At 31.9% G+C, this 58,343-nt stretch overlaps 3 protein-coding genes across 3 annotated transcripts; 2 read left to right on the plus strand and 1 right to left on the minus strand.

Annotated features, from left to right (window-relative positions):
• Positions 1-4,386: 4,386 nt before the first annotated feature.
• LOC111708726 (heat shock protein beta-1) lies at positions 4,387-5,222 on the minus strand. The gene has a single exon (XM_023482186.1). The coding sequence runs from the start codon at positions 5,117-5,119 to the stop codon at positions 4,469-4,471; it is 651 nt and encodes a 216-aa protein (XP_023337954.1). The 5' UTR covers positions 5,120-5,222; the 3' UTR covers positions 4,387-4,468.
• A 2,100-nt stretch (positions 5,223-7,322) lies between these two features.
• Positions 7,323-8,125, plus strand: LOC111708727 (heat shock protein beta-1). Its single transcript, XM_023482187.1, has one exon. The coding sequence runs from the start codon at positions 7,385-7,387 to the stop codon at positions 8,033-8,035; it is 651 nt and encodes a 216-aa protein (XP_023337955.1). The 5' UTR covers positions 7,323-7,384; the 3' UTR covers positions 8,036-8,125.
• A 1,995-nt stretch (positions 8,126-10,120) lies between these two features.
• On the plus strand, positions 10,121-26,011 carry LOC111708725 (transcriptional repressor scratch 2). The gene is made up of 2 exons (XM_023482185.1): positions 10,121-10,565; positions 24,008-26,011. The coding sequence occupies exons 1-2, from the start codon at positions 10,475-10,477 to the stop codon at positions 25,297-25,299; spliced, it is 1,383 nt and encodes a 460-aa protein (XP_023337953.1). The 5' UTR covers positions 10,121-10,474; the 3' UTR covers positions 25,300-26,011.
• The last annotated feature ends 32,332 nt before the right edge of the window (positions 26,012-58,343 follow it).

Consider the following 58,343-nt stretch of genomic DNA (forward strand, 5'->3'; position numbering starts at 1 on the left):
CCTGAAAGGGAGTTCAAAGTGTACAAATCATGTAAATGTTCACAAATGATATGCAGTATGAGTACATTAATACAGTATGTTTCCTAGACTAATCATTTCAATTTCAAATTTTTTAAAGCTGTTGAATAAACTTTATAATGAATTAGGTGAATAAAAAACATCATTTGATTTATAGTTATAACGGAAAATCATCCTTTGTAAAGTGAAATGATCATTGGTCAATTATGAAACCAGCTATTTCATAATTTGGTTTTCTTTTAATATTAACTTTAGATTTTCTCTAGAATGATATTCCAGGACCCAACAGGTTATATAGCATAAATATGTGAAGTACACCTGCAGTATGGAAACAGTACAGCAAAATGGCTGTTTTACACTTTTTTCTAATAAATTCCCCTCTAATATATATTCTATTCTCTTTGCATAAAACATATTATAACGATCCTTATTTTAACATTTCAGGCCATCCACCATACTATGCAAGTTATCAAAGACAATTCTATCGATTCCCATGTTTATTGGGACACTCTGTACTCTGTATATATTATCATATCATTCACATCTGGGACATGTAATACTACCTAGTCTACCATTTACTTATAAAATAAATATATGTCTAGTTATTATTAATAATGTTGTTGGTATTACAAAACTGTGCGCTGATTTAATAATTATTGTTCAACAAATTTTTATTATTTTTGAATAAAAAAGGATTTCTCAATTTTATTGTGAAGTAAACACTGTAAAACTTTTAGATAAATAAATTTTTTTAAAAGATGGTATCGATAGAAACATTTTATAAAATCCTTTTCCTCTTTCTCCTCTTTCTCCTCTTTCTCCACTTTCTCCTCTTTCTCTTCTTTCTCTTTTTTCTCCTCTTTCTCCTCTTTCTCCTCTTTCTCCTCTTTAACCTCTTTCTCCTCTTTCTCCTATTTGTTTCCTTCTCTTCTTTCTCTTCTTTCTCTTCATTTTCCTCTTTCTCCTCTTTCTCCTCTTTTTCCTCTTTCTCATCTTTCTCTTATTTCTCCACTCTCTCCTCTTTCTTTTCCTTCTATTCTTTCTCTTCTTTCTTTTCTTTCTCTTTTTTCTCTTTTTTCTGTTCTTGTTCCTCTTTCTCCTCTTTATCTTCTTTTTCCTCTTTTTCCTATTTTTCTTCTTTCTCCTTTTTCTCCTCTTTCTCTTCGTTCTACTCTTTCCCTCTCTCACCTCCTACTCCTCCTCCTCCTTCTCCTCCTCCTCCTTCTCCTCCTCCTTATCCTTGTCCTCCCTACTCTCCCATTTCCTTAGGGAATCTTTATATGTAATTGGTGTAATTTGCTAAACCTGGAATGTTATATATCCAACGAGGAACTAGAGAAGAGGGAAGTGGGGGGGGGAGGTTAAGGATGGGGGAAATAAATATGAAGAAAGATAGCATTTATATAAAATCAAGTTTCATACATCGTTTCAAATAAATGGTACAATAAAGTTTTAGCAAATTCACGCGGGCTACAAATTATATAAATGTGCACAACACTCAAAAAATAAAATAAAATATAGTTTAATTGACTTAAAATTTTAACGTCTTTTTATTTGTGAAATTCTCATTTTTTTAAAAAGAATTTAAACATTTAATTTTTCACATGAAATATTTTTAACGTGCATGGAAAAACATTATGTTTCGTCATGTCAGGATTCTAAAATGTATTTGAATCTCTATGATGTTTCCCGCATTTTTTGTCGTCTTCCTTGTGAGTGAAACTAGTAAAATTTTGGCGCTCTAACTGTGAACTGTAAAGAAAATTATTACCTTCAACATTGCTAAAAACCTGTACACCCCTCTTTAATTGTACATTTATCTTGGTTTGCAAACCATAGACAATCTATTTCTACGTAATGTTCCTTGTATAATTACATAATTGTATAATTGTATTATGTATTATGTACATCCATTTATATCAATATTGCAAATACAAGAGCTAACATTTGCGCCCTAATTACTCAATCTACTTCCAATAAATATATAAATGATAAAAAAAATTCAATTTTATATAGTTCTATAGCTTAGAAACCCAGCTTCGCCTGAAACGTTCATTCAAGCAAACTAGAACATTCCTGGTTCTAAAAAGTTCCTCAATCAAATTTAGAGGCAAAACAGTTCAGGACACCAAACCAAACCAAACCAAACCAAACCAAACCAAACCAAACCAAACCAAACCAAACAAACATTCAGACAAACAGAGATTACTACTTTATAAACATAGATAATTTGCACTTTTGTTTAATAGTTTTTAGGGCGAGAACCACTGTATACGCCCCTGACTACGATTATTTTAAAATAAATATATTTATGATATTTATATTATCTACTAAAGATGGATGAAAGATCAAATTTGCGGTTTATCCAATAAAATTCATGTTTTGACAGTGTAATACCCTTCACACTATTCAAACACCATATTTAGAATATTAAACAGAAAATAAAATGGAACTAATATTAAATTCTAAGAAGACTCCGAAAGGTTTGAAAATGTATGTTTCTTTGACAAAAAATAAAAGAACCTTGCAATGAACGTGATACTTCATAAGTTTTGAGCTTTTAGGCTTAAGCATTTTTTTACAAAAAAAACATCTCCACGTAAATCTATTTATAAAAAAAACATCTGCGCGTGAATCTATTTATTAAAAGCATCTCCACGTAAATCTATTTATTACAAACATCTCCACGTAATTCTGTTTATTAAAAACATCTCCACGTAAATCTATTTATAAAAAACATCTCCACGTCAATCTATTAATAAAAAACGAGAAACATTATTTTGGAGTTTGTTTTCAACAAGTTAAGATTTATTTACTTTTATCAGAGAATCAGATAAAAAAATTTCACTTCAATAACTGAGTTTTGCCAAAAACCTAAAATCTATGCAACCTGATGGTGTAAGTTTGATATTTTAAACTGATACTATTTGATCTAACATAAATCATAGTTTTAAATATCAAAGATCGAAGAAATCGGGTTGTAAAGACTAAAGATAAAGGGATTAAAACGAAAAAAAAACTCTTTTCCGTTGTGGTCATCCTGGGCCTCAGGAATATCTTTGAGCGGCAAAGTAAACTAGTTGCATGAACACTTCCTTTAACTAAATAAACTAGTTGCATGAACACTTCCTTTAAATAAATAAACTAACTAGCTCTCTAACCCTGTAATCCCTGCAGCAACAGTAGATGTATTTTGCCAATACTAGAGGAACTATATAGAACTTCGATATATTGGACAGTTCACACTAAACACACATACTACACTACACTACACTACACTACACTACACTACACTACACTACACTACACTACACTACACTACACTACACTACACTACACTACACTACACTACACTACACTACACTACACTACACTACACTACACTACACTACACTACACTACACTACACTACACTACACTTCACGACACTACACTACACGCAACTACACTACACTACACTACACTAAACTACAATACACTACACTACACTACACTACTGTACTGTACTGTAATATACTGTACTGTACTGTACTGTACTGTACTGTACTGTACTGTACTATTCTGAACTGTACTGTACTGTTCTGTACTGTACTGAACTGTACTGTTCTGAACTGTACTGTACTGCACTGCACTGTACTGTCCTGTCCTGTACTGTACTGTAATGTAATGTACTGTACTGTACTGTACTGTTCTGTACTGTACTGTACTGTACTGTGTAAGATTGTAAGAATTCTAAAATTCTGTGAAAAGATATTACTTCAGTCTCAAGTCGGATAGATATTGAGTTATTGATTTAAATTTAATTTCCACGTTAATGGTGCAATTTATTCAACATTTTCTCTTGCATTTCTCGAAATTACTTTTGCTTCCATCTCACAACTTCACAAGATTCCCAGCTGCCAGCTTCAATAATAAACAAAAAACTGTTAAACCTCCTTGTTGACTGTACTTTTCATTGTTATCTAAGTTATTATTTTTTTCTTTAAAAAATTGTGTAAAGTAATTAAGTCTTTGTCAGTTGCCACAAACTCTGATCTACTAATCCCTATAGTTTTACAACCAAAAATCGCATACCTGAGATGAAATAATCAAAGTTTTATATATTAAAGGTTTACATCATCAGGTTGCGAAGATATAGGGATTAGAAAATTTGAGTTTCTGGCATCAAAGACTCAATTTCTAAGAAAAATATAAATAACAAGTGAATAAGTATTGTTTATTGATAATCTTAATTCCTTTTTGATTGATTTTTATATCAATAACTGGATTTTTAACTAGAGCTCATTCTAGTGAGAATTCAAAAATTAGAAAAATATATCTTTTCCTTTTCTTATTCATCTCTTTATCTCTGTTATTATTTTAAAAAAATTAATAAAGTTTTTTTATTTATCTTGAATTTGTTACATTGTTAATTTGATCATAAGTAATACAAAAGTATTGATGTAATAACTTATTTTTGGTTGATTTTGACATCAATAGCTGGGTTGGATTTGTTAGCTGTGATAACTAGAACTCCATCTGAGGATAGGTTAGAGTTTACATCTCCAGGTTTAGCTCCAGGAGGGAGTGAATACTTGCGTACAAACTGTCTTGAAACCATCTTTGTTCCATCCTCAGCTTTCTCTTCATGTTTTCCTTCTACAGTAATACTTCCACCTGAGACACTAACCTTGAGTTCATCAGGTCTATATTGAGATGTATCCAGACTAATCTCCATCTTTGTATCATCATTCTTTACTCTTATCACCTCCATATCCTTCTCATTGAACAGATTCATATCTCCGAACTCACTCTTTAAGCTGGGTAACATCCATCTTCTTGGAAACATCCAACCCTGTTCCCATTTTGCAAGAGAGTTCTGTCTTTGCAACCCTTTCTCCGGGGTCTTGGTTTGTGTCTCCGTGTTAGTATCTGAGTCTATCATGATATTGTTGGACATACAGGCCATCTGTCTGAAATCTTGATCAAACTTCTTCCATTGCTCCCTGGATTCCATAAACATCTTTTCACGAACTTTGTCAAAATCATCCCAAGAGGATTTAAAGAATGGATCATCAAAGAAGAAATCTCTGATTGTCATCGGGACTCTGTTTTCTTCCATCTTAGCTGAGTAGTGTAGTGTAGATTGGGTTAGTATTGATACTGATCTATGTAGGTGGGAAACACCTAGTTTTGTAGTAGAGTAGAGTCGAGTAGAAAATGCCAGAAACTCCAGGTCTGTTCACTGCCTAGTGCCTATATTTAACTTATGACTCATAATTTCAAAGTTCTGGAAAATATTTCTAATTATATTTTTCCCCACTAGTTTGCAAAATGCAGTGTGGAAAGAAATTTAAAAAAATTTTTTTGCGAAGAATGTTTTATCTAAGTTACTGCATTTAGACATTAGACATATCCCACACACCTGTTAGGTAATGTAAATAAACTGAGTAGTTTACTGCACATTTCACCCAATTCGACCTTCTCCCAAACTGTTAAATATATTTGTACATGCTCATATCTTTTCCCCTTTTTTATAATGTATAAAATCTGATATTTATACTATACATGTTAAAATTCAAATCAAAATAAGAATAGGAATAAGAATAGGAATAAGAATAGGAATAAGAATAGGAATAAGAATAGGAATAAGAATAGCTAAATCGATCAAATAAAATCGGAATTTTCTGTAATTAAATTTTTTTGTAATCTAATGAGCAAATCTTATCCCACCCTTACTTGCCAATTTCACAACTAAATTTTAGTCTATTTTTTTCACAGAAATATCTTTAAAACTTTTACTTTACATTCCTTCCATCACTTCTCCCAGATTTGGTAAAAGTATCAAATCCTAAATCCTTGTGTATATTTTTATACTGTGATGTAATGCTAGATACAAAGGCTACTGCAGTGGAGCAATCATATATAATGCTTAAACAGGTCAAAATATAAACCAAGTTTTATTAGCCTTATGAGGGAGGAGGAACGGGGGCCGTAAAAAAAAATGTTGAACACAAATGTAAAAAGAAGGTGACAATTTAATAGAATACGAGAGAAAGCCACAAACTCTGATTTTCTAATCCCTATATCTTTGCAACTTGATGTGTAGACCTCTGATATTCTAAGCTATAAGTTCTGTTTGATTATATAGTTTAATGTAAAAGGTTTACACCGTCAAGTTGCAAAGAAAGAGGAATTAGAAAATTAGAGCTTGTGGAAAAACTAAATTCTTTTACCAAAATTAGGAGAAGAGGAGAAAAGATATTTAAACTGGAAAGGGAAATTAGATAAACAGGAAAAGATGAAAACGAGAAATGGAAAAGGAGGGAAAAGAAAGTAAAGAAGAGTGGAAAAGGAGGAGAAGAGAAGGGAGCTTGTTTGTATAGACATTTATGTGATTGAGTTCATGGTTTATGGCGTTATATTCAATGCATAAAAAGATTTTTAAACACGTAAACTTGCAGAATAATCAGGTGTCTCAATATTTGGGATGGTTTTTAGATATTTAAATAATTTGGAAGATTTCATTTATTCATAAGAAATTTAATGAATTGAAGAGGTCGCTGAACTACCTACCACCGGCTCAAATCCTGAAATACCGATTCAAATCCAAATGAATCTTTAACTTTGAATCAGTGATTCAAGATTTGAACCGGTGTTAGGTAGTTCACGATTTAGATCTAATCTAGTATAGTCGGTCCCAGATTAACTTAATACCTCTTCGAAATCTCATAACTGTCAGACCCTGCAGGGATAAATTAAGTTGAGGATCCAATCATTTATCCTCAAAAGTACCCACATTAGTTATCGAGATCAAGTGTTCAATATGAACATTCCATACAAAAGTTCCGCACATTTTTGTTAATTTTTGGTTCAAACTATCTAAAAAATAAATAGTCATAAATTTACTACTAAATATTTCAAACTTTTTTAAAGTCAGATTTTATGTTCGTGTAGTTGGGAAGTTGATTTAGAAAAAAAATGTCAATGGTTAAATACAAATTTGAACAACCAGCTTTATACCCTTCAGCTGTCAGTTTTACACTTAGTAAATATATCAATATATTACACAGGAAATAAGAAATTTCTATGGCTTCTGCAAAATAATTAACATGTAAAATTCATTGTATTTAATGTACACTATAAATAGTACTTATTCTGTTTTTGTAACATTTTTTATTTCCGATAAAATGTTTCGAATGCTTCAACACCTGTCGGCTCACAAATAACGTAAATCCAACCCATTACCTAATATTCTACTGAATTCTAGAATGTTAGAGAAAGCTGAGAATCAAGTATATATATAGGTTGGGTAAAAGTTAGAAGTTAGTTATACACTATACACTGAACAGAGCAGCTAGCAGCCTCCTACGCAGAAACAAGAAACATGGAAGAAAACAGAGTCCCAATGACAATCAGAGATTTCTTCTTTGATGATCCATTCTTTAAATCCTCTTGGGATGATTTCGACAAAGTTCGTGAAAAGATGTTTATGGAATCCAGGGAGCAATGGAAGAAGTTTGATCAAGATTTCAGACAGATGGCCTGTATGTCCAACAATATCATGATAGACTCAGATACTAACACGGAGACACAAACCAAGACCCCGGAGAAAGGGTTGCAAAGACAGAACTCACTGGCAAAATGGGAACAAGGTTGGATGTTTCCAAGAAGATGGATGTTACCCAGCTTAAAGAGTGAGTTCGGAGATATGAATTTGTTCAATGAGAAGGATATGGAGGTGATAAGAGTAAAGAATGATGATACAAAGATGGAGATTAGTCTTGATACATCTCAATATAGACCTGATGAACTCAAGGTTAGTGTCTCAGGTGGAAGTATTACTGTAGAAGGAAAACATGAAGAGAAAGCTGAGGATGGAACTAAGATGGTTTCAAGACAGTTTGTACGCAAGTATTCACTCCCTCCTGGAGCTAAGCCTGGAGATGTAAACTCTAACCTATCCTCAGATGGAGTTCTAGTTATCACAGCTAACAAATCCAACCCAGCTATTGATGTCAAAATCAACCAAAAATAAGTTATTACACCAATACTTTTGTATTACTTATGATCAAATTGACAATGTAACAAATTCTAAATTCAAAATAAATAAAAAACTAAAATGTTTTTTCTTCTTCAAATAATAGAAAAGAAAACGAAAATTAGAGATGGTTCAGAAAAGAAACAAAATACTTGACACACACTCTAATTTTCTAATTTTTATGCAAGCTGATGTTGTAAACCCGAAATATTCTAAACATAGACAGTCTGATCTAATAGAACACATATTTTGTAATGTCAAAGGTATACAACGTCAGGTTCATAGCAATAGGGAATTTTAAAAAAGAATTTGTGGCAAGTGTTCAGTTATTTAGATAAATGAATTCAGAGATGATCTATAACAAGCATATTTATTTGTTCATGTGTTGAACATCATTTCTAAATAATTGTTCGAACTTTTGTTACACTTTAACACAGCTGACCCAGCTATTGATGTCCATCAACCAAAAATAAGTTATTGTACAAAATCTTTTTTAATCCGTTTTTTCCGTAAAAAAGTATTTACATAGATTTTAAAGATTAAGAAGATTTTTTTTTGAAAAGAAGTATATGCATAAGTTTGAACATATCCTAATTAAACAATTTAAAGAAAAGTATTTTTAAACAATATTATTATTATTTTGTTATATTCCAGATTTAAAAAAATATATCCAAAAACTGTTTACCTGTGTTCATAAACTTGATGCATTGTTTGCGATACATCAGTGTAAATATAATAAAAAATCCGCTGGATGAAGTTTCCCCTCTCTATGCAGTATTTTCTAAAGTTGCCTGTATCCAAGTATCCCATTAACTTAAATATATTATTGTACAGAAATCCATTAAGTTTTTACATCGTTGAAACATACATCAGTTTGGTCTTTTCAGTTATAAACCTGTTCTACACTTTTTTGTTTTAACGATCTTCTATTTTTTTTCAAGCACAGAGATCCGTGGAGCTATGCAACTTAGGCATCAACGTTCTGGACCGAGTCACATTTGAAGTGTCGCAACCCCTTGGCCTATGGTTTTACACAACTTACACATTTTACATTTTTGACTTCAACGCTATTTTTTCTTGCTTTAGTTCAACAGAAGTAATTGTCAAAATTCTGATAAATTTGTACGCGGAAGAATACACTTTTTTCCAGTAAGAGCTAAGAAATCAAATTTTGCCCCCCCCCCCCCCCCCTCCGTGCTTGAAAAACGGGTATTAAAAAAAGTTACAGAAAATCAGTTTTCTGAGTAATAATTAAATAACAAATAATCTATAATATCAGTACTCAATAAGCTAATTTTGCAGGGTTCCCTACCATAATCTTGGATTGCTCGAATATTCCTTTGGTTTTTGGCTTGATGCAGAGGAAATTAGAATGTAGGATTCAGGTTTGGCTCCTGTATGTAGATTAAGGTTTGGTTCCAGTATTCACATCCATGACTATAAAAAAATGATCATCAGACTGGAAAACTTGAAGCAAGAATACAGTCTTAGACAGACTGAAATGAAAGAAAAAAGATCAACGTATATCGTCAAAAAAGAATATTCAATTTCTCTGAACTTCAAATTATTTCAAAAAAAATTATTTGTTCTTCTTTGTATTTGTCCTTTCTGCAAGAAATTTGTCCTATCTGACGCTTAAATTGTCATATTTTTCTCTACTTTGTGATTTTTGTCTTCTCTTGCAGTCTTGGAAACACCGATGACTCTATTATTAGAATACAATCTCAAGTTTTTCTTAATTGAAAAATATCAGGACTCGGGACAAAATTAAAGTAGATTTATAAAATTAAAAAAAAGTAGACAATGAATTGAATTTTAATTGAATAACAAGTTGACAAGTTAATAGATGAAAAGAAATGAACCATGTTTGAATAAATGTTCCAAAATTGTGTTGCACAACTGCAAGTGTACACCAGTGAGATTTTTGGAACATTTTTTTCTTTTTCAAAGAATTTTGGTGACGTCACGCCATATAGCAACTGGTTGATAAACCGGTTGCAGGCTTGGAACCGGTTCTACCGGTCTCCAGGTCCCGGGCCGGATACCACGAGGCCGCCAACTATAAAGGTTGGTACAGCCTCAATCTGCCGCCTAGAATCCAACCAGCCTCTGGACACGCAGGACAGAATGTGAGGATATCCATCAAGTGAGTTGGAACCAGTACATCAGCTTTGTGTGCAAGATATATTCGTGTATTTTGTTTTTAGTTTCAAAAACATTTAAATGTACAGCATCATTAGTCAAAGGGTTGTCTGACTCTGATCTACCGTTGAGCGCCTGGATTAGCTCATCTTCATGTGTGTTTTTATGTTTCTACTGTTAGATGTTGAATGCTAAACGTATTTATTTGCCCTTCCCCACCTCCTCTTTTTTTGTTTTGATGTTTGGGATTACAGGGCCGGCTGCAGTAAACTAAGGGAATACACAAACATAAGCATGCCACGATGTTTTATGGCCAAGAAACTTAAATACCCTTACCAGAGGTGGAAAGCGGCGCAGGAGGGAGAGGATGAGTTTCAGAACACAGGTGAGATAAATAAAACGGTCAACTCAGGGGCAAACGGAATTAAATAAATGAGTTTTGGATTCCCGCAACTATATTTACAAAAACAAACAAAACAGAAAAGAGCTTAATACGGAAAAAGATATTGTATCAAAATGTGAAGGAAACTAATATGACATTCAAAGAAACTTATTTTTTCCATGTTGCTAAATTCTCCTACCAAAACTGATTTATAACTTTGTATTGTTAACACCGCATGTTCATTGCATGATCCTATTAATTTTTTTTCTACCAACCAACTTTTTTTTCTTTCTGTTCTAGATTTTTCTAGAAAATTTTTATTGAAATTTAATATTTTCTTGTGCTTTAATATGTATTTAAGAAAATCTAACGCTTTAATATATGTTCAATTTTGATCCCAAAATCTTTTGTGTCTTTTCAAAAGTCAAAACATTTTAAAATTATCGCAATATCTTATCTCCAGTTAAAAATTCCTAGAATGCTATTTGAGTTTTTCCAATCCTTAACCCTTAATTTTTCTTACTATTTTCTCATGTTTTCAATCTGGACCCTTGGTTCGTTTTAAAACATTTATGGTTTATGAAATATTTATTTTTTATCGTTTGAGTATAACAGTTATTTTGAAATATTTGAAACAAACAAGGTTCTTATATATCTTCCTTATAAAGTCTAACAGCTTTGAATGCTTTAAAACAAAAGGAAAAAATGATGTCCATATCTATCTCAAGCGCGATGATCTTCTCTATAGCGCGATCCCTTAAGTTTTATGGTTATCTTGTTATTAGGTCATTTATTCAAAAGGTTTCTTGTTTCAAATAGAATATATTCTTTAATCTTGGAGACGCATTACTTCTTATCTTAGTCAAACTTTTCCATGCATCTTACATCTTACATTAGTGGTACTTTTGGTCATCTTAGAGCACTAATGGTTATTCTAAAGAAATTTTGGTCATTTTAAAGTATTATAGGCTATTCTAGAGCATATCAGATTATCCTAAAGTTATTCTATATTTCCTATAGCAATTAATTCTATTTTTACAAAGAGTCAATTTATCTATTCCTGAATCTTTTTATCTATCCAATAGAATCATACTAGTTTATCCTAGAGCCAACGTTTTCGTCCAAGAGTTATTCTATTTATCCTAGAGCCAATCTACTCGTCCTAGAGTTATTCTATCTATCCTAGAGCCGATCTACTCGTTCTAGAGTTATTCTATATATCCTAAAAACAATCTACTTGTCCTAGAGTTATTCTATCTATCCTAGAGCCAATCTACTTGTCCTAGAGTTATTTTATCTATCCTAGAAACAATCTACTTGTCCTAGAGTTATTCTATTTATCCTAGAGCCAATATACTCATATAGTTATCCTAACCTATGTACCTAGAGCCAATCTACTCACAGAGTTATTCTAATCTATGTATCTAGAGCCAATCTACTCATAGAGTTATTCTAATCTATGTATAGCCAATCTACTCATAGAGTTATTCTAATCTATGTATAGCCAATCTACTCCTCCGGGCACTAAAGTTATTCATATATATTTATCCTAAATAGAAAATAAATTATGAGTATTTAGCTACTCTAAGTTCTATATTTATGCTGAGGTATTGCATTCATCCTTGGGGGATTAAAGTTAAGTTTCTATATCCCTACGGAGTTCGGTTCGGTTCAACTTTTACAAAAATGTTAAATTGTCAAATTTTTCTGAACACTTTGCCAGGCTTACATCAAAATGCGAGGTAATGCCCAGAGTTTAGGAAATTAAATATTTAGTAGTTGAAGGGCTTCATTTCCCTTCAGTATTAAATTTTCTCTTTAACCTTATCTAACTATTTTGTCAGATTTTCTTTAAAAATACACTTTTATGTATTTCTATCAAATTATATATATATACTTTTTGGATGTCTGTTTGGATGTCCGTATGCAAGTATCCAAAAAACGTCAAAACGGCTTAACCGATTCGGCCCAAATTTTGCGTGGGACCTCAAGGACCCCATTAAAGTTGAAGAAAAAAATCCTGGAAAATAGTTGAATTTTTATTTTAGAAAATGTGCCAATTCGAAAAGAAATTAAAAAATATTAGAATGCTGATAGATAGATACACATTCACCCTCATCTACATTATTGTTTTATATATTTTCAGAGCTGGTGATAATTTGGACATTTATTGCTGTTCTACATTTTAGAATAAATATATTTGAGATATATAACATAATTTCAGAATTGTATGCATAATTATATTCATCGATCTGAAAGTTTTTATTCTTTTCATAGTAGGGCAAAAATACAAAATAAAACTTTTTTGTGATAGTATTTTAGAGTGCTTAATTATGTTTATATTTTTTGTGTTCACAATTCGTTGGCTCTTGTTCTTAAATTATCCTTTTTTATAATACTTAGTGTTTATAATACATATCGAAGTCTTGACAAAAAATCTTAATACTTTTTTACATTTTTAAGTTAAAAATTTTAGTAAATTACGTTTTTGAAATCCCATGTTTATTGTACGGAGTTGTCTTTTTTATTCTTTTATATCTAAAAAGCCGAAAAAGGGATTGAAAATAAAAGACGAAGATTTGGGGTTTAATTGGTAAAATAGTGATAAAAAAGGACCGAACTGTTCAGCCAGCGTAAACTCTTTTTTTGGACACCCTGTAGTTTACCAACAAATATTTGCTTCCTGCTTGTTAACAGTTTAAAATCTTGACTTATTTCCTGGTAATAAATTCAATCTAAAAACAAACACCAAAGGTTCAAAAGGGTTTTATATATATCTGTAAATTATATAAGAATATATAAGCTATATAAAAGTAAGGGGTTATAAAGGGAAGGTTAAAAAATATCTGTTTTTATATAAATTGAACTTTTTGTCTTGGCTCCTTTATCTATTTCGGCTCTCTTGTCTATTTTGGCACTCTTGTCTAACTTGCATCTTTTGTTTATCTTGTCACTTTTTCAATCTTGGAATTCTTGTCTGTTTTGGAACTTTTATCTTTTTTGGAATTCTTGTTTTTTTTGGAACTCTTGTCTATTTTGGTTCTCTCGTCTATCTTGGCTCTTTTGTTTAACTTGTCAGACTTGTTTTGAATTTTTGTTTGTTTGGTCAAATTTATCGGAATTAGATTGTAGTTTCTCCACAGGGAATGAAGATAGTTATTTAAACAAGGGAAGGGGGGGGGGGTACATTCTTAGATACAGGGTAATGACAATTAATGTCACTTCACAAACGAGTATTTAGATTTTTAAAGTTTGACGTACCCTAAGATATTTGTTTACGGATGGACTGAATAACCTTCAAATCATGGTAGTTTTAAAGAAATCAAGGTACTGTCGAAGATATATCAAGTGAGTTAAATAAACGCATGCCGGATTCACAACTATACCCTTTTAGTCTTCTATTCGGATGCTGGTGTAAAGGGTGCTGTTGTGAATCCGTCACGCATCTCAATCTCACCTGGGGATTACTAGAAATAACGATGCTAGTCTCTTTAAAGAGGCGTATCTTTTGTTGGCAATGTTGTAGCAATCTGTCCCAAACTAAGTTGAACAATGCCTAACTCTACCAAATAATAACATGAAGTAAAGTAAAACTGAAATAGGAAATCGATAAGTTTGTATAAATGTCAAACTTGAAGAACACAAAAACAGTTTCAATTCAACTAATATGTACATTTGATATTCTCGGGATAAACCAAAGTAAATTCTCCCCTCCAGGAAAAATGGCAAATAAAAAAAATGGAAAAAACATGGAAAATTAACTTTTTCCACGGAAAAAACTTACAGATAAAAAAACACAAAAAGTCTAAATTTAATAGATAATAAGATCGAATATTTAGATCTATAAAAACTATTAAACTCTTGAATAGTTTTTCTAATTACAAGTTTAATAAGCTTTTAGCCGAATAAAAGTAGACAGTAAATATACTGCAAACAACCCTTTCATTCATATCCCCCTCCCCTCCTCTATTCTATTCCTCCGAGCCCCTGCAAATGTTTCATCGATTTTTCTTTAAACTTTTTCTGATTCACTTTCCACCACCCTTTGTATAATCAATTAAAAGTTTACATTGTGAGGGGTGACGGAGATTACATTTGCAATTTTTAACATCGACCGTATTTTGCAAAATAAATGTTTTATTCAAATATCTAAATTATTTAAAAATGTTAGATACTTTCTACAGGACTTGAGTTTTTTACCACAAACTCAAATTGTCTAATCACTATATCTTTGCAACTTAATGGGTTGAACCTTTGATATTTTAAATTTAGATTTTTTGATCCAACAGAAATTATATCTAAGGTCTATGCTATTAGGTTGCAAAGATAAAGGGATTAAAAATTGGAGTTTGTGGCAGACTCAGTTTCTTTTAGATATCTCCAAATGTATACATAACACTATCTAACTTTTATATATTTTAAATGTAGAATAGTATCTAAACAATTTAAATAATAGACATTTCACAATGTATGATACTACCTGAATTCTGAATGATAATCTGTCCAAATTAATGTTTACAATATAATCTTTAGGAAAATAACAGAAAACGACCTACTGAAATCAAAACAACTTAGAGCAAACATCATATTCAGAAAATGGTTCATATGCTTCCTTATTCCTTTATGTCAACTGCATTTAAGAAACAGAATTATATGCCAAAATTATTCTTATTTCGAGAAAACTAAAGATATTTTAACATTTCTTTTACTTACAGAAGTATTAAAAAATCAACTTGAAAAAATTTAAGCTTATAAAAGGCAACGACCCTCCGNATTAATAAAACGAATCAGAAATCTATAATTTTGTTATTTTAAACGTCAGAATTAAATTCTTTGAAGTGAAATTAACATTTTCTCTGTTTAATCAAGGATTGGATCTAAGGAATAGAAAGGATGTTGTAAAAATTTCAAAAATCAAATATTTTAGAAGATGATCACAGTTTATTCAATATAAATATAGGTATTATCTCTACGTTGCAAAGATATATTAAAATGCTATTTATGTATTCTTTCATCGATGAGTTGTTAAAATATTAAATTTCAAACCTTTAAAAGAAAAACTTTCAGATTAACTCATTAAATGTGGATTTGTTCCTAAATAAATAATTGATAAATGCAATAATTTTGTATCATCATCATCAAAAGTTTTTATTTGTTTTTGTGTTTATTTTGCGAGCTGTGTTCACAGTATATTGATGTCTAATTTGACATAATGAGAGCTGTCCATTTTGATTGATTGATTGATTGATGATATATATCCCCCGGGCTCTCTTTTGTTTCCCCCTCCTCATTCCAGAAGTGTATTACTGTATACGGCTTTATCAGGGGATTTATCTGAGAGGAATGTAGTGCAAAGATCAATCTGATGAGATGTAGTGCAAAGATCAATCTGATGAAATGTAGTGCAAAGAATTAAATTGGATTACATTATATCCAGCTAAGCGTAAATTTGCAATAAAAAAGATAAAAACAGAAATGCCTCACTATGGAATGAAAAGAAGAAACAATTGGGTTTTTAACAAGAACAAAGAAAGGCTGCAGTTAGTTAGTTAACTAGTTGTTTAAATTAGATTATTAGTTCAACGCACCTCTGCCCCTTTAGTATATGTAAATTCAACATATATGACGCATAAAGTCTGACTGCGTCAACCTGCACCGGCTAGTCCTGTTTATTATCTGCTTTTTTAACCCAATGTCCATACGATAAAGTATACAAACTGGGACCGGAAAGGTTGACCCGGCTCAGAAATTCAAAAGTACTACGGCTGCCTGTGTAAACCCAATATCTAGGTTATAATAACCCTCGACTAGTCAGACAAAAAAATCAAATGTTGAAAATTTCCTAATTGCTTTCCGTACATTTTTAAACTAAGGTAAAATAAAACTTTAAAAGAAAGGAAAAAAGTTTTTAAAAAAATTCTGAAAAAAAGTTCAAACAGTATTTGATGATTAAAGAAAGTTTGAGAAATTCCAAACTAATCAGAAATAAAATTTAAAAAGATTAAAAAATTTTCTCAAAAAAACTGAAATTTTATTTCGTGTTTAAAGGGAGTGTTCACGAAAAATGAAAGGGAATATAGGTTTACTGCGAAAAATAATCGCTTTTGATTGCTACTAATCTTACTTCTATCTGTTGCGTCTATTAAGAGAAATTTTTTTGAAAACGACTTTTAAGTGAAGATTTTACAAGAGGGTGGGAGTGGTGAAGGATGAGAAAGATGTAGTATTTTAAACTTCCTGGAGCTGAATATTTAGACTTTCTAACTTTTCCTTCAGTTTTCAACCTCTCACTAGCAGACATTGTAATTTAATGGAACCGTCTTTATAATTTCCATCTAAACTGTACCCTTCAAACCTAAATCTGAGGCCGAATTTGAGCCGCGGCTTAAATTTCAGCCAGGGCTCAAATATGGTTGGTTCCACTTAAAATTGTATTCAATTTTTTAAGATTTAAGCCGGCTCTTGATTGAAACATGTTTTAAGGGGATTTGAGACGCGGCTTGAATTCATTAAATTCGGACACTGGTCAATTTTGTTGAAGATATCGTCCTATTTCAGACTTGAAAAGTTATACTTTCTCCATTGCAAATCTCAAATTTCAAACTAAAATAAACATTTTAAAAACATGAAAATCAAATTTATACTTGATTATAAAAGAGCTTTTAAGAGTACAATCGGAAATACCGCTCTTCATTATCAATGGGAGGGTCGTATGAAATTACATTTACAGTCTCTTTTAGCGAAATATAACATTTTTTTACTATCACAACAAATTTCCTATTGGAATTTTTTAAGCATTATATGTCATCAGCGATGCACAAAGTTCTTTTATAATATAATTAAACAATGATCACTTTTTAGAGATGATAACTATGACAACTTCGTTTATTACAGTGAGAACTGAAAAACTGATGATAGAATGTCGTCTTTGTTGTATTTATATATATGTCAGCTATAGCTGTTTAAACGGCTGGACCAACTGGGCTGACATTTTTTGAGAAAATAACAAAGTAACAAAGGCAAAACAAAGGCAAAGTAAATTACCTTGAAGTTTAATGGTCAAAAATTAAAAAATATCGTTTTAAACTTTATTTCCGCTTTAGTTCCACTTGCGGTTTTAGATAATCTCAGATTTTACAAATAAAAGTAAATTTAAACACTTAGATATAAGGTTTCCTGAAGCCGTATAATAGTGCAATTTGTATAATTAATAAAACGAATCAGAAATCTATAATTTTGTTATTCAAATGAAAATATGAAATTGTACAGTGAAACCCTTAATAACGAACACATCGGAAGAATTTATCAAATGTCGTCTTGACAATTTTTCACTTAGTTTTATTACGTAAATTTCAGTATTTGCGAAAATAAATAAATAGCCATGAATATCCGGGAACAGTTTTAAAGAGTTTCATATAATCATTTAATTAAAAAACTTAATATCTCCAACATTCCATTATCAGAAAGTGAAGAATACGACATTTGATGAATTCTTTCGATGTATTCGTTATTAAGGGTTTCACTGTATGTAAAATTCCGCTCAATTTAGAATAAAAAGAAAGCTTAAAACGCATTCCGAGTTTAATATCAACATGCAAAATGAACAAAAAGGTTTTTAGACTTTATGCTATGAAGGACTATTAAATTGTGTAAAGTCTGTTAAAAAATGCTGACACTTTTTCTAAACAATCTTGAACCTAAACCTTTATATATTATTTAGAATTTAGTGAATGTAAACCTAAGGTAAAACTGTAAACCTTTCATACTACCTGATAGGGAGTCCAACATTTCAGTCTCAAAACCAAAAAAAGCTTAAAAAACTTATTCCACACAGATCTGAAATTACAAAATTTGCGGAGCGGTTTATAAACTTGCCTTATAATATCAGAGTACAATAAAGTAACTAAACATGCAGCCACTGCACAGAAGGAGAAGGTCAAATGTTTGCGCCATTAATAGTACGACTTTGTGACCTCGTAGCTCCTCTACCTAGTTTTGATTTTACACACAAGTATGGGAAAAGCCAATTTATCCGGGTTTCGTCTTAAAAATTCAAAACATTTTTCCTTCTATTCAGCTCTTTAATAAGAGAAGTTTTGATTGAAAACATAGAAGATTTCAATTTAACGTGCAGTTTACTTTAGTTTATCTTGACACAGATATATTATAAAAACTTAATTTTTTTTCAACAAAATTGTCAAATTGTCAAAGCATTGTAAAATATGGAGGATGGGAGTTGAAAATGGAATGTGCTGAAGAAGATAAACCAAGTTCTTTTTATCTATTTGAATTCAGGTTTGTTTATGAAATCATGTTGACATTGTTTAATGCAGTTGGATTGCAGCAAACTCTAGCTAAAAGGGTCTGATGAGATGTAGTGCAAAGATCAATCTGATGAGATGTAGTGCAAAGATCAATCTGATGAATTTCACGCAAATTCTTTTTTTACTCATCCAATAAAAACATGATATAGATAATACTATTCAATTAACTTTTAGAACGCTATTTCGGGGGTTTTTTTATATGGTATTTATCCAAAAAATGTTAGATATATATATATGATATTATATCATTGAGTAAAACACTTGACACTAATACGATCTCTAATGATATAAGGATCGACCAAAATACGGAATTACTGATACAATTTTGAGACCTTATAATTCCTCCAGGTTCGAGTTGCTGTATTGATTTTCTCTTCAAAAAAAGTGTTCGCGAAAAATGAAAGGGGTATTGACTGACGTCGAAAAATATTCGATGGTGATTCCAGCAATAAATGAATGATTTTTTTTTGGGATTTCTGAATTTGTATGGACGCATCGTTCTTTGGTGTGAGTCGTTTTAACAATTTTCTCCTTAAAGACACAACAAATAGAAGTAAGATTAGTAGCAATCACCAATTAATTTTTCACGAACACTCCCTTTAAAGGAAGATATTGCGTTTGAAAACATGACCGATTTAAATTTAGAATAAATTTAGTTGAGTATGACTGCAATAAGCAGAATGAAAAAATACAAATTCCGGACCAAATTGGCCTGCAAAACATCCAACCTGAACTAACATTTAATTTCATGTCCATGGCTGCTCAAAAATTAACAAAAAAAAACATAAAAAAACGAAAAGAATATATAATTAAATTACAACCATCTTTTATTGCTGTAATTATTAGTATGTATATTGCAATATTGAAAAGCGCAGATTGTCCAGAAAGCTTTGACTTTCGATCACAATTTGTTCAATTAAAAATAAATTTTTTGCTTTTCCTGTTTCATTTTTTTTTTTCTAGGGAATATATTTAGATGAAAAAGTAGAAAAAAACAACTCTGTAAATTTAAATTTGAATAAAAGACCATAACATGATTTTATTTAAGAAGGTGAAATTTATGCGGCATCACTGGTCCGACTGTGTGACCTCGTAGCTCCTCTTGTTTTGATCATATACAGTGTCATGAGACAAGCATATGTACCTGGTTACATAAAAGAACTTCAAAACATTTTGCTCTTCTCAATAGCTTATCAATGTAAACGATTGAAAAACAGCTTAAATTTTACAAGGAATTTACTTTAGTTTAACGTGGATAAGGGTTGTATACGGGGATAGTAAAGTTTACAAGGAATTTACGTTAGTTTAACGTGGATAAGAGATGTATACGGGGAGAGTAAAGTTTACAAGGAATTTACTTTAGTTTAACGTGGATAAGGCTTCTATACGGGGAGAGTAAAGTTTACAAGGAATTTACGTTATTTTGACGTGGATAAGGGTTGTATACGGGGAGAGTAAAGTTTAGCACTTGAACAGGAAACTTAAGATAGTTTCGTTGAACGAAACTACCCAGTTTACTTTCTGGGGTCTAAACAGTTGCATAGATTTGAAATTAAGAAATTAGAAAACAAAAATTAAATGTAAAGAAACTAAATAATATTTATTAAAAACCGAGTTTCCGTTACTGGGTTTAATTACGATATTCTATCTTAAGTTTTTGGCTCTGGTATAATGAGAATACATCCCCCGGGAAAACCATGGTCTAGTGTTGTTAGTACTGGCAGAAACCCGGTTTAAATATGTCAACATCAAACACAAACATAATTAACATCATTACACACTTCTAACTAGATGCATTAAACAATTAACAGGGTTAATGGGCGTGGGGTGTTTATGCTAAATAATGTATTTATGCACTTTTGTTCACCATTGAAGGGGGAAAATAGCAACAACAAAAATATTAACAAACGGCTTTAACCAAATCTATGCAAGAAAGTCAAGAGGGAAAATCCCTCTTTTCCTGACAGAAAATGTCACTGAAAAGTGAAAGAAAGTTCTTGTCGGTTACCGGCGGGTTTTACGATGGGTATTTAAGATTTACGTCGAGGTTTGATTTTCAGAAAGATTTTACTTTTGAAATTGTTTTCACAGATATTATTGTCATCACTCCTTACTGAATAGAAATGTATAAATATCTCAAGAAACTAATATATAATGCTATATGAATTACACAAATTATATTATGCAATCTATAAGATACAGGGTGTCCCAAAAAACATGGGAATTCAGTGACGAATTCGATATCGTCTTTGTTATGAATTAGCATTGTATAAAAGACCCAACATTTTTGAGGCAACTCACATGACCCCAGGGAAGGTTTATGGGTGCCCAGAATTACTAAAGATTGTCTACAACAAAATTTGATTTTCATAAAATTTTGAAAATCAGCGAAATAAAATAATAAAACCTTAAAAGCCCAGTTTTACATGGATATAAAATATGTAGACATATCATATATCTACAATTCACATTTAAAACTTATCATTAAACTAAAATTGTCCAGCAACTTTTGGTTCAATGTTTCTTGAGTCTTAAATAAAAGAAATAGGAGTTACAATGTCGCAAAGTTTGGACAAATGTGTGCGAAAATGCAAATGCATCCGCCTGAAAATGGAGAAAATTAAATTTTTTGATAAATGCAAAATTTTCTCCCCCATCCTCTCTATAATGTTGTCTATGAGCTCTGGTTTTGAAGGCTAAATCATTCTGCTAGATTATAAAAGCTTTTATATCCTAAAATCAAATTATAAAATCCTTTTTCTGTTTGAACTTTCTTTTATCTTTATATTTTCAGCTTTTAATCATTTTCTAACTATCTATCTATTCATCTATAAGCTGTCTAACTATATTTCTACTTATCTATCTCTAATGGATTTTGTAACGTCTTGAAAATCGGAAAATATTTCCTAGCGTTCGTATTATTGAGAAAATCTTTAGTTCAACTTTTTCTACATTTTCTTTTTTTTTTCTTCCAGTATACATCCTCACTTCTACACATCTTCTAGTATATATCCTCACTTCTATACATCTTCTAGTATATATCCTCACTTCTATACATCTTCCAGTATACATCCTTCTACCCTTCTATCCGGCCTACTTTCATCCATCCTCACTTCTATACATCTTCCAGTACACCTACTTACTTCTATACATCTTCCAGTATACATCCTCACTTCTATACATCTTCCAGTATATATCCTTACTTATATACATCTTCCAGTATATATCCTCACTTCTACACATCTTCCAATATACATCCTCACTTCTATACATCTTCCAGTATATATCCTCACTTCTATACATCTTCCAGTATACATCCTCACTTCTACATATCTTCCAGTATACATCCTCACTTCTATACATCTTCCAGTATACATAGTCCTCACTTCTATACATCTTCCAGTATACATCCTACTTCTATACATCTTCCAGTATATATCCTCACTTCTAGACATCTTCCAGTATACATCCTCACTTCTATACATCTTCCAGTATACATCCTTACTTCTACACATCTTCCAGTATATATCCTTACTTCTACACATCTTCCATTATACATCCTCACTTCTACACATCTTCCAGTATACATCCTACTTCTATACATCTTCCAGTATATATCCTTACTTCTATACATCTTCCAGTATACATCCTCATTTCTATACATCTTCCAGTATACATCCTCACTTCTATACATCTTCCAGTATATATCCTCACTTCTACACATCTTCCAGTATATATCCTCACTTCTACACATCTTCTAGAATATATCCTCACTTCTACACATCTTCCAGTATATATCCTCACTTTTTTACATCTTCCAGTATATATCCTCGCTTCTATACATCTTCCAGTATATATCCTCACTTCTAGACATCTTCCAGTATACATCCTCACTTCTATACATCTTTCAGTACACCTACTTACTTCTATACATCTTCCAGTATACATCCTCACTTCTATACATCTTCCAGTATACATCCTTCTACCCTTCTATCCGGCCTACTTTCATCCATCCTCACTTCTATACATCTTCCAGTACACCTACTTACTTCTATACATCTTCCAGTATACATCCTCACTTCTATACATCTTCCAGTATATATCCTCACTTCTACACATCTTCCAGTATACATCCTCACTTCTACACATCTTCCAGTATACATCCTCACTTTTACACATCTTCCAGTATTAATTTGTAACTTCATTTATCTGATGGTTACTTACTTCAGTTTCTTGCATTCTACTATTCTACTTTCTCTAGTTTTTATCCGGTAATTTCCAGATTTATTATTTTTCATATATTTTCTTATCCAGCTTTTTATCACGTTAACCATCTTCTTACTTTTTAGATTGCGTCTAGATTTTTCCTTTCATCCTTTCGATTCCCTTTTTATCTTCATTTTTCTTCAAGATTTGTCTTAAAATTTCCGAATTGTCCTAAAATTTTCTTAATTTTCTTTCAATCTCCTGAATTTCCTGAACTTTCCTTCAAATGAATTTTCCCTCTAAATTTTCACCAAACCTTGCTTATTTTTCTTAATTTTTTCTTTCATTTTTTTGTATTTTCCGTTAATATATTGCTTACCACTTAACTTTAGAATGTTATTCAAATATCTTCAAGTAATTGGACCGCTAAACAAACTTTGCGCTAAAATTCATGGTTTATTCTAGTATTTTTTTTAACTCTAAAATTCTTTCTTTTTTCGCTAAAATTCCTCCGTTTTTACTATAAAATCCTGGTTTTCTCTTCATTCCAGTTTTACTCTGGTATATTCTTCACTTTCAAGTTTAAAGTTTCTTAGCTCCAGCTTTACTCTGGTAAACTATTCTTTACCTTATGTATTAAGGTTTCTGTTCTGGTTTTACTCTGGTATATTCTTACTCTAAAGTTTAAAGTTTCTTAGTTCTAGTTTTACTCTGGTATATTCTTACTCAAAAGTTTAAAGTTTCTTAGTTCCAGTTTTACTCTGATGTATTAAAGTTTAAAGTTTCTTAGTTCTATTTTTACTCTGGTATAAAGTTCTTTTACTCTGGTATAAAGTTCCTTTACTCTGGTCCCTGGACCATCAAGCTTAACTCTAATTCGATTAGTTTGATTACTCAACATTCTGTTTGTTTCAGAATGTGGGGAAGGGCGGCAGAGTCCAGAAACATCGGAGTCTCACCAGAGTCCAGACAGCCCTCCGGACTCCCTCGGACGATACACGGATTATCCATCAGAAGACGAGTTTCAGTCTTTAGAGGATGCAGAACCCCAAGATCTGAGCTGCAAAACTCCGCTAGTTCGGAGAATATTTCGTCCGTATTGTCTGAAGGACCCAGAGGAGTATAATTACACCCGTCCCATCTCCAGTTCTCCTTCAATATTACAGTTCAGGAATATCGAGGATATCACCACTGCTCAGGCCATCCTCGATCTTAGTGCTCCGCATAGAACTGGATCCAACCCTGAGCATACTTACCATCTTGTTCAAACCCCTTCCAGTCCAAACCCTCCTACATCTCCTTATATTAACCCTAGCACCGCCCACCTTACTAAACCTGAACCTGAGACTGATATTAGGGGAGAAGCGGTAGTATTTAAACTCAACGGTGGGAAAACCACCGCTTATACATACGAGGCCTTTTTTGCCAGTGATGGAAGATCTAAAAAAGTACCAGTTGTTGCTGAGGTTGTGAAACCCAAGTATACTTGTACGGAGTGTGGAAAAAACTACGCGACCAGTAGTAATTTATCACGACACAGACAAACCCATCGAACCCTTGACTCCGGAAACGCCAAACAGTGCCCTATATGCAATAAGATGTACGTGAGTATGCCAGCTCTTTCAATGCACATTCTCACACACAATCTAAGCCACCGATGTGATATGTGTGGTAAAGCATTTTCCCGTCCTTGGCTTCTGCAAGGACACATGAGAAGTCACACTGGAGATAAACCCTTCGGTTGTGCACATTGTGGCAAAAGTTTCGCGGACAGATCCAACCTAAGAGCACACATGCAAACCCACTCAGCTTTCAAGAATTATAAATGCAAGAGATGCAACAAATCCTTTGCTCTCAAATCCTATTTAAACAAGCATTATGAGTCTGCTTGTTTTAAAGACCAGGCACCGCCTTCCATAGAAACGCCACCCTCCACGCCCTCCCCCTCCGAGTTCTCGGATTCAGGTCCCCTCTCTCCTTATCCAGACTCGGAGCTATCAGATCTCACTCATCCAAACCTAACTTCTCCTCATCCCAACCATGATTTGTCTCATCCAAACCCCGAATCTTCTCATTCAAGCCCACAGTCTTCTCATGAGAACCCTGATACTGTTTATCCGACTCATCCTGAGCAGGATGAAAATGAGCATATTATTCATGTGCCCAAACCTGTATTTCCCTTCAACAGTCAGTTAATAAGAGTTTAGACTCTTTTTCTCTCCGTTTACGATTTAGATCTTTTGCAACACTTTGGATGCTTACTGGTGGGGGAAGGGGGGGAGGCTATTGGATTGTGTCCCACCTGGAAAGATAAAAAGGTTTAACGTCTTCTCCTTGTATACGCCACTGTTAATCAATATTTATTGTCTTGACAAGTTTAAAAGTTAGGATCACAGATTTAAACTATACTTCAAATCAGGGCTTTAATTTTAAACCTAACTTGATTTCTGGAATGTAAATAAAGCCTTCGTCAACGTTTGGTCAAAGAAAGGTCAATGATTTGTCAATAATGTTTTTCATTAATGATTGGTTATTGTCAACGACTTTGTTATGATTGGCAATGTTTGGTCAATGATTGGTCAATGATTACTTAATGCTTGCTCAGTGATTGCTCAAGGATTGGCCAATTGGACAAAGCCTCTGCATTTTTAATTTTTTCATTGATCGTTATGAATTCTGATCCTAATTTTTCTTTGAAGTTTGGGATCTGTCAAGGTTCATATTTGATAGTTTTTCAGACCATATGTGTTGCAAGAGGTTTTTATCACTTCTTCTTTTTTATAATTTTTTGAAAATATCGTCACTTTTAATCTATGCAAGGTTTTATTGTAAAAATCTTTACATTACGCAATGTGAACCATTTAAATATTTCTATTGCCAAATTATATTAATATACTTGTCTTTATGAAACATTTTATATAATACATTTATTAAACATTTTTAATAAAATTCTCAAAAATCTAAGAAAATTGAAAAACGAACTTTGTAAAATAAAAACTAGTGTTGATTTTAAAAAGAATTGAATTGACTCTTAATTATATTCGTTAAGGTATGATTAGGCTTTTTATTATAATTTATTTACTTCAGAAATTGGAGAAAAAAATTGCAAAAAATCTAACTCACAAAAGACTCCCATTATTTACTTTCCCAGCAGTTATATAATAAGATTAAACACTGAACAGATTCTTAGACATCTTAATTTTTGACATAATTCTAAAATTATGTTGTCAATGAACCAAGGTTGTGAAATTTAAAACCTTGTTTATATCAATTTATGCAATTTTTAAACTTTGTTAGTTTTTGCTCATCATACAACGTTTTTGCGTAGAAATTAGCAATAATATGGCATTCAAACCTTGAATTATTTAAACTCAACGTTTTTCAATCGTATTTAAGAATATTTCAAATTTCTTGTTTGAGTTTAAAGTTTCCAGGTTTGGTGTAAAATATCTCGTGATTCCATAATATATGCATCGAATTCAAATATTGAAGGGTATTGTAAGCAATAAAAATGAAGAATTAGACTTTTAGCAATAATTAACTGTCTAGCAATATATTCTTCCTGTAAATATGCAATATAGTCGATAAGAAAAGCAATATTTTATTACTCTAGCAATAATTCGTAGCAATTTGGCAATTTTGTGAATTTGTAAAAATTAAAATAAATTCGAGGTTTATAATAAATTATATTTTGTATTTGTGAAAACAGTTTCTAAGAGAGAGAAAGATTTTTTACATAACTCTTTTATTATAAAAAAAAAACAAATCTTAAAACCAACACAAAAAAAACTAAAAAAAGGTTATTATGTGAAAGCTATAAAGAAACGTTTGAAACAGTAAACAGTCGAGATAATCACACTGTAGCCAGCACAGTGAGCTAAAATATTATAAAACACCCTGTATCCAGCGCAGTAAGCTAAAATATTATAAAACACCTTGTATCCAGCACAGTGAGTTAAAAGAGTATAAAACACCCTCTACCCAGCACAGTGAGCTAAAATATTATAAAACACCCTGTATCTAGCACAGTGAGTTAAAAGAGTATAAACACTCTGTACCCAGCACAATAAGTTTGAAAGTGTATAAAAGACCCTGTTCCCAGCACAGTGAGTTAAAAGAGTATAAAACACCGTGTATCTAGCACAGTTAGTTAGAAAGAGTATAAAACACCCTGTATCCAGCACAGTGAGTTAGAAAGAGTATAAAACACCCTGTATCCAGCACAGTTAGTTAGAAAGAGTATAAAACACCCTATATATAGTACAGTGAGTTAGAAAGGATATAAAACACCCTTTATCTAGCACAGTGAGTTAGAAAGAGTATTAAACACCTTGTATCCAGCACAGTGAGTTAGAAAGAGTATAAAACACCCTGTATCCAGCACAGTGAGTTAGAAAGAGTATAAAACACACTACATCCAGCACAGTGAGTTAGAAAGAGTATAAAACCCCCTGTATCCGGCACAGTGACTTAGAAAGAGTATAAAACACCCTGTACCCAGCACAGTGAGTTAGAAAGAGTTTAAAACACCCTGTAGCCAGCACTGTGAGTTAGAAAGAGTATAAAACACCCTGTACCCAGCACAGTGAGTTAGAAAGAGTATAAAACACCCTGTAGCCAGCACTGTGAGTTAGAAAGAGTAAAAAACACCCTGTAGCCAGCACTGTGAGTTAGAAATAGTATAAAACACCCTGTACCCAGCACAGTGAGTTAGAAAGAGTATAAAACACCCTGTATCCAGCACAGTGAGTTAGCAAGAGTAAAAAACAACCTGTATCCAGCACAGTAAGTTAGAAAACTAGGAGAACTAAGTATTGCATTGCCTTTGTTATATTCCCTCAGAAGCTGGTGGGAGTCGTTTTTAACAAAAAGAAAGTTTCAAACTTTAAAAACTTTTCTTAAGCCTTAAAGAAGAAAAGAAAAGGAGAAGAGAGGGATCGGAGAGAGTTTGAAATATGGTGTTTAGGGAAGAGAACACGGATAAAAGGAAAAAGATAAAAAAGATTAGAATGCGGATCAAGACGAAAGATCAAATTAAAAAGAAATAAGACGAAATTAGAAAGCTTATGATATTCCGGAAAAAAAGTAAAAGAAAAAGAAGATTAAGGACAAAGAAGAAAAGAGAAAAAAGGGAAAAAGGACCGAAAACTAATATATTTCTTTAGTTTAGATTAGAATTGGGCCCTTAACCCTATCCCTGCTGGGGTACTTGAAAACCAGGATACGCTGGGCCGGGGGGGGGGACCCCCCCCCCAGCAGGAATAGGGTTAACAGCTTAATTATAAATTATGCCTTGTTACATATAACATAGTTAAGCAATCACAAGATAAGTATGATGGAGTTATATATATCTACGAACATTGATTGGGTTAATTGAAATACATGATTTACGTATTTACTAATAATGGCACATTCACCCTTATGCCACAATATACAACTTAATTTACTTTGGGCCTCTATATTTTCTACAGTAGGACGTTCATATTTTTTTAAACAGAATCAGAAATTTTTTAAAAAATATTATTTTGAGATGAAAAATATTCTTAAATATTTTTAATTGCACTTTTAAAGAAGATTATAAATGTTTATACTCTACACTATAATGAGCCAGTAAAAGCAATATGATATAATAATAAAAATAATAATAATTATGTTTATATTTATTGTGTTCTGTAGAAGTTGTAACTGCTGGTGAAAACATAAAAAGAAAATGTATAAAAATATATGAAATACAAGGTGTCAACACAAAAAGTGGTCCAGTTAACATGAATTTTTTTTCGTTAGTACGTCATCTAAAACATTTTTTTTTAATTACTTGAACACTCTGTTAATTTTTATTTTGTTAAATTTTTTTCTTGACACCCTGTATAGAGGTGTAGGTGAGGGTAGTAAGGTCCAGTGGGTTCCGCAATCTGTGTCGCAATAACACCTCACAAAATAAGAGACCCAATTCTAACCATTTGGTCAAGGGAGGAGAGGCAAGAGTTCTTTACAAGGAAAGGGTGGTCCAGAGTTTTGTAAAGAGGGGCAAAGTTATTTCAAGGGGGTAGGGGGAGGGAGCAAAATAAATTTACACTTTTGCTATGAAATTTATCTTTTGAAGTTTCTCCCCCTCCCCCTTTCTCAGGAAAAATCTTATGCAAAATTACATATATTAAATATACAGGATACAAAATACATCTATTAAATATACAGGATACAAAATACATCTATTAAATATACAGGATACAAAATACATCTATTAAATAAACAGGATACTAAATGCATCTATTAAATATACAGGATACAAAATACATTTATTAATATCTTCACAAAAAACGAAATAATCTTTTACAGAGTTAAGAATATTCTGTTCCTTGGGTTAGTTAATTGCCCAATTTTTACCCATTAGATTATATACTTTCAAAAACCAAAATGATCTCAAATTGTCCAACGAAAAATCCAGAAATTCTAAAAATCTCAATCTAAGGTTTAAAGATTTTTAACCGAATTCAACAACTGGTTTAATCTAAACTATGGAAGTGGAAGGAGTTGAATTTTGAAACACCAATGACTATAGGATTCCAGAAAAATAACTAATTATCCAGCCAAATATAGTTTAACTACTTCTCTCAATTCTCATTCCCAGCCAAATATAGATTAACTACTTCTCTCAATTCTCATTCCCAGCCAAATATAGATTAACTACTTCTCTTAATTCTTATTCCCAGCCAAATATAGTTTAACTACATCTCTCAATTCTTATTCCCAGCCAAATATAGATTAATTACTTCTCTCAATTCTTATTCCCAGCCAAATATAGTTTAACTACTTCTCTCAATTCTCATTCCCAGCCAAATATAGATTAACTACTTCTCTTAATTCTTATTCCCAGCTAAATATAGTTTAACTACTTCTCTTAATTCTCATTCCCAGCCAAATATAGATTAACTAATTCTCTCAATTCTTATTCCCAGCCAAATATAGATTAACTACTTCTCTCAATTCTCATTCATAAAGGAATTGAGACTTTGCAACAAAGTTAAATTTTGTAATCCCATATTTCTTTTCAACCTGCTGGTGTGAACCATAGATATTTTAAACTTCAATTATTTGATCTAACAGAACTCAGAGTTTGAAATATCTAAGATCTACGACTTTGGGTTGCAAAGACTTATTTTCTTACTATTTTAAAATCAGTGTGAAGAATGGAGTCCACTATTTTACAGAGGATTTATCTGCATTAAACCTTGTGTCCCAATCCAATATAGGTAATATCTATCCCACAGAGAATATTCACGATTTTAGATCAATATTTGCTGTGCAGACTAAATTGTTTTGTTATCTACGACTTATATTAATTTTTTTATCTATTCGTTCGAATTAAATTAACGTGGTGTAAAAGCTGATTAAGTTATCGTTCTTTTTTAATAATAAGTTAACGATTATTTCCACTGGTTTGTTAACAGAATTTTCCGTTTATTCTAAATATCTTCCGTTCAAAATTTTCCGTTAAATTAAAAAAAATCGTTTTTTGATAGACATTTTTATTTCTATTTTCATTTATTGGGGTTTCCGGTCGTTTTTGATTGACAACGGAACTTTGCCTAGTCCGACCGGAAGCTTAATGTCTTCCTCTATTTTTATTAATATTAATGTATATAGAGAAATTGAGCCTTTGCCACAAACTCAATTTTTCTAAACCCTGCATTTTTGCACCTAGAAGGTGTAAAACCATTTATATTTCAAAATTAAATTATTTGATCTAACAGAAATCCTAGTTTGAAATATCCAAGGTCTACATCATTGGGTGCAAAGATATCGGAATTATAAAGTCTAGTTTGTGGCCGAAAACCCATGGTCTAAACTCTAAGCTTTCTTAATAAAGTTTAAAGTTTAATATGATGCATGCATGAGTTCAATTGTAAACAAACATGAGTTCAATTGTACTTTGTACAGAAAGATCTTGAACCCGATATTCTGGCAAACACTCGAAAATTTAAACAAAATAGTGTAAACAATTTAAAAAAAGGGAGAATTAAATCTTGTAAATAAAAATAAACATGATTTAAAAAAAATAATTTTTCTTTTGTAGTTCACATTTGTACATGGATTTGTACAAGGTTAAAAGAATTACACTCGTGTTTTTCAAACAGCAGTCTGAAAACAGTCTCTCTACAATTTGTGATTTATTGATTTAAAATATTATCATTTTAGATTTATCTCGTGGATTTGGGGAATTGGAAACTAAAATTTGATTTATATATCTACAGATTTGTTATAGAGAACTTGATTTAGTACGGACATTATTTCAGATGAATACACAAATATTGGTTTTAATTACACGCATTATACTTTTTTATCTGTATCTATCTCTATCACTATCTTTTTATTTATTTGTCTATCTATCTATCTATCTATCTATCTATCTATCTATCTATCTATCTATCTATCTATCTATCTATCTATCTATCTATCTATCTATAAATTATATATCTATCTATCTATCTAGTACAAACCGTGATTAATACTGAGAAATCAGATTTCCTTGCTCTAGCGCAGCTCTGCATCAAATCAGTCTTCCTAGTCGTGTTTTCTCTCTGTTTTTCTCCGTCCTACTGGATGATATATAGCTCCTGAACCTGATAAATATCCTTGTTTTCATCCTAGCTCCACCATCCTACAACAACAACCTCACATCAACAGGATCCTGGAGACACAAAAACCATCCTCTGCACCAGCAAGTTAAAGGGAGCGCTCACCAATATAGTGGATTTAAAGTTTAATCTTGATCTGATATTTATTTTTGAAAAACTGGGAAAAGTTAAACTAGTAAAATGCTAACACGATCTCTGAAAGGTAAACTGTGAATTATTTAAGATCAAATAATGATAGTTTGAAATATCAGAGGTAACAACATCAGGTTAAAAAGATATAGCGCTTAGAAAATCAGAATTTGTGGCTAAAACTCAGTTCCGAACTTCCATTACAAAATCTAACGACACTTCTTTTCATAACGCTCTATATCTATTAAAACCCTCTACACCATGCACCTCTGCCTCTTTAGTAAAAGTAAATTCAACCTATATGAAGCATAAAGTCTGACCGCATCAACCTTGTTGCACCGGCTAGTCCTGTCCATAAGCTAGGTACAGTACAAACTGGGACTGGAAAGGTTGACCCGGCTCGAAAATTCAAATGTACTACGGCTGCCCGACGACGCCCGTGACACGCCTCCTTTTTTACTATTCAAACGGTCAAACCCATTTAATTTTTATCAAAACCTCCTGAGGATGAAACTTTCAAGTGAAAACTTTTGTATTAAATAATTGGGGAATGACTATCCTTGAAGATGCTTAATTTTTAGACCTTTACTAAACAGAGACCTAATTAAAACCAATCAGCGTCAAAGGTTAAACTTTTAGACCTATACTAAACAGAGACCTAATTAAAACAAATCAGCGTCTAAGGTTAAACTTTTAGACCTATACTAAACAGAGACCTAATTAAAACAAATCAGCGTCTAAGGTTAAAGTTTTGAGGGTGAAGAAACCTTTTAGCGCTAAATTCAACGATTTAAAATCTAAAGTTTTTTTCTACAATATTTAACTTCAAATTTTACCGATGTAGATCGAAACACATCAATACTCCCTTATTGCCGTTTTCTACTACGCAGTCCACGCGAATTCATTTTTTCTTTGTAATACTTTTTTTCGGACGAAGCGTTTTGAATAAAAAAGTTTAAAAATACTATTCTGCAAGTTTAAAGATTGCTGAATTTTAGACCAGCACATGATTGAATTCAAATAGGAGAAGCCGAACTACCCCTGGTAAGTCCATCGAGTGACCTCATCTTTTATATATACTATATATAGTAAATACTAGGACATAATCATAAATCGTTTATAAATAAGTCTATGTTGTTAATTCCTAAAAACTGACTTTCATATTAAAACTATACTATTAATTTCTGAACAGACCTATCGGTCTTTAATATTGAACTGTACTATTAAATTCAAAATATAGATTAGTTGGACATGAACCTTTGCTTTATTTTGATTAGACACGTATTATTTCTCGTGTAGAGAGTTTAGAGTAGAGCTAGTTGTATCTGAACGAAACACACTAAGAATACCAAGGGTGTAATGCAAGGAAAGTTAATTGCGGTCTTGTATACTCTGCGTACACATAAAAACCAGTTCTCTTTGGGCGGAATTTGTAAACAAGAATAGATGCATCAGTGTTCGTTTAGTATCCAAGGAGGTTAAAAGCATTAAATTTGATAATTTTGATAATTCACTTGATAGTAACATCCGTCTTGTATTTACATTACCGCCAAGAGACAGTGCACTGCAGTGCAAAAAATGTGTACACTTTTTAAATAACTTTCCTTGCATTACATTCTTGAAGAATACAGAGAGTGCTGTATCTGGATTGATACATACTAAAAAGAACTATTGGGGTAAGGCACTTGTTACATTTACATATATCCTACCCCCCCCCCACACTATAGTTTCAGTAGAAGTAAATATTTCCATTTATGTTATAGAGCCAACATAAGGTTTTATTTCTGATTGGATAATGCGCTACACAGAAAGAAATATGGCACCGCCATGCAATTTCAATTGGTTGAGAATAGATAACAAACACATGACTGAACTCTGATTGGATGAGGCGCTAACAAACTCTGCGTACTAGAGTGCCCCCCTCCTTTTTCTTTCCTATTGAGAAATTCTGCTTATTCTTCCAACCCTAACTAATCATAGTATCATATACTCCTCCTTCCCCCCCCCCTCTTCCTTCCTTACTACTCTCTACACCTATTATTCTAACCTCTTATTCTTTTACCTATAAATCCACCTATCTCCAACCTTTCCTCTTTCCCCCTCCCAACCTCCTTTCTATTCTCCTACCTCACTATATACTCCATACCATACACCCATTATTATAACCTCTTACTCTTCTACCTATAAATCCCCAAATTCTCAATCTCTCCCTTCCCCTCCTCCCCTCTCCCCTCTATCTCTCCCACCTCTCATCCATCAGTGGAGCTCTGCAATCTACCTTCTCAATGGCTTCTATTGTTCAAGCCTCCAAACCATCTGAATAGAGAATTATATCTTTGAGAAGATGTCAAGAAGAACAGAAAATATTGTTTTCATTCTTCTACTAATTTTTCTACTCTACTCAGTAAAATCCTGATACTCTATAATTCTGTAAAATCCTTCTCCTCTATTCTGTAAAATCCTTCTCATCTATTCTGTGAAGTCCATCTCCTCTATTATGTCAAATCTTTCTACTCTAGTCTGTCAAATCCTTCTCATCTATTCTGTAAAATCCTTCTCCTTTATTCTGTAAAATCCCTCTCCTCTATTCTGTAAAATCCTTCTCCTCTATTCTGTAAAAACCTTCTCCTCTATTCTGTAAAACCGTTCTTCTTTTTTCGGCGAAAGCCAAAATTTGTTCTTCAAGTGTCCATTCCATTTGTCTTATCTCATACAAAATAAAAATGAATGTTTAAAACTTTATCTGTCCTTTTTGTCAATATATAAACATTTTTACAATTGCTACGAATACACTCAATCCCATTTCTAATCCTGTGGACCATTAAAAGGTTTGTAAACTATATTTCTTCCAGTTAAACGGATTGGAGAATGCATGTATGAAGTTTGAAGAATATTTTGTTTTAATTTCATTCTTCTAGCTCTGCACTAGACTCTGCAACCACACTAGAATACAACTTTCATACTTAGTTCGTTTCATATTTAATATAATATTTGAATTAATTTAAAGTTAAATAGATTCTGACTAATATAGAGCCGATCTAGGAAAGTGTTTGAAGTATGGTAAAATGTTACAGCTAGCAATAGAAGTTACTTTTTATAAATAAATAAATAATGTATTTTAAGTATTAGTTTTTATTTCAAACTTCTTTAACATTTTGTTCGCTCTACCCCATGATTGAGTCAGCGCCTTCTTCTCCTAACCCTAATTCTTTCTTGTATTCCTTTTAGAGTTTTTTTCTCAATTTTGTTTTTCCAAAAATAGTGTTGTTGTTGTGCTTGTTTAAGATTAAAGCAAGTTCTAAGTTCTGCTTCAGATTTATTTTAATTTATGCTAAAATGGCTTAAGCACTGTTTTGGAGCATACGTTGAAAATTCGGATTTTGTCAAGAAATGTTAAACACTAGAATTAACAAAGTATATGTTGAAGGATTCGATAATGAATTAATTACTGAAAAATAATGGATGCTATGTAATGAGTAATAATCAATGTCACCTATTTTTGCAAAATTTAGCATCTTCATGAAAATTAAATCTAATTGAATTTTGTTTAACATATGTAAACTTCATATGTGAATAAATCTTTATAATCATATAATAATAATTTGATTATATTTTTTTCAACACTTCAAAATCGTTTCAAGATTTTCTGATTTTTTTTTTCATTTCCTTCTCCCCCTGTTCTAACTACATTTCTGTACATAATATGCATTTGGTCAGGTTTCTATTATTCCTTAGGGTCCTCTTTACCATTTTCCTTATTCGTACTCTTCAATATTCATATTTTTCATATTTTATTCAACTACAAAGCACGAGATAATACAAATAAAAAAAATCACAATTTACTATGTAGTTTGGACCCGCCTAACCAGAGTAGGTTGTTTTAATTGGTTGGCCCACTATAAACGAATGAGAATTGCAGATAAAAACAATGTATATTGTACATTTTAAACATAAGAATGATGATAAACATTGAACTTACTCTCCTATAAAACATTGGACTTCCTCTCCTATAAAACATTGAACCTACTCTCCTATAAAACATTGGACTTCCTATCCCATAAAACCTTGAACTTCCTCTCCTATAAAACCTTGAACTTCCTCTTCAATAAAACATTGAACTTCCTCTTAACTTCAATAAACTACTATACATTAAACTCCTTCACCCATGAACAGCAAACTTCCTATCCTATAAAACATTTAACCTCCTCTCCTATAAACAGTGAACTTCCTATCCTATAAACAGTAAACTTCATAACATATAAAACAGCGAACTTACTATCCTAAAAAACAGCGAACTTCCTATCCTATAAAATAGTGAATTTCCTCTCCTTTAAAACAGTATAAACTTCCTCTCCTATAAAACAGTGAACTTCCTCTCCAATAAAACAGTATAAACTTCCTATCCTATAAAACAGTGAACTTCCTCTCCTATAAAACAGTATAAACTTCCTATCCTATAAAACAGTATAAACTTCCTATCCTATAAAACAGTATAAACTTCCTATCCTATAAAACAGTATAAACTTCCTATCCTATAAAACAGTATAAACTTCCTATCCTATAAAACAGTATAAACTTCCTATCCTATAGAACAGTATAAACTTCCTATCCTATAAAACAGTATAAACTTCCTATCCTATAGAACAGTGAACTTCCTATCCTATAGAACAGTGAACTTCCTATCCTATAGAACAGTGAACTTCCTATCCTATAGAACAGTGAACTTCCTATCCTATAGAACAGTGAACTTCCTATCCTATAGAACAGTGAACTTCCTATCCTATAGAACAGTGAACTTCCTATCCTATAGAACAGTGAACTTCCTATCCTATAGAACAGTGAACTTCCTATCCTATAGAACAGTGAACTTCCTATCCTATAGAACAGTGAACTTCCTATCCTATAGAACAGTGAACTTCCTATCCTATAGAACAGTGAACTTCCTATCCTATAGAACAGTGAACTTCCTATCCTATAGAACAGTGAACTTCCTATCCTATAGAACAGTGAACTTCCTATCCTATAGAACAGTGAACTTCCTATCCTATAGAACAGTGAACTTCCTATCCTATAGAACAGTGAACTTCCTATCCTATAGAACAGTGAACTTCCTATCCTATAGAACAGTGAACTTCCTATCCTATAGAACAGTGAACTTCCTATCCTATAGAACAGTGAACTTCCTATCCTATAGAACAGTGAACTTCCTATCCTATAGAACAGTGAACTTCCTATCCTATAAAACATTGAACTTCCTCTCATATAAACAGTGAACTTCCTATCCTATAAAACAGTGAACTTCCTCTCCTATAAAACATCGAACCAACTCTTTTTAAAACACTGTAAACAACAGCATAACACCTGTAATTTTGTTCATAGTATATATAACATCAGTACTGCACCTGGTATTCAGTATACTGTAGACAACAGCATAACACGTGCAATTTTGTTCATAGTATATATAACATCAGTACTGCACCTGGTATTCAGTATACTTTAGACAACAGCATAACACCTGCAATTTTGTTAATAGTATATATAACATCAGTACTGCACCTGGTATTCAGTATGCTGTAAACAACAGCATAACACGTGCAATTTTGTTCATAGTATATATAACATCAGTACTGCACCCGGTATTCAGTATACTATAAACAACAGCAGGAGTTCAGTACACTGCACTGTAAACAACAGCAACATGAGATTCAGTATATCTAATAACAATAGCAGTACACCTGAAATTGATAATTTTGCATTATTTATTTCCATCTGAAGACTGGAAATCTCTGCAGAGCGAAGTTTGAAGATAAAATTTGAATTTAGTTTCTCCAAGTTTATGTTTAGTATTGTGAGGTTTAGGATCCCCCGGGGGGAACTTTTCTCTTTGTAACAACCTACACTCTTTGAACTAAGGATAAGATTTGTTGACACAAGGTTTATATTTTAGAAAATTTATTATTTCATAAACAACTGAGAGTTTGTGTTTCAATAGAAAGTTTAAAACTTTAATGGGTACCATAAAAGGTTATTATGTCAAAGATCTTGTACCTAAAAATACCACTTTTGTGCTTTTATATTTAACCCTCTTCCTATATTGACGTCTTTACAGTCCAACTGATACATTTTTGAAAGCTTTTGTTTAAATCCCATGACCACGAAATTTTAACTTTATTTTGTTTGGCCTTAATCATTATACTTCTTTAAACCATCAAAAAGAAACCAAGAAAAATATCTTTTTGAACTTATTTTTGCGAAAAGAAAAAAGAAAAGTGAGATTGATTGAACAAGATTGAAGGATCAAGATTCAGGGATCAAGATTGAGGGCTCAACATTGAGGGATCAAGATTGAGTCATCAATAAACAGGGATCAAGATTGAGGAATTAAGATTGAGTGATCAATATTGAGGAATTAAGATTGAGGGATCAAGATTGAGGGATCAAGATTGAGGGATCAAGATTGAGGAATTAAGATTGAGGTATCAAGATTGAGGGATCAAGATTGAGGGGTCAAGATTGAGGGATCAAGATTGAGGGATCAAGATTGAGGGATCAAGATTGAGGGATCAAGATTGAGGGATCAAGATTGAGGGTTTAAGATTGAGGGATCAAAGACTGAGGGATCAAGATTTTTATTGTTTGAAATTCCTATATATCTTAATTGTCCTATAAAATTGTTCGTCTTATTTTCATTGGTTACATAAAATGTTTATTGTTTATTGTTTGCTATAAAACAAATACAATTATCTATTACACAATTAAGATGGTTGTGTACTGCAGAGCGGGTAAAGATTTCCTTTTACAAATATCGGATGATTTATCATGGAGGAAACAGGATTTTTCTTCTTCTTCTTTACTCGAGCTCACGACAAAACAACTTACTAATGGATATGTTTACTTTGCTAATGTCGGATACTGTTTTCTGAAAAATAACTGTGTATAGTGTGTAGCAAATATGTTTTAATTATGGTTTAATGAATTCGAAACTTCTTGAAAACGATAAAAATGAGTTTCTAACAGTTGGTGTTGTTTGTTCTCAGAACTACGTTATCCGCTTGCAAAGATATATTAGAAATATAGGCAATTGTGTAGATTTCTTTGCCATTATAAAGGAATTGAGTCTTTGCCATAAGATATATTTAAGTGGACTTTCCAAGACCTCCAAATATCATTCTTTTCTAAAACTTTTGGCTGGAAAGATTAGTTTCTAACAAAGTTAGGAAAAAAGTTTGAATTTTCTAAATTAAAGTTTTAGTATAATTACTTTAATTATCTTCTATATTTTTAGCGGTATAAAAACTGCGGTGTTTACACTAGTTATTCTGTTTTATCTAATACTTCATTGCACAAAGTTAGCTGAAGGTTTTGGTTGATATTTTGATTATCAAACAGATTTCAAAATATACTTTTGGCATGTTCTATTCACAACGTTTCCTTTAAAAGTTTGTATCATGTATGATTAAAATTTCATAGGAAATTTGACTATGCAATTTCCTACGCGACAAATTTCCTTGTCTTCCCTAGCCGCAGCACTCGGCCCCTTAACCAATTGTAGCCGCAGCTTTCTGTGTAGATTTGCAATAGCAGAGAGTGGAAATTCAGGTTGCAAAGATATTAAAAAAACTATTTTAGATATAAAAAATTTAATATAATTTATTTCCGCTTGTTTGGGTTGCTGTAGAGCTCAGAGATGGTTTAAAATGATTCGTGGGTAATTTGTATGGCTGAAGGTTGCATGGGTTTGTTAAAAAGTATCCGAGATATACGTCTTTATTCTATTTTTTAAGTTTCTTTCTTTTATGAATTAAACTACTCGAGAGTAAATTCTGCGTGTGTTATTATAAAAAGACAGTTAGTCTAATACTGGTATTATCCGTATTAAGGGTTTTCTTTACCAGGGATTTACAAAACTCAACCCCCAGGTTCAAATATCATAACTAAATCTAAAAAGAGTTTTATAAATTTTATTTACAAATTAGCAATGTTTTCTTCGCACTTTCTTGCAGTAATTATTGCAAAAATGTTGTAAACAATGCAAATAAAAAAGCAGAATATTTAAGAATATTAATGATCATCATGACACTTACATTATAAAGATACAGTTAAAATAATTAGGAAAATGATATTAAGCTAAAGTGAATTTAAGCGTAAGACCTTGTATGCAAAAATGGCAGTGCCCGGATTTATTTTCACCACGGTTTCCTTTAAATGTAATGCTTTCATGATTGAAAAGTGTTTAATTCTGGGATTTATACACATTTTCTGAAGTAGAAATGCGAAAGTCACTTTAGTAAAGAAACCACAATTGAAAATAATGTTTTTAAAATTATAAACATTGATATATATTTCCTACTTAACTAAACAAAGCTAACGCTGTCGTTTGGAAACGGGTATTGTCATTTTACACTTGAAATTATGTTTCCGTACACTTCCTTTAAAATTGAAAATAAAAAGCTTAATTAAAGCAAAGCTTAAAGAAATTTTAACATAAGGTTTATCTTGGACGTCTAGGGGATTTAAACATAAATGATAAATACAATCTTAGGATATATGATAAGTTTCAACCAATCTCCAATACTTAGAAACTTCCTTTGAAGATTTACTTCAAACTTAGAATCAGTTATCTATTCAATATATTCCCATCTAAACCTATATAGTTATCTATTCCATATAGTCCCATCTAAACCTATATAGTTATCTATTCCATATAGTCCCATCTAAACCTATATAGTTATCTATTCCATATAGTCCCATCTAAACCTAAATAGTTATCTATTCCATATAGTCCCATCTAAACCTATATAGTTATCTATTCAATATAGTCCCATCTAAACCTATATAGTTATCTATTCAAGATAGTCGCTTCTAAACCTATTTAGTTATCTATTAAATATAGTCCCATCTAAACCTATATAGTTATCTATTCAATATAGTCAATTCTAAACCTATATAGTTATCTATTCTATATAGTCCCTTCTAAACCTGTATAGTTTTCTATTCAATATAGTCCCTTCTAAACCTGTATAGTTTTCTATTCAATATAGTCGCTTCTAAACCTATTTAGTTATCTATTCAATATAGTCCCATCTAAACCTATTTAGTTATCTATTCAATATAGTCAATTCTAAACCTATATAGTTATCTATTCAATAAAGTCCCTTCTAAACCTGTATAGTTATCTATTAAATATAGTCCCATCTAAACCTATATAGTTTTCTATTCAAGATAGTTCCTTCTAAACCTATATAGTTATCTATTCAATATAGTCCCATCTAAACCTATATAGTTATCTATTCAATATAGTCAATTCTAAACCTTTATGCTTATCTATTCAATATAGTCCCATCTAAACCTATATAGTTATCTATTCAATATAGTCCCTTCTAAACCTATATAGTTATCTATTCAATATAGTCCCTTCTAAACCTGTACAGTTATCTATTCAATATAGTCCCTTCTAAACCTATATAGTTTTCTATTCAATATAGTCCCATCTAAACCTATATAGTTATCTATTCAATATATTCCCTTCTAAACCTATACAGTTATCTATTCAATATAGTCCCATCTAAACCTATTTAGTTATCTATTCAATATAGTCCCATCTAAACCTATATAGTTATCTATTCAATATAGTCCCTTCTAAACCTATTTAGTTATCTATTCCATATAGTCCCATCTAAACCTATATAGTTATCTATTCAATATAGTCCCTTCTAAACCTATTTAGTTATCTATTCAATATAGTCCCATCTAAACCTATATAGTTATCTATTCAATATAGTCCCATCTTTTAATCGTATAATTGTTACTTTAATCAATATTCTACGGTGGTAGGCGATTATGTCAATATAATAAAGACGGCTTTTTTATTTAAGTTTTAATTCTTAACGAGATATTGTAAGTTTACATTAATCTTTTTAATTGACAGCTTCTCTTTTCCATGTTTTTCTGTATCCATGCTGTTTAAAAGCTTGATATAAATCCAACTTTAAAACGAAAGTCGTCTTCATTATATTGATTTTATCGCTTACCACCGTAGTTTATTATATCTTTTGCTTGCGGAGCAAATTTAAATTTTAATTTAGTCCATTTTTGTTTTGGCGTTTTCTGCTACTAGTCAAGTGGAATAGAAGTTTTAGGTGAATAATTGCGGTTTAGGATAAGGGGTGGAGGGGAGAGGATAGGGGGGATGGGAGGGATTGAGAAAGATAGGGGGGATGGGGTAATCCAGATTGTACATGGATAAGGCGGGGTTCGACCAATCTCATCAAGACAAAACTGGGATATCAAGTAGGAAAAACAGCAAGGAGATAGATCGATAGATATATTTTAAAGACTAATAGATAGACCAATTTACATACATAACAGATTTATATAGATAGATAACGATGCTACAGTAGAATATATTAAACCAAATAAGGCGTATGTTTTAAAATAAAACTTGTTGCTTGGTTTTTATATTATGAATGAAGAAGGTCTTAAGCTTAATTTCTTCATTGATAAATGAGTTTGATCCCCTTCAAAAACATAGTTAAATATTTTATGCGCTGTAGTGGTCAATATGATTGAATGGCAAGTGGCTAGAAATGACTGACATATGAATTTAGTAAAAACTAATTATTCAGCATAATTTAAAATTAGAATAAAAAAATAAAGTGTATCTACAATATATGCTTTCAGGATGCTTTGCGCTCTTTTTCGAGAAACAAATTTATTTTAAAATACTACTTTTAAAACTACATTTTCACAAAACTTGAAATATCTACATTTTTCAGGTAAAATTATCAATTTCGACAGACCATATCAAGTGAGTCGCCAAAAAAAAGTTTGGCCCGATCGGTTCAGCTGTTTCGAGGTTTATTGAATACAATGCAGACAGACCAGCCCTCAGTGATAAAAAAGTCAAGCTCTTAAGCAAAAATCACTGATTTTTCCACCCAAATACTTCATAAATACTTAAGCTACAGACAATTGATTTAGAATTCTAAAATGTACATATCTAAGGTTATAAAAACATTAAAGAACAAAGTGTTGCGACACCTCAAAGTCGACTAAGAGTTGAAAATTAATACAACATTTCATCCACGGTTTGGATCTATGTAAACAATATATATATATACATAGATATAAAATGAATTGGAATGATTATTTGGAAGAATATGGTTTATATGGTTGAGAGGAAATGGTTATCTATCTATCTATATACAGGGTGTCCCACGGAACTTGGTAGTAAAGTTACAACCTGAACATAGCCTTTGATAGATGGAATAATTTGTGTCATTATTGATTAACTAGTTTTACAGAACTAAAATATAAAAACAGAACACCTCTAATTCTAACATTTGTCAACTGTAGTCTGGTTTTTTGTGCTTTTCATGTAACTGAGTCTTTGCCACATATCCCTATATATCTGCAACGGTATGGTGATATTTAATTTAACAGAATTTATAGATTAAAATTTGAAAGGACTGCGACATTGGGTTGCAAAGAAAAAGTGTTAGGAAAACTTTAGTTTGTGGCAAAAACTCAGTTCCTATGATTGAGGAAATTTGGTCAGAATTTAATAATCGGGTTTTTATTTGATAAATTAAATCTTAACGAAATTCTTCAGAACGCCGGTCATTTAAAAATTATAAAAAAGCCAAGGTTGGTGGAATATTTTCTTTAAAGTTAAAGAAATAATACTTATAAAAGAATTGAAAGGAAGACAAAAAAGTGTTTAAAAAAGTTGTAGGAAAAATAGCAAAGTAACACTTAACATCTGAACCTACTAATGATAGTAATCCTGAGGTAATAATTCCAAGATTACCAAATAGATTATCAATAGGTGGCAACAGCTAGAGAAATGTACCAATTATACACTACGTCACAAGTGTCAAATATAACAAGGAAAACGGAATTTTCTCACATTAGTTGACAAGTTTTTCAAGATTAAATAAAAATGTTTAAAAATAGAAAATAAAGAACACACAAACTTGCACTTATTTTACTTTAATTTAAATACTAAGTTGACACTTGTGACGTAAGAATACAGCTCTACATTCTACGTTGCCATCTATTGTACTAGAATCTATTGTACTAGAATCTATTGTACTAGAATCTATTTTCTATTCACTACAGTTGGTTGACGACTAATGCCGTTGATTATTTTAAAGACATCATGAAGTCGTCTCTCAACTATCATGTTTAATGAAACCCCCTGTATTTTGAATATATATATATATAAAACAGTGAACTTCCTCTCCTATAAAACATCGAACCAACTCTTCTTAAAACACTGTAAACAACAGCATAACACCTGTAATTTTGTTCATAGTATATATAACATCAGTACTGCACCTGGTATTCAGTATACTGTAAACAACAGAATTTATCAATTTATCAATTTATCAATTTATTAATTTATCAATTTATCAATTTATCAATTTATTTCTTTATATATCAATTTATCCATTTATCAATTTATCTTTCTATCTATCAATTTTATCAATTTATCTCTCCATCTATCAAACTTTGAGGAAAATTTACTGGATCAAAGTTTTGAATTTTATGAAGAAAATTTCTCGAAGAATTGTGGAAACAAGTTTTCTATTTCAAGAATATATTTAGAGTTCAATCTTTCAATCTATTTTCAATATATTTCAACATATTTGATCAATTTTGCATCCATATTGTGAAGATCACACTAGGCTAAAGTTGTATTTAATTTGAGACATAAATCTTAACTTTCAACACAAAAAAGTCTTGCTAGCGACCGTGGGTAAAAAATAAACGTCGTTTGTTGATTTCCAAAACTTTTATAAAAACGACAAAGTCGAAAAATTTCTTTGACTCAATAAATGTAAATGTACCATGTTTCCTATGGTTTGAACACTTTTGGGCAATTGCTACGGTGTCCAAGCATATAATGTTTGTGAAATAATTTATTTTATAGATTTAGAATTTAATTAGTTTTTATCCAAAAAGCGTGAAAACGTCTTATCCTATCGGGCCCAAATTTTGTGCGGCAACTCCCGTGACTCAAGGGAAGGTTTATGATTTGTAGCACGAAAAAAATGACGATTTAAAAAAAAATTTTAAAAATCTAAATTAATGTAAATTAATGAAAACATTAAAATAACGAAGGAAAGATGGCGGATTTAAATGCATCATATAAACGTTATAATTGTTACTCTGCACGCACAACCAGTGTACATTTGAATATCCGTGGTGGGTCAACCTTTGCAGTCCTAGTTTGGACTGTACAATTATTAAAGCAGTAGACTAAAACCTACTAAAAGAGGGTCGCGAGGCGCTCTAAAAGTCCAGTAGATGTATATTTATATCTCTTTTTAAATGGTATTGTATTTATCTTTATTTATATCTTAAACTGTATTAATTTTTATATATACTTATATAATTATATCTCTTCACCCTAATAATAGATATAAAACCTATATATCACGGCCAGCCGTAGTACATTTGAATTTCTGAGCCGGGTCAACCTTTCCGGTCCCAGTTTGTTCTGTACCTAGCTCTATGGTGCAACAAGGTTGATGCGGTCAGACTTTATGCTTCATATAAGTTGAATTTACTTTTACTACAGGGGCAGATTTGCGTGATATATCACCATATAAATATGTATCTAATCTATACATCTATATCTCTATACTAGGATAATAGATATGTATCCTATGTATATCTCTATATCTATATACTAGGATAATAGATATGTATCCTATGTATATCTCTCTATATCTCTAAACTAGGATAATATATATGTATCCTATGTATAGCTCTATATCTATATACTAGGATAATAGATATGTATCCTATGTATATCTTTATATCTATATACTAGGATAATAGACATGTATCCTAAATATATCTCTATATCTCTATACTAGGATAATATTTATGTATCCTATGTATATCTCCATATCTATATACTAGGATAATAGATATGTATCCTATGTATATCTCTATATCTCTATTCTAGGATAATAGATATGTATCCTATGTATATCTCTATATCTCTATACTAGGATAATATATATGTATCCTATGTATATCTCTATATCTATATACTAGGATAATAGATATGTATCCTATGTATATCTCTATATCAAAGACTGTAGAAGATTTATGTCTGCAGAGGTTCAGTTTTTCCTTCTCTTCTTATTCTCCAGGTTATATCCATTGATCAGGGGTTAATCATAACGTAAACATAACATAGATTTGTTAAATCTCACCATGTTTTAATTTTTTTGTTTTAACAATTTGATTAAACAGTTTGCTAAACCGGTTTCATGCTTCTGAAAACCGGTTTATCCCTGAACAATAAATACTATTCCTGCAAAAGCAGTCAACTGCAGTACACACAAACAAACAAAGGCCTCCTGCTGGTAAGATTGATAGATAGATACTTAGTACCCTCTTTGAATGGTTAGAGGCTTCAGCCAGTGTGAGCAAAGAACCTGAAACTATTTATATTTTCTGAGATAAAAAAGTTTAATAGTTCAACTATAGGCTTGAGTAGGTTTCTATTGTTTGACCTATATATCTTCATAACATTAAAAGTGTACTGCTGTTTGTGGTAGTAAAGTAAACAAGCTCAGCCTAAGTTGCCACCTGAGTTTTTATATTTTGAATTGGTGGAATGTAAATAATACAGTACACAGAACAGAACTTTTCTAAGTTTATTTTAATAATTTCAAGCATATCTCTAACAAGAAAGGAACATCTTTCACTCATAAATTTTCTTTTATAAAAAAATTGTTCTGCAGTTTCTTGTGAGAAATATTATCAAAATCAGTTCTGCATTCTCGTAAAATCAGTTTCATTCCTTTAATACACGCATGAGCAATGAGCATATGCACAACCCTTTTGATTTAATAATAGAGGTGTCTTAGTGTCTCAACGATCAGCACACCATTTTTATTTTATCATAATGGAGGAAATTTATAAAAGCTTTTAATCCCTAATATTTAAAAATAAGGGGTTTTTATTCTTTCCTATTTGAAAATATAACTAGCTTGGGAACCCAGCTTTGCCAGAAAATCTAAACTTTCGCCATACAAGCCGACCCACAATTAAGATTTTAAACCAAGCTAAGAACATTTCAGCGTTATGATCAATCATACAGAGATTACTACTTTATAAATATATATATAGGATTTAGAAATGGAGAAATGTTCCTGGAGGAATACTTCTAAACTCATCTCCCAGCGGACTCCAGGTCTACCCTGAGTATAACAGGAATTTACACACACCATTTATCTAACAAAACTGACGCCTTGTTTAGTCGGAGAGCCATAATTTTCGATCATTTAAACTAGATTTAATTTAGATCTATTCTATATGTTTTATCTATATATAAATTTGGCTTGTCTGTCTGCCTGTCTGTTTGTTTGTATCCAATAAACGTCAAAACGGCTGAACCGATCGGGCCCAAATTATTTGTGGGACATCACGTGACCACAGGGAAGGTTTATGAATGATAAAAAATTTAAAAAATGTGTTTTAAAGGTTTTTAATTTTGTAAAAAAAAAAATTCTTGAAAATCCGCGAATTTTTTTTTAAATCCGCAAAATTTTTTACTTCTTTGTTTTAAAATGTAAACAAAAAGAACATGTTCACAATTTAAATAGAAGATGGGCGCGAAGCGCCCTAAAAGCCTAGTATTATATAGTACACCAGCTGAAGGGCCTCGCGTTGCCCGAGGGAAAATAATTTGTTAAAGAAAATTTTGAAAAAAAAATCGATTTTTTTCACACCCCCCGGCCACCCATAAGTGTCCATAAAAAAATTTCAGCCCATTCGGTCCAGCCGTTTGGCCGGCTAGGCAACATATATGTGAATGTCTTGTTTTATTATATAGATAGATTTTATTTTGCATTGCTTAATGACTTTTGAATTACGAATCTCATCTAAAACAGCATTTAAATAAAAGCAATTAAGCACTAAATGAAAGGACTGAAGGAAAAACAATAAAGATTAGAACAAATAAATCATAATTAATTTAATGTGTTGGACAACTCAAGATATTCCTGTTTGAACCCGGGTTTCAGAGCACAAAAGTTTGGACCTCTGCAGTTGAAATGAAAGCAATAAATATATATTTATAGAGTGGAAAACATTAACAGATTCTGAATATGAAAATATACTTTCCAAAAACATTTTGGTTCACTGTGAAGGATAAATAGAAAATGGTTAAAAATGTTATTTCTGAACTGTCATGGCTGTCAAGGATAGTGTGTGCAACGAATACAAATTTGTATCTTTCGACTCTTTAAAGTAACATAGAGTTGATACATAAATTTTTTTTGTATCATTAATCCATCCAGAGTACAGCGTTTTAGTTTAAAACTCTTTATGTTCTTCTGTTGGAATCTTATTTGATAGAAGGTGATTATTGGCTGATAAAATATATTCATACTTCTCTTTTTTATCTACTCCTGACTCAGCTGCCGGACCCATATCGGGTGCCTCTAAACAAACAGTAAAGCTTATGCCAGAGCCTCAATTCTGAACCGATGTTTGTCTTTTTTATGACACAAAATCGTCTTAAAATAATTGCCGATCAAAACAAATTTATAGTATGAAATATCAGAGGTCTACAACATTAGATTGAACAGATATAAAGATTAGAAAACAAGAGTTTGTGCAATAACTCAGCTACTGTGATCGACGTGTGAAGTTTTGAAAATCCTTTGATCCATTTTTATTTCTTTTTCAGATTGATGCCAGAGCCTCAATTCTGAACCGATATTTTTTAACGTTAAGAATTTTTGATTAGATGTTGCAAGCGCAAATTATTTTCACGAAATTTCGCACTTTTTCTTAGAAATTAATTAACCGAAAAAATGAGAAAACGATGCGAAATTTTGCGAAAATTGTTTTGCAAAATTTCACGAAAAAAAAATTCCGAGAAAACCGTAAGTATTGTAGCTGCAACAATTAATTGCGCAAAAAAACTTGTGGGCTTCTCTGCTCTGAAATTTCAGCAGTCAGCAGTCAGCACCCTGAAATTACTATTATTCGGTTTAACTTCTTCCTATGTACACTTTGCTTTATTATACTAAGCAGTAAGCACTTTTAACTTTTTATTCAATGCAACTGTGGAATCGGAAGACGACTTTTACCCAGGTAACAATTTTGCGGAAAATCCGCGGTAATTCCCATGAATCTTTCCTGGGATTCCGCGGAATTTCCCAGGAATCTTTCACGGGAAAATCCGGGGAAAGTGTCGACAGCAATTCCGGGGAATTTCTCATAACCCATTCCGAGGAATGTCTCATAACCCATTCAAGGAAATTTCTTGTAACCCATTCCAAGGAATTTCTCGTAACCAGGACCAAGGAATTTCTTGTAACCTATTCCGAGGAATTTCTCATAACCCTATCCAAGGAATTACTCAAACTGTGATTTTAAATTATCCAATGAACAAAATAAACGCAAATATTATGCAGTGTACAGAGAACCATTAGTTAGTTTTTAATGTTTTTGTAACTATTTATTTACAACATAAAGAATACATCAGTTTGATAAAATGTCGTCCTCCTATTCCAAACATGTTTTGGGTATCACTTCAAAATTACCATTTTAGAAAAAAACATTAGTTCACAATGAGCAATATTCAATAGCTGTCCTCTAATATCTTGAAGGATGACAACTTTCTCACCCTCCTTCTTTGACAGCCCCTCCCTCCCCCTCTGCTTGTCTATCTAGTTCTACTTTGAACAAGTTATGAATATTCATTCCCCCATGCTAGAACTTAGGAATAGGTAATAACAACCATAAATTCACCTAAACTTCAGGAATAGATCGCTTTTCCGATATACATTATACAACCTTTACAAACTTTTATACTTTGCCTGGTAACTCATGGTACAGTTTTTTGGGTGTGATTTAGTATTATTATATCCTGGAAGTATGGTTTTTGTTGGAAGTATAGTTTAATATTGGAAGTATGGTTTAATATTGGAAGTATGGTTTAATATTGGAAGTATGGTTTAATATTGGAAGTATGGTTTACTGTTGGAAGTATGGTTTAATGTTGGAAGTATGGTTTAATGTTAGAAGCATGGTTTAATGTTGGAAGTATGGTTTAATGTTGGAAGTATGGTTTACTGTCGGAAGTATGGTTTAATGTTGGAAGTATGGTTTACTGTTGGAAGTATGGTTTAATGTTGGAAGTATGGTTTACTGTTGGAAGTATGGTTTAATGTTGGAAGTATGGTTTACTGTTGGAAGTATGGTTTAATATTGGAAGTATGGTTAAATGTCAGAAGTATTGTTTAATGTTGGAAGTATTGTTTAATGTTGGATGTATGGTTTAATATTGGAAGTATGGTTTAATGTTGGAAGTATGGTTACTGTTGGAAGTATGGTTTAATGTTGGAAGTATTGTTAACTGTTGGATGTATGGTTTAATGTTGGAAGTATTGTTTAATGTTGGAAGTATGGTTTAATATTGGAAGTATTGTTTAATGTGGGAAGTATGGTTTAATATTGGAAGTATTGTTTAATGTTGGAAGTATTGTTTAATATTGGAAGTATGGTTTACTGTTGGAAGTATGGTTTAATGTTGGAAGTATTGTTTAATGTTGGAAGTATGGTTTAATATTGGAAGTATTGTTTAATGTTGGAAGTATTGTTTAATATTGGAAGTATGGTTTACTGTTGGAAGTATTGTTAACTGTTGGATGTATGGTTTAATGTTGGAAGTATGGTTTACTGTTGGAAGTATTGTTTAATGTTGGAAGTATGGTTTAATATTGGAAGTATGGTTTACTGTTGGAAGTATTGTTTAATGTTGGAAGTATGGTTTACTGTTGGAAGCATTGTTAACTGGTTTAATGTCGGAAGTATGGTTTACTGTAGGAAGTATGGTTTAATATTGGAAGTATGGTTTAGTGTTGGAAGTATGGTTTACTGATTAGCAACCCGTTTTCCTAGACCTTTGATATTTCAAACTATTAATTCTGGTAGATCAAATAGTCTAAGTTTAAAATATCAAAGGTTTACACCATCAGGATTCAAATTAAATTAATTAAATTAAAATTAAAAACAATTAAAACTCTCAAGTAAAATTCTCAGTCTTATACTGAATCTTAAAACCCCATATTTTCTTACTATAAGCTAAGATTTTAATTAAAGAAAATGTGTCTTTGCCACAAACTCAAATTTTCTTATCCCTATATTTTTGCAACCTGATAGTGTAAGCCTTTAATATTTCAAGCTTAGACTTTTTGACCTAACAAAGTTAATTGTTTGAAATATCTAAGGTTTATACCGTTGGAGTGCAAAGATATAGGGAATAGAAATTCAGACTCAATTCTTTCCAGAACTTCTAGGTTTAGAGTTTTTTATAAACAGTTTTTTCTCAAAACACTCAAATAGAAAATAAAAATAAAATAAAAATGAAGCTCTTTGTTAGGACTGTATAGAAGTAGAACTAGAGCTTATATCTTAGTTGGAGTTGCAATGAAGATTGATGGTTTTAAATCTTGGAGAATTCCTCTTTAGATAATCCATCTCAGTTTCATTCCTACATTATATAATATATATACGCACCAGTATAGTTTGCTGGATATATTCCCATAATCCATAATAGCTGCGAGAATTCATTGCGCAAAAAACTTGTGGAATTCTTTGCTCTGAGAGCTCAGCATTAGAAGTTTTATTTTATCACAATTAATAATTTTTCTTTCTTTTTTTTGAAAATTTTTCTTTTTTCTCGAAACAGATTTTAGCCAAATTTCGCAAAAAAGCTAAAATTTTCGCGAAACGATTCATCATTTTCGCTGGAAACCCTAGTTAGCCAGTAATAACGACATTATACAAATTAACCAAATTACTTTTTTTCCCTGGAATATCATATTTTACGACTTTATTTGAATCATGTGATATAAGTTTATTTCTAAAAAAAATATGTGTCCTAGATAACATGGGTTTGTATTAATCTAGGTTTTGTGGATTTGTTGGCCAGTGCCTTGGTTAATTTGGCAGCAGAAGCCTTCAGGACACTGCCATAATCTATACTGCACACAGTAGTCTCAATACTCTTCTTATTCTTTCTGTTCTTCTCTATTCTTCTCTATTCTATTATATTCTTCTCTATTCTTCTCTATTCTTCTCTTTTCTTCTCTATTCTTCACTATTCTGATTTATTCTTCTCTATTCTATTATATTCTTCTCTTTTCTTCTCTATTCTTCTCCATTCTGATTTATTCTTCTCTATTCTTCTCTATTCTTTTCTATTCTGATTTATTCTTCTCTATTCTTTTCTATTCTTCTCTATTCTTCTCTATTCTTCTCAATTCTTCTCTATTCTTCTCTATTCTTTTCTATTCTTCTGTATTCTTCTCTATTCTGATTTATTCTTCTCTATTCTGTTTTCTTCTTCTCTATTCTTCTCTATTCTTCTCTATTCTTCTCTATTCTTCTCTATTCTTCTCTATTCTTCTCTATTCTTCTCTATTATTCTCTATTCTTCTCTATTATTCTCTAGTCTTCTTTATTCCTCTCTATTATTCCCTATTCTTCTCTATTCTTCTCTATTTTTATCTATTCTTCTCTATTCTTCTCTTCTCTATTATTCTCTATTCTTCTCTATATTCTGTTCTATTCTTCACTATTCTTCTCTATTCTTCTCTATCCTTCTCTATTTTGTTCTATCCTTCTCTATCCTTCTATATTCTTCTATATTCTTCTCTATTATTCTCTATTCTTCTCTATTCCTCTCTATTATTCCCTATTCTTTTCTATTATTCTCTTTGCTTCTCTATTCTTATCTATTATTCCCTATTCTTTTCTATTCTTTTCTATTCTTCTATATTCTTCTCTATTCTTCTCTATTCTTCTATATTCTTCTCTATTAGTCTCTTTTCTTGTTTATTCTTCTCTATTCTTCTCTATTCTTCTCTATTCTTCTCTATTCTTCTCTATTCTTTCTCTATTCTTCTATATTCTTCTCTATTCTTCTCTATTATTCTATATTCTTCTCTATTCTTCTATATTCCTTCTTTATTCTTCTCTATTCTTCTCTATTCTTCTATATTCTTCTCTATTCTTCTCTATTCTTCTATATTCTTCTCTATTCTTCTCTATTCTTCTCTATTCTTCTCTATTCTTTTCTATTCTTTTCTTTGCTTCTCTATTCTTCTCTATTACTCCCTATTCTTTTCTATTCTTTTCTATTCTTCTTTATTCTGCTTAATTTTGTTCTATTCTGCTCTATTCTTCTCTTTTATGCTTTACACTTTCTTTTTGCTAGAATATTTTATATTCTTTTTATTCTATCTCTTCAATCTGTGCTTTTTTTATCTGCATTCTGCTGTAATCTCGTATATCATCTTATTTTTTTTATTCTCTCCTCTATTATTTTCTATACTTAATCATTCTTTTCATTTTGTTCTATTCTTGTTGAAGTCTGAATGTGCTTTTCTGCTACATGATTTATTTATTTCTATTTTGCTTCATTTTTTCTTTACTGTCCTGTGTCCTATTTTTTCTTTACTGTCTTGTGTCCTATTTTTTCTTTACTGTCCTGTGTCCTATGTTTTCTTTACTGTCTTGTGTCCTATTTTTTCTTTACTGTCCTGTGTCCCATTTTTTCTTTACTGATTTGTGTCCTATTTTTTCTGTTTGATTCTAATTTATACCTTTCTATTCTTTTTCTTCAATTTTTTTTCCTACTCATGTACCCAATACCTGGATTTTATAGATTCTAACTTTTCTTTGATTTTTTGTTCTTAACTATCGATGTTTTTTTTTCCTTTATATTCCTATTTTGTAGTTTATGTAAGCCATTTACTTATTCACATAAAATCCTGTCTACAATCATTAATACTACTCTGATTAATTCTTGGCACTTGATAGATCTCTTTTATTCATTACACCCCCCCCCCCCCTCAATATTCCTCTAGTGATCTTCTCGTCCTGCTTCAAACTCTCTTCTCCACACTTTTTATAGATCCCTCTTCACTCTCATGCATATAATTTCCTTTTCTGTTCTTCTTTACTTCTATGTTTACTTTTTTAATCATAATTCCTGACTATTATCACTTATTCAATTTCTTATTTTCCTTTCCCTCTCTTTTATTATCCCCATCTATTCTCCCTTTTTTATTTTCCCCTGCTTTTCTTATTTTTTCGTATCTTGCTTCCCCTATTTTCTCATCCTTTCCTTTAGACTAACCTTTTTCTCTTTCCACCATTTACTCCCATTCCCTCCCCCCTCAGCCATAACCACTTTCCCGGCCCTTGCCAGTTTTTGGTTCCAAATATGTAACATGCATCTAAATATAACCAGGTTTTGGTTCCAAGTATGTAACATGAATCTATATATCCCCGCCCCACTGCAAGGTTTTGGTTCCAAGTATGTAACATGAATCTATATATCCCTCCATGCCAGGTTTTGGTTCCAAGTATGTAACATGAATCTATATATCCCCGACAATTAAGAATATTAATGGATTATGTATCTAGAGATGGGACTATATAACACAGAGATATAGAGAACACAGGGACAAATACAAAGAAAATGAAATTGATGTTAAAGGGGCTGTAAGCGTAATTGAAGTGACCCGCCATGCAAAAATTGCATTGTACCCTCAAAAGCTTCCAACGTTTAATGTCTAAGGGCTTATAATATCTAGAAAAAGGATTATTTTAATTGTTTTTTCTCAACAAAAGTGGCTTGAGCATTTCTACTGCAGAGAAACTTTCAACAATTATCATTATTATTACACAACAATACACTTTGAACTCTTCAGTGTGTTTGATGATATTATGTGAAATTTACTATATTTTAATAATCTGTATTAAAAAAATAAATTTGTAAAAAAAACTCTCCAGTCTGTTTTCCATCCCTACCCCTTCCTCATTCTAGTTTCCCTCAAGCAGTGTTCCTAGTTCGGACTGTATTTTATTGACTATAAATCCATATAGAATCTTATATTGACTATAAGGATGTCTGCTTGCTACATACTAACTTATCCAGCCCTCCTCTATATCCCTTTTAACCCTCAATTTTAGCATACACCATTTTCTTCTAAATTCTTCACTGTTCAAGAAAAATAAATTAATAAGTGAAAATTCCTGTTGGTTTCTTTAAAGATATTATTTGCCTTTGATAATTTGCTTTTTAATTAAGTTAAACCCTATAAATGCTGGAGGGGGTGGGGAGTCCCACGCCCCCCCCCCTTCCTAAAAAAGGCTTTAGAGTATAGGTATAGGGCTGCATAGTGCATATGCGTGGTGCCAGGGAGATTTTTTTTTAAATGTCAAAAAAGGGTTGGAAAAATGTTTAAGATAATTTATATTATTTTTTACTATGAGTTGTCTTTTCTCTTAAAGTAAAAATGTATTCCTGTCAGCTAGCTTTTTAACTATGATTTTGAATTTAATTTTGTAGTTTGTTTATGATTTATGTTTCCCTGATTTTAATATTTTCAATATTTGTGTTTGATCTCCGATTTGGTTTTTCTGCTCAGTTTGGCTCCAAGTTTCCAATAATTTCCTTCCACAATGTTTTTAATGCTCGTTCTTCATTTCTTATCCTAATATCTTCATTCTCTTAATATAATCCCTTAACTTTCCAGTTCCTGCTTTCAAAATTATATCCAAATATGAGTATGTTTGTTTTCTTCCCTATTCTGGAGGGGAGGGGGGAAAGGGAGGGGCAACTAGCTTGAAGATAAATGAATCTCTGATATGAGCCAAAACCATTCTACATATATATATAGAGGTCCTCCTTCCTATACCGTCCTCCCTAGGCCTCCCTTCACTTCCGGTATATATCTTGGACCTCTCCTTCACAACTTAACTTCACAACATTTTTGATCACTAAAATTGTTATTTTTAGGTAGTTATGACGTTAAATCGCACATATGACTGTCTATCCTGTCTATCCAGTCTATCCTGTCTATCCTGTCTATCCAGTCTATCCTGTTTATCCAGTCTATCCTGGACGGGCGGATTTTTGGTAATGTCAATTTGGTAATGACAATTTGGTAATGACAATTTGGTAATGACAATTTGGTAATGACAATTTGGTAAGCTCACAAAAGTGACAATTTGGTAACGTCATAAAAGTGACAATTTGGTAATGCCAGTTTGGTAATAACAGTTTGGTAAGGTGACAATTTGGTAACGACAATTTGGTAAGCTCACAAAAGTGACAATTTGGTAATGACAATTTGGTGACGTCATAAAAGTGACAATTTAGTAATGACAATTTGGTAACGTCATAAAAGTGACAATTTGGTAATGACAAATTATGTAACAACAAAAAAGTGACAATTTGGTAATGACAATATGGTAACTTTAAAAAAGTGATAATTTGTTGATAAAAGTTAAATTTAATTCAATTTAATGTTTAATAATTTGCTGTTTATCGCATTATTTAGGGTTAGGTTTAGGTTAAGACAATTTCTGGGCCGAGCGCTGCGGCAAAAATGGGCTAGGGGGCCGAGCGCTACGGCCTATTAAAAGTTTAATGATGTGCTGTTTCTCTCATTATTTAGGGTTAGGTTAGGTTAAGACAATTTCTGGGCCGAGCGCTTCGGCTAGGATGGGCTAGAGGGCCGAGCGCTGCGGCCTATTAAACGTTAAATAATGTCCTGTTTCTCTCATTATTTAGGGTTAGGTAAGATTAAGATAATTTCAGGGCCGATTGCTGCGGCTAGGATGGGCTAGGGGGCCGAGCGCTGCGGCCTATTAAAAGTTTAATAATGTGCTGTTTCTCTCATTATTTTGGGTTAGGTTAGGTTAAGACAATTTCTGGGCCGAGCGCTGCGGCTAGAATGGGCTAGGGGGCCAAGTGCCGCGGCCTAATAAATGTTAAATTATGTGCTGTCTCTCTCAATACTTTGGGTTAGGTTAAGACAATTTATGGGCCGAGAGCTGCGGCTAGGGTGGGCTAGGGGCCGATCGCTGCGGGCTATTAAATGTTAAATAATGTGCTGTTTCTTACATTATTTTGGGTTAGGTTAGGTTAAGACAATTTCTGGGCCGAGCGCTGCGGCTAGGATGGGCTAGGGGGGCCAAGCACTACATAAAAAGTAACATTAATAACTTCCTAACATTAACATACATAAAGTCCGTTCTTGTTGTAGTATTTAAATCCTTTTCAATCTTGTAACATTTTGCCACCCCTAGAAGGGGTGATGAATAAGTAATTCATGATCCAAGTCTCCTCTTCTTGCAGTATATGACACAAGTGCAGGTTGAAACGTGGTTTTTAGAAAATATTGCAAATTTTACAATTATTTTTGGCGCATTTCTTTTGTGCAGAAATAAAAGATTCCTAGAATCAATTATCTTCAATTGAATATAAAACTAAAAATTAAACAATTTTACATAATGTCACTTTTATTTCGTTTACCAAATTGTCAATTTTATGACGTTACCAAATTGTTATTACCAAATTGTCACTTTTATTTCGTTTACCAAATTGTCACTTTTATGACGTTACCAAATTGTCACTTTTTTGTTGTTACCAATTTGTCATTACCAAATTGTCACTTTTCTGTCGTTACCAAATTTTCACCTTACCAAATTGTCATTACCAAATTGTCATTACCAAATTGTCATTACCAAATTGTCATTACCAAATTGACCCCCTACACTTCCCCCTCTCCCTCTTCCTTTTATCCTATTCAGTATCAGCTCTTTAAAGTTTTCTGCTGATTAGACATATTTTCAGACTGTTGCATCAGTCCTCCATTTTACATTATACACACACACACAGATCCATTCTGTACAACATATAATGGAGGTATTTTCAGACTGTTGCATTAATCCTCCATTTTACATTATACTCACACACACAGATCCATCTAGTACAATATAAATGGAGGTATTTTCAGACTGTTGCATTAATCCTCCATTTACCATTATACACACACACACACAGATCCATTCTGTACAACATATAATGGAGGTATTTTCAGACTGTTGCATTAATCCTCCATTTTACATTATACACACACACACAGATCCATTCCGTACAATATATAATGGAGGTATTTTCAGACTGTTGCATTAATCCTCCATTTACCATTATACACACACACACACAGATCCATTCTGTACAATATATAATGGAGGTATTTTCAGACTGTTGCATCAGTATTCCATTATGAAATCAAAAAGGAAAGAAAATTATTTTTACTAATGGGAGTGTTCGCGAAAAATGAAAGGGGGTATAGGCTTTCAGTGAAAAATTATTGATGATGATCGCTACTAATCTTACTTCTATCTGGCTCGTCTATAAGGAGAACATTCTTAAAAACAACTCATACCGAAGAACGTTATAGCGTCCATACAAATTTGCGCTGGATTTTCGAACATTCCTGAAAAATATGAAAATGTCGTCTTCATTATCAAAAATCCTAGAAACAGGAGTAAATGTTTTCAAAAGTAACTCTCGCATCAAAAGTAACTTTCGGATAAAAGTAACTCTCGGATCATATGCCCCCTTTCATTATTCGAGGACA

Source organism: Eurytemora carolleeae, unplaced genomic scaffold, assembly GCF_000591075.1.
Source record: "Eurytemora carolleeae unplaced genomic scaffold, Eaff_2.0 scaffold903, whole genome shotgun sequence".
NCBI lineage: Eukaryota > Metazoa > Arthropoda > Copepoda > Calanoida > Temoridae > Eurytemora > Eurytemora carolleeae.

What these genes read in the sequence shown, in the direction of transcription:
- LOC111708727 (XM_023482187.1), top strand. Translation starts at nt 7,385, where the DNA reads ATGGAAGAAAACAGAGTCCCAATGACAATCAGAGATTTCTTCTTTGAT.
- LOC111708725 (XM_023482185.1), top strand. Translation starts at nt 10,475, where the DNA reads ATGCCACGATGTTTTATGGCCAAGAAACTTAAATACCCTTACCAGAGG. An exon ending in GGATGAGTTTCAGAACACAG is followed by an intron (nt 10,566 to 24,007) that starts GTGAGATAAATA and finishes TGTTTGTTTCAG; the next exon opens with AATGTGGGGAAGGGCGGCAG.
- LOC111708726 (XM_023482186.1), bottom strand. Translation starts at nt 5,119, where the DNA reads ATGGAAGAAAACAGAGTCCCGATGACAATCAGAGATTTCTTCTTTGAT.